The sequence below is a fragment of the Lissotriton vulgaris genome, chromosome 8, assembly GCF_964263255.1.
Source record: "Lissotriton vulgaris chromosome 8, aLisVul1.2, whole genome shotgun sequence".
Lineage (NCBI taxonomy): Eukaryota > Metazoa > Chordata > Amphibia > Caudata > Salamandridae > Lissotriton > Lissotriton vulgaris.
In genome coordinates, this window is record NC_141696.1 from 261,243,211 (window position 1) to 261,315,299 (window position 72,089).

Sequence of the window (72,089 nt, forward strand, 5' to 3'; positions counted from 1 at the left end):
GGCAATAGTGAAGCTGCAGCAGGTGCAAATAAGCTTCAGACAGTCTTACAAGCACTGCTCAGAACTCTCAACTGAGGCACTCAACATCCAGGACTTGCCATTCGGATCTTGGCGCCTTGTGCTGGTTCCGACCTATTCACACATCGGTCCACTACTGACATCACCTCATAAGCCAACGGGGCACCCTACACTGACTTTCGGCGCAGCATTGTAGGATGGCCACACCAGTGCGGCAACTTGCTGGACACGACCTCGGTGCCATCCGGATCTCGGTGCGTTCGAGTCACTGTACCGCAAGAGTGACCGGAACTCAGCTGAACACGCCGTCTTTCGGCGCAGCATTGTAGGATGGCCACACCAGTGCAGCAATTTGCTGGACACCACCTTGGGCAATAGTGAAGCTGCAAAAGGTGCAAATAAGCTTCAGACAGTCTTCAACTTACTCTGATTCTTATAATAAACTTCAGATAGTCTTACAAGCACTGCTCAGAACTCTCAACTATGGCACTGAACATCCACAACTTGCCATTCGGATCTTGGCGCCTTGTGCTGGTTCCAACCTATTCACACATCAGTCCACTACTGACATCACCTCATAAGCCAACGGGGCACCCCACGCCGACTTTCGGCGCAGCATTGTAGGATGGCCACACCAGTGGGGCAACTTGCTGGACACAACATCGGGGCCATCCAGATCTCGGCGCGTTCGACTCACTGTACCGCAAGAGTGACCGCAACTCAGCTGGACACGCCATCTTTCGGCACAGCATTGTAGGATGGCCACACCAGTGCGGCAATTTGCTGGACACCACCTCCGTGCCATCCGGATCTCGGCGCGTTCGAGTCACTGTACCGCAACAGTGACCGCAACTCAGCTGGACACGCCGTCTTTCGGCGCAGCATTGTAGGATGGCCACACCAGTGCGGCAATTTGCTGGACACCACCTCGGTGCCATCCGGATCTCGGCGCGTTCGAGTCACTGTACCGCAACAGTGACCGCAACTCAGCTGGACACGCCGTCTTTCGGCGCAGCATTGTAGGATGGCCACACCAGTGCGGCAATTTGCTGGACACCACCTCGGTGCCATCCGGATCTCGGCGCGTTGTGCTGCCTTCGGCCTATTCGCACATCGGTCCGCTACTGACGCCGCCTCACGTGCCAACGGATTTTCTACGCTTTTTGTAGCCCTATGCCGCATAACAGGTCATGTGACTTGTTTATAAAACTTTTCATTGGTTCATTTTACTTTTGGTTTCCTAAAGATGGAAGTCTTGGTCATATGACCTAAAAATAACACTTTTCATTGGTTTAGAACATTTTTTTTTCCCAAACGATGAAAGCCCCACCTTGTTTCTGGATCATTCAGACTGAAGCTGGCGTCAGCATGAGAGCACCACCATCTCGTGGCTCCGTCGTGGTCATTCCGCGAGCAATCATGGCAGCCGCTCCCCACCGGAAGCCTGCGGGAGTCGGGGTCCCCAAGACTGTTGTAGAATCTTCACGGCTGAGGGGACGCTTTTCGAGAATGGAGCCCAAGCCCCAACAGGCAAGCGTCCGAGTTCCAAGGTGTCCCAGGGCCATTTCAGTGGACCAGGCCCAAAACCGAGGAGCCGTCCGCCATTTTAAGAGCCATGTGGCAGCCGCCTATCGCTGCACTGCACGAGTGGGAGCAACTCAACAACATGGTGAGCGAGACGCTGTAGCCGCAAGAGCGGGCGCAACTCAGCTAGATGGCCGCCACCTGGGGAGGCCCGTTCACGCCGCCTCCCCCACGCCCCCCCCCCCGGGCCGCCGCACGCCAATTTTCGGAGCAGCATTGTAGGATACCAAAACCAGTGCGGCAGTTTACTGGACATCACCTGGGTGCCTGTCGTACATGTTGTGTCAGCCATGGGACACTGGACACAGTCCCATCAACATCTCAACGCGTTCTGCTGCCTTGGGACTATTCGCACAACAGACCGCTACTGACGAGGCCTCCCCCCGCACCACCCGGGACACCCCACGCTGTTTTTCTGTGCTGCATTGTAGGATCCCAAAACCAGTGCGGCACCCAGGCGACATCACCTGGGTGCCGTCCAGAACTCTGCACGTTGTGCTGCCTTGGGACTATTCGCACAAAAGACAGCTTCTAACCATTGTTGCTTTTTGAGTTGAAAAATGTTTAAATGTTTTTAGTTTTTGTTCCGTTCATTATAGTTAAAAGTTAATAAAGTTTTATAATCTTACTTTGTTGGAGTGTTATCTATTTTTTTTAAAACGGGTGAATAGGGCCTTGAATCGGGTTATTGTCATGTGTGGGCTTTGGAAGTGTGCTGCTGCAGGATCGGACATTTCAAACTCAAATGCACGTTCTTTTTCTTACCTTTCCGAAGCATGGAGCGCAATAGCAGGCAGAGAAAGGGTGATGCACGTGTTGAACACTACCTGACCTGGCAAGTTGCTGGCAGTGCCCCCCCGCCCGCTCCTGAAAGAGGGCACACACACACCGCCGCCCCGAGTACTTCACAAATCTTTAAAAGACCATGCGCTTGTTCATGAGGCTTAAATGGTTTATCACCTCTTCTAGAACCCCTGCATCGACCCTCTGACGTTTCCTGGAAAAATTACCATGTAACACAATACCAAGCCCTGTCAGCTGAAACCCCCAAGGAATCGTGGGGCATATTATCAAGGGGGTTTATCTCCGCTTTTTTGGCTTTAAAAGCCATGAAAGCGGAGATACAATTATCTCCCTATTACCAAGCTGTCGCTAACACCAGTTAGTGACAGCTAAAAGGAGATAGCGACCATCTTGGGCCCCGCTTTGCATGTCAGTGATACTTATCACTAATGACATGCAAAGTGGCGTGCCAAGATGTTAGCGACTGGAAACAGTCCCTAACATCGCTATCTCCTATTACCAACTTTTGGAGATATTCGCGCTAAGCGCGAATATCTCCAAAATCTAACACCTGCCCTGAGCAGTTCTTAGCCATGTTATCCAATGGGAGGTGGATAACATGGCTAAGAGCATTTGCTCGATAATACATGAATATCGCTGACTTTTCTGCGATAATAGCAAGGTTTATCTGCGATAAAAATCGCCGATGTGCGGCGATAATTTTTGTCTCTAAACAAGTTAGAGACAAAAAATTATCGCTAGTTGTTCGTAATATGCCCCCGGGTTTTTGCTTGCAGAAATCGGGAGGCGGGAGACTAGCACTGAAATCAGTAGTCACACGCCTGAATCGGGAGGGTTGGCATGTCTGAATTCTCTACAGCTGGGGCCATAAACTACATCCGCAGGTGTAGGTGATAGCCTGGGACCAGCCTGGCATCTAAAATGGCTGCCGTGCACGACAAAATTGTGGCATTGGAAAAAAGGCAAGATGGCACAGCCGCTGGAAGAGATGTATCAACATATATCAGCCTCCTCAGCCACCCTCAGGAAACATAGGGGATTAGGATACGTCTCCCGCACCCCCTTATACCTAGTAATTAATTAACAAAGCACAAAATGGCGAATTCCCGTTTCGCTACCAGTTTGCGGCCCAGTTCGCGGCCCGTGAAGCGCTTCTACCGTGAAAAATCATTTTTTTTTTCTTTTCCCCACGGGACCCTTTAATAACCCCAACAACATTCCTAGGGGGTCAAGAGGGGGATACCTTGCCCCCTTTCATTAAATTCCCCCTTCGTTTTTCACCTCTTCTTCTCTCTCGATCCTACCGAGAGACAAGATGGCGGCCGCTCCGGACTGTTTAGAATGTTGACAGACACCGGAGAGCCAATCAGCTTTCTGCGCGCAAAGTTCCGAAACGCGAAAAGTAAGCGGACCGGATCGCTGCCCGGAGCGCTGTTACAGATAAATATCTTGATTTAAACGTTAATTTCTCAAAATCCACTGAAGCACATATATTGAGACCTAGCAAAGGCACATCGGGCTAACAGTCCCTACAATTTTGCCAAGTTTCGTGCAAATCCATTCAGCCGTTCGAGCTGAAAGTGAGTCCAACCGCCCTATGGAAAAATGAATGGGAAAAACGCGTTTTGGGACCCCCCTTTTTTCTCGGCCCCCCCTTGACGAAACCCCACCAAATTTTTAGGGGCTGCTCAGAAACAAAATGTGCCATTTTCCTGAAAATTTCACAAACGCCAAAGTTATTAGACATAGAATTTTCAGAAATGCCATAGGGAATTAATCCTAACTATATATACCTACTGGCGATAGCCAGTAGGTTATATATATATATATATATATATATATATATATATATATATATATATATATATATATATATATATATATATCCAACAGGGGCCTTCAAACAGAAATCTTATAATGATAGGGAGGCACCCTTTAAAAATGCAGTTCACATTTTTTTATTCAGTAAGTGATAGAACGGTTTGACTCACACAATTTACCCTCAGCAAGGGAAAGAGGTTTTGGAGACATAATGGTGGGATGGATGTGAAAGTGTGGCAGCGACCCACCAATTTCTAGCTAGTGACATTTTTAGGTCGGGCCTAGAGCTGGCATGCACTGTTGCTCGACTTTTAGTAACTCGATTTTCAAAGTGCTACCAAAGGCTGGCTTTTCCCGACCACCAGCGCGTGGTTACAAGCAGCGTGAACGTGCACAGGCGCCATCTGGCATTTGTAATGGCTCATTAAGCTTTACAGCTCCTGAACCCTGCTCCTCCGCCCCCCTCTCTCTGCTCTCTCCCTCTCTCTCTGCTCTCACGTGTCTTTAAAAGTTTGTCTTACAGCTGTAATTGAGTCTGCTTAGCTGGTAGCTGGCAGCTGGCATAGCTACCCGTCTATCTTAACAGCTTCATGTCTTTTCTACCTCCTTCTCTAGCTGCTTGTTAGGGTTTCCCTTTAATCCTTGACGTTTAAATAATTTGGCAACTTCCTTTATGTTTGGAATGTTAACTATTCTGATGTAACAAGGGTAATTCTTTCCCTGTTTGTTTTTATTTTTCTCGTATCTAGCAAACAAGAGAGCTTGACCATAAGAAGTTTTACACACCCGAGACGGGAGATTAAGTACAAGATAAGAAAATAGTTATAGCCCTGAGATTATCGTATAAGGGTTCACCCTCACCTAAAATTGCAGGTAATGGGTGATCCTACTTATATGCAGAGTTTGTTTGGTTCTGATTAAGAGTAATTTAGCAGTGACACAGAGGGCAGGTTTTGATGTTTATCTGTCCTCTCTAGGCCATTTTGCCACACTTGAGGAAAGTTATGCATAAGTAGGGAACCGAGAACAAGAGCATCGGTTCTCTTGAGATCATTGTGAGTATGGTGAGTGTTTATGGATTGACTGGATTTTAGTGGAATGAATGAAGGGATAGTGGGTCCCTAGTTAAAGTAAGGAAAGGGTAGCGAGTTATTGTTTTTCCCCCCTCCCCCTCATGGTCTGGGTTGTTGAGCTGTAGTGCTTTATTTAGTTGTAATCATTGGTACACGTAATTCCTCCAGTTAGGGAGGTAATTTTAATGATGTTTTGATGCTTTTATGTTAAGGCAAAGAAATATCTTTTAAACTATATGGCACCCATGAAAAACTTGTTTTATAAAAAGATTATTTCCCTTTTTTATGCAATTGTTTGGTAAATTTTATGCACATATATGACCCGCATGATTCGCTAAATGCGATATATATATATGTCCATGGGTTATGTCTTTCTAGATGGAGGAATAATTTCCCGGAATTCCTTTTGTCCTGAAGAAGGTGGTTATTATTCTCTTTTGTTACCACCGAAACGCGTCAACGCCAGTTTGATACAGAAGGAATCCATCAGGGAACAACCTAAGGATAAGAGCAGGGCTCTCACCTGGTTTCTCCCCTTTATGCTAAACATGGACCTTTGATGAACAAAGGAACTTTCCTTGTGCTATTGGGGTGTCCTCCTTTTTTAGTCAATTCAATGATGTTGTCTCTGTTATTATAGTGTGCTATTATGAAATGTATATGTACAATTTGTTCCTTTTAACTAGATGTTCATGAAATTGTAGCTTCCATTTTTCCAACACTTGGAGGACTGATTCCATGTTTTTAAGATTATGGGGCCGATTCCGATTCAGTAAAATCCCGTACGAATAGCCGTACTGTGGTATTGGGTTCCCAAGGCCTACATGCTCCGAAGATAACCCACTTACACCGAAAGAACTGTTGGCATGGAAACTGAAAAATGCAAAGAACAAGTTTATTAAAACCACATGGGGTGGTGGTACATTCCTACAGCACCCTTCGGTAATGCAAGAAGTATCACACCGAACATCGGTGTGACCCCCTCTTTGATACGTTTTACAGGTAATAAAAAGGACAGGCGCCACAAAGTTACAGAACATTATGTACATATATGGTCATGTTTTGGAACACTGCCAGCTCATTGGAAGGTTTCAAACCCACTGGTCAGTTTGCAGCACATTCCTAAGGGGTGACTGGTCAATGGGGTCTGCGCATGTACAGGCTTGACCGTTACTAAAAATAGCCTGTTGCTGGGCAAACTCAAGTGGTCAGTGGTACGGACAACGGACTAAAGGCCATGCTGGCCACGAGGCCGCTCATGATCTAAGATGGCCTCCGTAACACACAAAATGGCGTTTCCGAGTATGGCCAATTTAAACAGAAAACGTGTAGCTACAGCTAAGCGCTAACTCGGCCATCGTCAAATTACGACAGACGACCCTTTTAGCGTTCAGCTGAAGCTACCTCATAGTGAACATAATCTGGGTGTTCATCTTCAATATCGATCAGCATTATCTGGGCTACTTCTTTATGAAGCATCATTTTGTCATGAGCAAGAGCTCGTCTTGATGGTATACAAGCCGATAGGCACATAGAACACAAAGCTGGACCACATTGAATACATAGACATATGGAAAACAGTATCCCCACAAGAATACATAGAATCATTAGCAGTTTCCAACCCCAAGTGGTAAGCATTGACCAGAACCACCCTGAAAGAGTCCAAGTTCCATTATCCGGATGTTTTTCCGCAGCTATCTTATGTAGTTTCGAAATTGCATCATAAACGGATGGTGAGTTGTCAGGTACGTAAACACAGCAGCTACTTCCGATAATTCTACATGCCCCCCCACGATCGGCTAGAACTACGTCTAAAACCATCCTATTCTGTAACGTAACAATTCTAGAAATCTGAAGTTCCTCGGTAATGTTCCCCAATGCAATAGCAGTGTCATTCGCTACAGCCTCAACTACACGAGTCAGTCTTCGCATCTTCCGACTATTCAGAGCAGCCCCACAAAGGAACACAGTCCGAAATTAAAATCCACATACTGTTGCAAAGCAGTGTCTGTCTGGTCGATGTCATCTAACCCAACGGCACGTTTAACACGGTTCAGTATAAAATCATGGTACAAAATATAATCATTATGGTACATTGGTGGGGCAATGAATACAGGAGGTAGTACAAAAGATACATAGCAAGTACCTAACCATCCCAAAGGGAGTTGATGATACCCTTTCGTTCCACAAATAAAATACGTATTTCGTGATGCTACAAACGATATACCATTCGGGCTGTCAAACGTTATTGTGGTATTACATTCGCTTTTCCCAACCGAAATCGTGCCTTTATTACGTATACACAAATCAGCTTTCGTGGCAATGACATTTATAACATGTGAGCTGGATACATTAATGTTACGTTGATTGCTGTAAACACGTGGGGCAGAGATATTGTCTGGCCGGTATTCTTCCCATTCAAATCGAGTACCCTCAGCTCTCGGATACCCGTCTCGGTCGTGGAAACATACTTTATTTAAACGGAAAAGCACCCCCCCCTTTTGTTGGCCATCTCAAAGTGAAGAGCAGGGTGTACCAGGCGTTGCAGGATCCATTATGTGAGAACGGGAGTGGAATGAGTGGAGTGCCCCCTTTCTTCTGGTGCCCAGGTAGCATCCCACACACCCAACAATTTGAGGTATTTGTCATATTATGTGTATGATGCAAGATCTGAATAAAGCTATTGTTCAGATAAGTTTGTCGGTGACGTTCTTCATGGTAAGGCAAGGTGAAGTGAAAATGTTCAGATGGAGCCGGGGTAGTCGGCAGCAAATGTTTACGTGCGGGTACCACAAGTTCAACTACCCAGGCTATTACCGCTATCACCACAATCGTTAAAACGAAAAGGATGGCACCAAGTATTCGTTTATCCCGTGATGCAGACGACGCCATAGTTCAATTGTAGTTCAAAAGTCTTAAATGTTCAAAAAGTTCAGAAAGTTCACAAGTTCTCGAATGTACATATGTGTGTATTATACCTAAAAAAGAAAAATACGGTGCTGAGCTCCGAGGTAGCCGTTGTTTTCTTCTCCGGGCCAAGACGGGTGTCGCTACACTTGACAGAACTGATCCCCCCCCCTTGGAATTCCCGGTTTCCGTTTCACAAACCTGGAGCCGTAACCAACCAGTTTCAAAAACAACCCAAAAATCTTCTTATCGTGGCCGTAGATTGTAGTGCTCTCGTCCAGAAACAGTGTGGTCCGGGAAGGCTCCCTCAGCTTCAGCCGATGTCACCGCTGGGCTCTTTTCTTTATCCAGAATCTCTTTGTAGTCGGTCAACACAGCAGGATTCACCAGGTCAGGAGAGACACGACGGCAGTGGGTTGAGAGTATCCACCGCTTCCTGTTGGTCACTCGTACAGCCGTTCGAGTAGCCAGGAGGACCTGCTCGGGGCCACGCCACCTCGGTTCCAAGCTATTCGTCCTCTCACACGACCTGATCATTACATGATCACCAGGGCGAAGATCATGGCCCTCTCCAGTAGAGTTGTCAGGGAGCGCTTCTCGAACCTGTTGATGAATAGAAAGCAAATCATTTGTTAATCGTGCCAAATAATCGTTCATCATTATACAAGGCACATCATGTATCAATCGCGGCTTGGGCACCCCCCAGATATTCATAGGCCTTCCAAACACCACTTCATATGGTGTGAGGCCTGTTCGAGAGTGGGGCACTGATCTAAGAGAGAGTAATGCTAGCGGTAAGGCATCCGGCCATTTCAATGACGTGGACGCCACGATCTTAGCCAATTTTAGTTTCAACGTGGCGTTATACCGCTCAACAAGACCTGCCGACTGAGGGTGGAACACAGCATGAAACTTCTGTTGGATCCCTAACCCCTTCAGCACGTATTCCACAATTTTCCCGACAAAATGAGGCCCATTGTCGCTCCACAAAAATTTGCAAATTCCGAATCGAGGGAAGTACTCCTTGAGCAACACCTTAGCTGTTGTCAGTGCTGTATTATCTTTCGTGGGGAAGGCCTCAACCCATTTGCTAAAAGCACATACCACCACTAAGACATACATCAGGTTATTGCAGCGCTCAAGCTGGATATAATCCATTTGGAGTACCTCGAATGGTGCGGAAGGTGGAACGAACCCTCCTTTCGGAGTATGGGTCCCCTTAGCAGGATTGTGCTGCAAACATGGTGCAGGCCCTTGTACTCTCCCGCTTGGATTATGGAAATGTGTTATATCTGGGAGCCCCTGCGGCAGTGGTCAACAGGCTCCAGGTCACCCAAAACTGTGCCGCACGATTGCTGTTTAACATCCCTCGCTGGCAGTCCGCCAGGAAGGCGCTAAAAGATCTCCACTGGCTCCCGGTGGCTGCCCGAGCACAGTTTAAAGCCATGTGTATTCTACATAAATCTCTTCATCGAACAGGCCCGGCCATTCTACATCCTCTAGCGTGACTCTACACCCCTTCCAGAGCTCTTCGCTCTGGAACACTGTATCTGGCAACTTCGTCCAGAGTCAAGAGGGCCAGATGGGGCGGCCGCTCTTTCAGCCATACAGCGACAAGGCTCTGGAACTCTCTGCCTGTGACCCTGAGAGAAGACAGTAACTTACAGTCCTTCAGGAAGGCCTTAAAGACCTACCTGTTTGCAAAAGCGTACTAACTACCCGTAGGTCCGACACAGTAATCAGTCTAAAGCGCTGCGAGGCCTCCGGGTAGTTATGCGCTATAGAAATGTAATTTTTCATTTCATTTTCATTTCATTTCACATATCAGACAGGTCTGCACTACTCTCTTGGCTGTATTAGCAATCTCGGGATGCTCCCAAACTCGCGTTAACAATTGAGTAATTGCAAGAGCCCCCACGTGCGCTAACCCATGTGTCATTTGGACCATCGCTTGCAAGTAAGCTGCAGGCAACTTCCATTTCTCCATGTCCTTGCTTCTCCAACAACCTTCATCGTCTAGCACCCCATCAGTTGCCCATGCCGCAAGTTCTGATTCAGTAGCTGATTTCTGAATGTCTAATATTTCCGCTCTAGCATCATTCCATCGCTCTGCTTGGGATTTTGTCACGTACATGGGGGAGTCAGCTCGGGACATAGCCGTTTGTCTCGCTATGCTGTCCGCAAAGGCATTTCCCTGACCTACTTCATCAGTGATCTTTTTATGGGCGCTACATTTGATTATCGCTACTTTCTTTGGACAAAGCAACGCGTTGAGGAGATCACGCACCAACTCTCCGTGCATAATATGTACTCCCTGAGAAGTTAAAAACCCACGCTCTCTCCAGAGTAGACCGAAGTCATGTGCTACTCCGAAGGCGTACCGGCTGTCTGTGTATATGTTCACACATAGGCCAGCACTCAATTCGCAGGCTCTTGTCAGGGCTATCAGCTCCGCTGCTTGAGCCGATTTCTGTGGTATTCTAGCTGTTTCCACCACTGTCTTAAGTGTCGTTATTGCATAGGCTGCGGAAGTTGTGCCATCTGGCAGCCTCAGACATGATCCATCAACCCACAGTTCCCCATCCACATCTGGAAGTGGCATATCCTGTAAGTCGACACGACCCTTTGTCTGTTCCTCGGTCAGGAAAACACAGTCATGGTGTTTTTCTTCCTGACCCTCCTCGACTGGATAGGGCAATAAAGTGGCAGGATTCAGAGTAGCACATCTTTTTAGTGTGATATGTGGCGCCAACAGTGTAAGCTCATATCCTGTTAACCGTGCACTTGTGAGATATTGGGTCTTTGTTTGGTTTAGCAGGGCATCTACTGCATGAGGAACTAACACCAACAATTTGTGCGATAGCACTATTCCCTCACTCTGCCGTATCGCTACTGCTGTTGCTGCAACTGCTCGGAAACACCCAGGTAACCCTCGCGCTACAGGATCAATAATAGCAGAAAAGTATGCACATGGCCTCTGCTTATCCCCGTGTGTCTGCACTAACACTGATAACGCGCACCCATCTTTCTCATGCACGTACAATGTAAAAATCTTTGTATAATCTGGTGTACCTAATACGGGTGCAGAGCAAAGGGCTTGTCTCAATTGATCAAAAGCATTTTGACATTCATCTGTCCATTCAAGGGGCATTGGTGTAGTTTTGGACAGTAACGCTAACAAAGGCTTGATAATGTGCGAAAACCCCATGATCCACTGCCTACAAAAGGAAGTTAACCCTATGAAGGCGCGTACATCTCTCTGTGTGCGGGGGACTGGTGTGTCTAAAATCGCCTGAATACGATCTGATGTCAATGCACGCCCCTCCTTAGACAAAAGATGACCGAGGTAGGTCACCTTGGGTCTACAGTATTGTAGCTTTTTCTTAGAAACCTTGTGATTATTCTGTGCCAAAAAGGAAAGCAACGCAATCGTACTTTCCTCACATTGCGTGTAAGAATCTGCAGCAAGCAGAAGGTCATCCACATATTGAATAAGGACAACCCCCGACTGTAACTCAAAGGAATCAAGCTGCCTTTTCAAAGCCTGGCTGTAGATACTCGGGCTCTCAGTGTAACCTTGAGGAACACGACAAAATCTATACGATTTATTATTTAACGTGAAGCCAAACAGATATCTGCTATCAGGATGGACAGGGATGGAAAAGAAAGCGTTTTTCAAATCAATTACACTAAAGGTCGTTGCCGTTGGTGGTACCAGCGTAAGCAAGGTCGTAATATCGGACACCACCGGGTATTGGGGAACGACAATTTTGTTGATCTCTCTCAAATCAATAATAAAGCGATAGACCCTGTCGTCAGTATCTCTTTTAAGAATCGGGAGAATAGGGCTGTTACAGACATTATAAGAAACCTCTTCCACCACCCCAGCAGCAATCAAGTCTTGGACAATGTGAGTCAGGGCAATTTCACCTTCCTTCGAAATCTTATACTGTGGCACCGGTGGCAAAGAGGCCCCCTCCTTAACAGTAATATGAATAGGTGGAATACGCATCTCCCCCACATCCGTGTCTGAGGTCGCCCATAACGTGTGCGGGAGAGAGGCCAAAGCGGGAATGTCTGATATGGTATAGAACCTATTTGGGTCAGGGTAATTGTCATTCAGGATAACCCGCACTCCTTCAGGAGCGCACCGTATCGTTGCTCGAAAATATTTAAGCAAATCAAGGCCCAAGATATTATCTGGGGTATAGGGAGATAACAAAAATTGGCCAAAACTAAAAAATGTATCAAGACAGAGTGCAAGGGGTTTAGACAAAGGGCTAGGGGAGGGTGTGCCATCGAACCCTACACATGTTATCATTTCGCCAGACAGGGGAGCCCTCAGAACCAATTTCTTTGACAAGGCGCTACGTGTAGCTCCGGTGTCGACTAAGAATTGATCAGTAGAACCCAAAATGCCCGCTGTTACATATGAACCTTCCTGATCTACCGGCACTTCAATTGGCTCCGCACCCCATCCTACGCAGTCCTACGCATGTACATAATCCTGGTGCTCCACATTCTCACCCTCTGAAATCTGATATTGGTTCCGTCTATCAAAAGTATTTCGTTCATCCTGGCCACGGCCCCCTTGCTCAGCCCTTCCACAATCACCTCCGCCACCTCTCGCCCCCGTATAACCACCCCGCGACCTACCACCTCCTCGACCACGCTGGCTACGTTGTTCCCGTAGTACCGGACAATCCTCAGCCCAATGACCAAACTCCTTACAATACGCACATTGATCCTCCGCAATATCCGTACGACCATACGACGAGTTTCCTCCACCTCGTCTACCCCTGTTGTTCCCTCTACCCTGTGTTCCACGAACCTGTGCCAACATCACCTTCGTTTTCAATTCTTTCGCTTTCTTATCAACACTTTCTTTAGCCTCCAACTCCTGCCGCTCATAATACTGAGCCATAGTTAACAAAGACGCAGGGGTCGCCGTGGCCCAGGAACTTTCACTCGACTTCAATCGTTTGGCAATCTCCGGCAGGAGATTAGCCACATACTTATCTACAAACAAATGCCGACCTGTATCATCTGTTAAAGATTGACCACTGTAATCGTGAAACGCCTCTTCAAAGCGTGTAAAAAAGTCTGAAACCGTTTCATCTGGCTTTTGTTTACACAAAGCTAACATGGTCCAATCTATCTTTTTAGAAGGTACAAGCATTTTTAATTTAACCAAAATGGCCGTTGGAAGGTCTAAAATCAGCTGGCAAGGCTTGCATGCCGGTTTCCTCTCTAAGTCAGCTTGATTAATCTCTTTCCATGTACCCCCTAGTATTGTCTCATCATTATTTTTACGAATTTGTCTCCACATGTCAGGCGGAAGTATTAACCCAAAAAACAAATCTATATCAACCAGAGTCATCACACAAGATGAAATAGCCCCTTCCACACCTTCATAGAATGCTGCCGGATTTTTATGAAGATCAGGTAGAGAATTTTTCAACGCCATAACATCCGCTCTATTCCAAGGCGTATACACCCAATTATATACAAAATACCCCTTCGCATCTTTTGACCTTCTATCATCATCTGTACCTTCCCCCTTCGGTGGAACATACAAAGGTGCAGCTTCACGCATAGGCATAACATGCATTGCAGAACTCTTATCTGAACCCCGGAGAGAACACTCCTTAGACTGCCCGTCGGATTCCAGCCCGGACTCCTTAAGCTTTTTCCGCTCGTCCCGCAATCTGATAGTCTCATCTCGCAGCTTGATCAGTTGCTTGTAAAAGGCATCGACATCTGCAAGAACAAATACACTGGTTTCTAGATTCTCACGATGAACTGACACATCCTTAGGTTCTAGCGTATCTGAAATTTTACGAAATGAGGTAACAACTTCGTCTGCCAAAGTGGACATAAAATACAATAACTCTTGGTCTGTCCAGGTACTCCTTTCAGAAATAATTTCAGACTGAGAAACATACATCGTATTCACTCTACGAGCCCAACTACGTAAATGCGCAGATCTCTCTGCCGAAAACCTGAGACCAGATACCCCCTTCTTTCCCGACTTATCCTGTCCTTCATCATCCGATTCTGCAAGTGGAGCCGTAGGCGAAATGTACGGAGGCGGTGATCGATCTAGTAAAGAAAAATCATCAATTTCATTATTAAGGACAGGATAAAGCGGTCGACGAATAGGGAATTGACCCGTCGTTTGCAATTTACGTTCCCGTTCCTCCCTTTCTTTCTTTTCCTGCTCCTCCTTTTCCTCAAGCTGTAAAGCCTTATCCCGAGCAGCCTTGCGCTGCTCTTTGTCCGCCAAGGCAACTTCACGTTTCATTCGCTCACGCACCGCTTTCTCCCACATTCGCACACAATCAAACATATTTTGTCTAGACCTTCGTTGAAACAAACATTGCTCCACAAACTGTACTTTACGCAAATCGAACGACCCATGTAGTGGCCATTGCAATTCAGGATCCGATTTTGTATACTTATTCCATAATTTACTGTACATTATAGGGGGAAGGCCAAATTTAATGTACATTTCTCGATTCGGTGTTCCTTCTGGGGGAGCCGGCTGTGATTCTGCTAACCTAATTGTGGTACCATTTCCAAAACAGCACATCCCTCGGAGTGTGCTTAAAACAGGCATGTTCAAAAAGTATCACGAAAGCGCGATACCATATAAAATGGCACTTACAGTACTTCACACAAATGTGTCGCTCGAAGGGAAAAAAAACAAAATTAGAGAAACATCTCTACATGCCTGCCTATGTGAAGTGCACTACACATATACTTTTTCAAAGATCACCAATTCACAAATTCACAAATTCACAAATGTTAGCTAACTCAAATCAAAATCATAGATCATAGAACTTCGGCAAGCGTCCGTGGACTACCTTACCGATCACAAATCATAGAACTTCAGTAAGCGTCCGCAGACTACCTTACCGATCACAAATCTTACCCAAAGCCTCAAAGGTCCAGTTTCCAACTGCCAAGGTCTTGTAATCGAATCAGCCAAACGGCACTTTATCCAGCAACACGGACAATCGAGGACTCAGTCGGAGACCGGCGCCACCTGGAAGGGCAGATCGGAAGGAAAGGAAAAAACACCGTGGGTGCCAAGACTCGGGTCACTCAGTGGCAGCGCGCGTCCATGGCGAGTATCCAGACCTTCGTCACGACCTCTCCTTCGGGCATCCGAGTCGCCGATGAGTCCCACCAGAGTCGCCAATTTGTGGTATTGGGTTCCCAAGGCCTACATGCTCCGAAGATAACCCACTTACACCGAAAGAACTGTTGGCACGGAAACTGAAAAATGCAAAGAACAAGTTTATTAAAACCCCATGGGGTGGTGGTACATTCCTACAGCACCCTTCGGTAATGCAAGAAGTATCACACCGAACATCGGTGTGACCCCCTCTTTTATACGTTTTACAGGTAATAAAAAGGACAGGCGGCACAAAGTTACAGAACATTATGTACATATATGGTCATGTTTTGGAACACTGCCAGCTCATTGGAAGGTTTCAAACCCACTGGTCAGTTTGCGGCACATTCCTAAGGGGTGACTGGTCAATGGGGTCTGCGCATGTACAGGCTTGACCGTTACTAAAAATAGCCTGTTGCTGGGCAAACTCAAGTGGTCAGTGGTACGGACAACGGACTAAAGGCCATGCTGGCCACGAGGCCGCTCATGATCTAAGATGGCCTCCGTAACACACAAAATGGCGTTTCCGAGTATGGCCAATTTAAACAGAAAACGTGTAGCTACAGCTATGCGCTAACTCGGCCATCGTCAAATTACGACAGTACGGAGCATTTTTCCCATACAAATCGTATCCTCGAACGTTCCTGTACGTACGATGTAGTACGATGCGTACCCGAAGCAGTTCTCAAATCAAATCGTACCAAAGCCCGTATGACTCAATAATCCGTATGGTTCGAACCATCATTTTCCGATCCAGCAAGAAAGATACGTCCAGTCAACACTCCGTACGACTCTTTTTTTACAAGAGCTCAAAACGCCTGTAAAATCAGAATTCGACTTGAAATGCGTGCAAAACGGACCCCCGGTACTGTACATACACCCCATGATCGTAGGGGTACGGTTCGTACAATTACGATCAAGGGGTACGGTTCGTACACCCCATGATCGTTGGGGTACGGTTCGTACACCCCATGATCGTAGGGGTACGGTTCGTACACCCCATGGGTTCGTACCCCTACGATCATGGGGTGTATGAACCATACCCTATGTGATTGTGTGGATCTCCATACGAATTGCTCATACGCGACATTTACCGTACGAATCGGGTACTCATTCCCCGGTCCAGATCGTACTTGTCGGGTCATACAGCATGTTTACGATTGGTATGGTTCACTTTCAGGGTCTGTATCGTATGGATTATCCCTTGCTTTTTGTACGGTTCGCAACGATTCAGACGTATTTTTTTACTACAGATCCTACTACGTGATTCAGACGGATTTGTACGATTGGTACGGAAACGGCTACGAATTCGAATCGTCATACGGATTTGTTTCCCAAATCGGAATCGACCCCTATATGTTGCTTCAGAAAATCTTTTTTTAATAAATTATCAGTTTTTACATGCGCTATAACCCAACTTTAGTGAGCCTATTTTGCTAGACCGTCTTGTGGGGTTTGCAGTGTGGGGGATCATCCCAGGGTTTGCATATATGAGGTCATGATTGATTGTGGGTGTGTGCATGTAGGTCACTCGTAAGTGTCAAATAAGATCCTATGGGTATACTTTATCTCTACTGGATCGATATAAAGCTGTATGTGCCTTCTTGTCCATGAGCCCACTGTAGTTCCAGGTGACATTTCACATCAAGTCTCTTCACAGCATCCTGCATCACTAATGGCATAAATGTTGCTGGATGCTGGTATTTTAATATTGGCACTTGCTGTTCTTGACTTTATTTTACAATGTATATATTTCACAAAAAATGTACCTGAATTGAAAAAAGATAGCTAAACTCTGGCAGATTGCCCTGAAATGGTGCTGTCAGTAATGCACACACGTGAGGTTAGTGACTTCATCAGAAGGCCAGATCCGATGCCCAAATTGCAGGGGCGCGCATAGTCTGGGGCCCTCCTCCAGTGGTTTCTGTTTCTTCAGAACAAGTTGGAGACCAGTGGCAGAGGGTTTGGGACCCCCATTCCTGTGTGTCCTGTGCACCGGGACAGCCCTCTGAAACGTGACTGGACCTGCAAAGACATTCACTGTTGCTTAAACAGAAAACGTTATGCATCATGGATGTTATTAGATATTTAGAAATATTAGAGGAATCATCCAGTATGAAGGATTCCAGAACACATTTAAATTGAGAAATTTCACATTTTTAAACGTCATTTTATGGAGAAAACATAAATTTTTCTTATGTAAAATGCAGTCAGTTAATATCACTTTGGATCTTCACTAAATGTGCGTGTATATTTTTTACCAGCTGATAAGCCTTTGAGGTTAGAAAGATAAAAGGGCTCATGTTTGCACAAAGAGTTAGTAATATTTAATACGAATACAGTTACTTAAGCCATGCATCACTCCTTTCTTGTGGAAGTAACATCTGATTTCCTGCTAATAATCTTGTGACCCCCTGCCATTTCTCATAAGTGAGGTCCTGTGTTAATCTAAAAGATACTGTTTTTGTTTTGATGTTGCATGGTGTTGAAAAACAAACATTCCCCTACCTAATGTCTGTAATAAACTCAAATACATCACCCACGCCAAAACAAAGAAGCATTGGCATAGCCAATAGGTGTCACCTTTGGGTCCTTATAAGTGTTTAGTCATTCAACACTTAATGTTGTTGCACCAAGGATAATCTGCTGCATAACTAAACACGTTCAAGGTCCCAAAGGCGAGACCTATTGGCTATGCCAATGCTTGTTCTTATTCCGACCTCCAGGATTCACGGAATCCCACAGGAAGTGCAAGGAAGTCTGAATTGTGGTCAGCATAGGACTCCTTCCAGCACAAACACTATGCTAAAAGACAGTTTCCTTTCTGTATGTGTGCTACAGAATGCAACAAACACACAAATAGGAAAAAACAAGGAGAAATAAAAATATTCCTCCTCGCTACATCAGACTCATGGAGGTGCAGAATGTTGGCACAAATATAGAACTACAAGACTTTGTAGACATGGATTTGCATCAAAACCCATGGGTGAATGCACAGGAATAGTCATACACTACCCATGGAGTGCTTCCCTGATGCAATGTAATGAAAGACGATGAATTGTGTTACTTTGAGCTACGATTAAACGCAAATTGTTCTTACAACGGCCTAGATCTATCAATATGTTGATATTTTCCATCGCACAAAGCACAGCCATGCCAGCACTAAAATCAAGAGGGCTGGAGGTCAGTGTCTGCCAGTGCATTGGTTGAGCCTAAATCTGGCTTGTGCCTCCACCCTATTTGATAAAGAAATGCAGTAGCTGTTATAAGTCAATGTAGGCATGTGTGACTTCTCTGAAGGTTATCTGTACACATCACAGGAGAAATCAAACGACTTGAAGCAGTTCATAGTTCATGAGCAAAGAGCCAGAATTAGATGTAGAACTTCAGATGGGAACCACTGAAGAGTATGAACTTTATTTTGGGGAAGTGGCAGGCTCGATTTTAATCCTTTCTGAGGCATCTTCATGGTGTTATGAAGGCTTTTTTCAAACCTCAAAAAAAATAAATTATGAAATTAAAAACAAACTAGAGTGAGACTACCTTGTACATATTGGAATCCAATAATTCATTTCTAAGTTGAGTTAAAGTTGTATGTTCTCCAGGTATTGGTGGATGGAGATCCAGGTTTGCATGCAGATCCATAATGTTTCTTTGTATAGACTGTAGTATGTGCGCTATAGTCACTGGAAATGCAGAGGTAAGAACAAGTAGTCAATATCTAGATGTCTCCATTTGAATAAATAGATATCAGTTTGCCTGAAAGTGAGTCCCTTCAGTATTTTGTGATCAATGTCCCATGAGAAGAAAATCTGTTGCTCAAAGGCACCAAAAGCTGGCAATATCTTCAGGGGAACTAGTAATCATGATTTGTCACTGCAAGTGATTTTCAGGGCTAGAGAGGCCAGTTTGATGGTGGCTGTTTCCATGATACAGCACTGTAAGCAGCCTGATTCATAAGTCCAATGAAAATGTTGTTAGTGCATGTGTGGTACAATTTATATTTGTCAGGAATCGAGTGAAGTTCGGTACAGGGCAAGGTAACAGAAAGGTGCATGCTGCCTGCAGGGACAAGGAAATTCCACATAAGGGGTACACATATAAAAAAGGCAAACCGTAAGTCTGGGAGGAAGGCAAGACAGAAGATGAGGACTGAAGTGGGTTGGAATAGGGAATTGGGAAGTTTGCAGGGGAAACTATGAAGATACCACAAGACAAACCATCATAAATAATATTTAGTCTGCCCCTCAAAATGATCTCTGTGAGGAGAACATGACCTCACAAGAATGCAAGAAGCAGATTATTCTCACAGGATTCAGGGAGACATCCAGCAGCTCCTGTTGAGAAGGCATGCTGGGTGGTTCTTTTTGCTAAAGGCACAAGCCTTGGAGTCTAACTGGCACCCCTGGAAGCAATGAAAATCAGTGTAGTAATGTTGGACTTGGTCCTTTTGGCAGGTTCACCCCGAAACTTTTTGCATTGAACTCTGAAATAAGTATAGTGATTTCTGGTCTTTGCGCACTTAAGCACTGTGGCGCAGTGTAAAGTGCGAGCGCTCTCTGAGTGCGTGTGTGAGAATGGCCTGCCCTCCCATAGGAATGCATGGGGAATATGTGTGTCCATGGTAATTCCTGATGCATGGGGAGTGCAAGGTTGAGTTTGGTATATGCGGACTCGTGTGATTAAATGCTGCGCAATGATGTGTGCGGCATAAATGTGTCTAGTGTGGAAGTGCCACTTCTAGAAGTTAACCATTAAAAAAATGGGGTAGCCCAAGAAGTCCTACACCTGGGTATAATGCAGTATTGAAAACAATGGTCTGTGACCTATTCCTTCATAAACTGAGTCAATCAGTACATAATCAATATTTCTATATCATTTCAGAGTGTGTCCCTTCAATCCACTCTAATCAATCACTGCACAAAGTTCACAAAGGAGAAAGAAAATGCAACAGCAATAATTCTGAAACCAGAGACAATTTTAATTCATTGTTTCTCCAATTAAATGCGAAATAATCACAATTGTACCTAAATAGGTTGCCCCAAGAGAGCGTGCAAAGAGCAAAGAGTAATTGGGATAGTGTGAAGTGATAGGAGAAGGTGAAATTCAGGTAGTGACATAAAATTATTCACAGTAATGCTATACACAGGACCGGTTACACATTTCACCGTCCTACAATAACCTGGCCTCAGATATCAATTATCTACACCGTGTCCTAGGATCCAGGTTGCGGATGATACCCAGCTGGTCTTTTCACTGGAGGGACAGGATGCAGTCCCATTGGAGACCTTCCACCGGTGCATGCAGGCTACAGCGGAATGGCTCAGTTTGAACTCGTTACAGTTCAATGGAACTAAAACAGAGGTCCTGCATTGCTCCAACGACCGAGTTCCCAGAGATCTCCCAAACGATTTTTGGCCCCCGTCATTTTCAGAGACGGTGTCAGCCACACAATCGGCGCGTAATCTGGGGGTCATTTTTGGGCCCAACTTGCAGCTGGATCTGCACGTAAATAAGACCACCTCAACGTGCATGATGCTTATCCGCATGTTGCGCAAGGTTTTACCCCTCCTCCCTGAGCAAGCCAGACCCGAAGTAGTGCGGAGCACCATCCTAAGTCGACTCGACTATTGTAACGCACTACTTCTGGAAGCCCCGGTAACACTTCTGGGCAAGCTCCAAAGGGTACAAAACTTGGCTGCCAAACTCGCCCTATCCCGCCCCTACCACAGTTCGTCCACGGCAGCGTTACAGGAACTCCATTGGCTGCCGGTCCATCTACGCGTTTGCTACAAAGCAGCATGCATTGTGTTCAGAGCTATCCATGGCCTGGGCCCGATCCCTTTGCGGAGAATGTTTGCCCAGTACCTTCCATCCCGAGTTTTACGTTCCTCTTCATCCAGGCTACTAGTAGTTCCGCGCTTCCAGAGAGTGAGGATTGGTGGCCGATCGTTCAGAGTAGCGGCGGCCAAACTCTGGAACTCCTTGCCAATATCCCTAAGGAGTCTTGAGGATCTCTTAGCCTTCAGAAAGGCGTTGAAAACCTACCTCTTCCCTAGGACAGGCTAGTTGCTGAATCTGCTGGATCAGTGTTCAAAGCGCCAGGATGCCCTTGGTGGTGACAGGTTGCGCTATATAAGTATACCACAATACAACAATACAATACAAAGAGAGAGCATCTCTTAGGGCCTATAGGTAAGTTGGACCCGGGTCATGCGAGTCTTCATCAGGACTAAAAATAGAGGGCAACCCAGGGATCTTGATGACCCTTCTAGAAGTTGGCATAGCTGTGTAAATTATGTGAATTGGCTGTCTGGCTTGTAATTGGCTGGAGCTGGCTGGAGCTGGCTGGTTAGCCTGGCTCCAGGAGTCAGGATGGGTCTGCCCCGGTGGTGAGTGGAGAGATCTGCATGATTGATATGAGGGAGGGGTGCACCTGGGACCTGAATAGGTCTGGGCTTTCCCCACAAAATGCTGGCTCCGCCCCCTTTGGTGCAACTGATGACCCCAGCTTGGCCAGTGAATAGTGAGAGGGGCTGAGCATATCAGAGTGCTCCAAAACCAGCTGCGACTGGTTTTTCCCCCACCCTGCACCCTAGAGACAAAGGGATTTAGTGAATAAAAAGAGGCTGTGACCTCTTGTTAAATGTTCTTGTTTTCCTGACTTGAATCTACCAGGGGCCTGCTGCTGCTGGGGCCCAGGAGAAGGCTTGTCTCCCTGGGCCCTGCCCAGCCCCTGGATTGCTGGAGGACTTCTTTCTGGGGCCCCTTCTGCCTGGCCTGAGGATGGCTGGGAGATTTTTCCCTGCCCCAGAAGCCTTGTCCTGTGTTGCCAGGACCCTTCTTGTTGTAGGGGTAATCTCTGGGGCCTTTTTGTGCTGTATGCCCTGGCTTGAAGGAATCTCCAAGGGCCTAAGAAGAGCTGGCTCCGTGTTTTGAAGTCCCAGGAACAAAAGGACTTCACCTCCAGCTTCCCTGAGCTCTACTGAGAGAGTTCTGTCCTTCTTGGAGTGTGTGGCCCATGTGTGGTGCCGCTGGAAGTTGTGCCTTTGTTGGGAAGCCAAGGGCCTGAGACGAGCTGGCTCCCTGTTTCAAAGTCCCAGGAACAAAAGGACTTCACCCCCAGCTTCCCTGAGCTCTACTGAGAGAGTTACTTCCTTCCTGGAATGCGTGGCCCATGTGTGGTGCCTCTGGAAGTTGTAACCATGTTGGGAAGCTGGAAATTAAGATTGTAGAAACTGTGCTACAGAAAAGTTATTGCCTCGCTAACTTGTGGGCCGCATCACGTCGCTGCGAACATCGTCGCAGAGCCATCGCATCGAGAGCTGCGAGAGAGAGATCTAAGCATGGGCGAATTTTGCGAATTCGCGGTTCGCAAATGTGCGTTTTCACGAATTCGCAATCCGCAAAATCCGCGAACTCTCGCGAATTTGCGGATTTTTTCTTTTTTTGTGTTCACTCCCCCAAAGCTAAGATTCAGCTACCCGGATCTGTCTCTGGCCATATCAGCATATCCAGGGGCACTAGACAGGGGTGTCCTTGCTCCCCTATAATATTTGCATTGTATATCAATCCTTTAATTTTAAAACTCTTAGAGACTCACTTAATTAAGCCTGTGGTCTGCAGTCAATACCAAACAAAAGTATTGGCTTACGCAGACGGCATAGCTATTGTTACTCCTGATCCTTCTGAGGCTATTATTAACATTGAAAACCTTACCACCGAATATGGTAAATTCTCAGGGTATTCCCTTAATACGGGGAAAACTTTAATTATATGCACTAACAACATAGTCTGCAATGATCCTAGGGTGACGAATAATGCCACATATTTGGGAATTGTGATCTGCCCAGATATTAAAACTATTATTAAAACAAATTTCTACCCTCTTCTAGATAGAATTAAAAAGGATCTTGATCGTGTGAACAGCTTATATCTTACAATTTTAGGGAGAGCCAACTTTTTAAAAATGAACGTCCTACCTAGGTTTCTTTATTTTTTCCGGGCTATCCCTTTAGCCATTGATGATAAGATTTTGAAAACATTAAATTCACTTATGTCCAAGTTCATCTGGCAAAACGGCAAGATCAGGAGGTCACACAAACTGTTGTCCCTACCCTTAGATAGAGGAGGTTTAGCTATTCCCTACACAACTTTGTATCATTGGTCTGCCTTTATGCAGATCTTTGCTCCTCTGATTAAAACTAAAAGCGTAATTGACCACAGCGTGATTAAATCTATTCCTTCTATTTATGAGCTTATTCTGGGGAGTAATGCTGACGGCTTGTTTCTTCGCTATACAGACACCTCTTATTATAGAAAATATCGACAATATACAACTATCACTAATGCTCTTAAAGTTTGGTAGAAGATCCACAAACATATGCAAATTAGCAAGATCACCAGATATACACCTCTGTGGCACTCGTCTATCACCTCCAATATTGGTTTCGATTCTACAGCTAGAAAATGGAAACTCCTGGGTATTTTAACGGTTCATGACTTCTTGATTAATGGGATTGAAACTTCCTTTTCTGACTTAAAAGCGAAATATAATCTGCTCAATGGAGATTTTCTTAAGTATGCTCAACTATTTACTAAACTCAAATCTAATATATCAACTGTAGATCTCTCAAATACTCAATTATTGGAGTTAGTGAATAAATCCAATACAAGAATCGGCACCCTTTATGATACCCTTATGTGTGAAATTCGAGATGATTTAGAGAAAACAGAAGCAAAATGGGTAGTGAAGCTTGAAAATCCTGATGTTGATCTGTATAAATGTATAGAACTATCTAATCGCCTGCTCATGTCTAAAGCCCAGCTATATAAAACTGTGTTTAGCTTGTATTATACCCCTGTTAAACTATATACCTGGGGGAAAAGAGAAAATGATCTTTGTCCTAGATGTGCAATGGGTCCGGCAGATAATATTCATATGTTTAGCGGTTGTGGTAAAAAGTATGATCGCAGAGTATTGGTTGGTAATATTCGGCCATAGACTACCCGAATCTGACTGCTTATATCTAATGGGTCTTGATGGGTCCTTAACGTTTACCAGAAGCGAAAGAAGACTTGTCTTTGTCGGTACGGCTATACTAAGAATAATCATATCAGCTTGTTGGAAAGACTCTGTCCCCCCTACTTTCCAAATGTGGCTAGCTCGCTTACTAGCGGTTTGTAATTATGAGACATCGATTTATGCTACTAGGGGATTGAAAGCTAGGAAATTGGGCGAGGCTATTTGGAATCCTATACTACGATGGCGGGAAGGTATAAATCCTACCATGAGAGGTAGTCAGTAATGTTTCTTTTCTTCTGTTTTAACGTCTTTTTATGTTCCGTCGTATTGTTATCACTTCTCCCTGCTTATGTAATTTTCTATGTTGGTGGAATTACACCTACAGATCTTTATCCTTTGTTCTGGCGATTTGTTGATGATGTTTACATTTCTGTTTTTTTCTCTTCTATGAAATGATGTGTATCCAATGTACTGTCCTGGTTCAAAATAAAAAATAAAAAAAAAGTTGTAACCATGTTGGGAAGCTGGAAATCAAGATTGTAGAAACTGTGCTACAGAAAAGTTATTGCCTCGCTAACTTGTGGGCCGCATCACGTCGCTGCGAACATCGTCGCAGAGCCATCGCATCGAGAGCTGTGAGAGAGAGATCTAAGCATGGGGGAATTTTGAGAATTCGCGGTTCGCGAATGTGCGTTTTCACGAATTTGCAATCCGCAAAATCAGCGAACTCTCGCGAATTTGCAGATTTTTTCTTTTTTTGTGTTCGCAAGGGTTTCTGCCAGTTCGCAAGGGTTTTGTACCAGTTCGCAAATGCGAACTTGTCGGGTCGCAACGGTCGCGACTATGTTGTTTTTACGTCTGGTTCATCACAGCACCCTCTGTTTCACCACTGCCACCCTCTGGTTCACCCATGCCACCCTCTTGTACATCACTGCCACCCTCTGGTACATCACTGCCACCCTCTGGTTCATCACTGTAGATTATGGGGGGAAAAGGCAGCAAACCTGCCCTGCTTCACCTGACATGAATTAATTTGGGGTTGATTAATGTGTCACTGAGTCTGGCACCTGCTTCCTTATCTGTAATTGCTTTCTGTTGCAGTGCAATTTTTTTTCACAGGACTTTTGTGGTCTACTTGTAGCTATTCTCTAAGCCTGCTGTGAGGGTCAGAGCAGGGTGACAGAATAGTTGCAAGTAGGCAACTGAACTCTTGAGGGGGTCCTCAGGAAGCACTACAGGGAATGGTTACTAATGATGAGGTTGAACTTTTGCACCTGCTGAGTGCTTTCAGTTTTGCAAAAATCGTTTTTCTGCAATTTCGTGGGATTCCCAGGGCGCAAATTTGCGCGAGATCAAATTTGGAAGCCGCGAATTCGTGGGAATAAGCGTTTTGTTTTTTTGCAGCGCGTGAGTTCGCAAGGTTTTGTGCGTTTTAGCGAGCCGCTTGTAGCGCAACGGCGCGAAGTTACCCTCACCGTCGTTCACGGGCGCGGCCATTTTGTTTGCGTGATGTATTTCCGTTTCCGGGAGCTATGTGTAATTTCGCAAAGTGTGCAGCTCGCTAGTACAAGTTTGCATGTGATAGCGAGGAAAATCTCGCGCGAACGTACCCACGCGGTCGTGAACGGGCGCGGCCATCTTGTTTTTCATTCATTGCTATGGTTCTGGGCATGCTTTCTGTATCCTCTGTCAATCTCTGCTATACTTTGCTTATTTGAAGTTTTTTTTGATCTATTTAACTTATTATCTATCCCTCTATTTTTCTAGCACTATATTTTTGTGTTTTCGGCTACATTTGGTTAATTTTAAACTACTTTTTAAAACTCTTTTCTTTTCTTCTTCCCTATTCTATTTCTTCTTTATTATATACCTTCCTTTCTGCCCAGACCATGGTAAAGGGAGCCGGGAAGCAGCCTGAGAAGGGGAAGGGTCCCGCACCCTGTGCCCGGCTCCCGTGCGGGCGTTTGAGGGGGGAGACAGTCACAGCCCGGGGGATTTTTAGCGTGGAGGAGGTGGCTGCACTAGTCTTTTATGTCCAGCGCCGCCTCCCCAGGACCATCATGGCAGGCGGCAAGATCGCTAGCGGCTACAGGATCCGGGAGTGCCGGAAGCGGTAGGAGAAGGTGTGCCGGGCCATGTACCAACACTCTCGGGTCCAGCGCACCTACAACCAGGCCACCCACCGTTGGACGGATCACCTGGACCGGGAACACAACTTGATCGACCTGCTCGGCCTCGAGATCCCCGGGCTTGGTGAGTAGTAGTGGCTATTTCTTCACTACTCTGTTTTCTCCTGCAATAATGCTGCTGATTACATTGTAGGTAAATTATATTTCGAAATCTTCTGTGCATTTCAGGTGCACTGCTCTCCTTCTTAGTAGCGTTGCTACTATGCTTATTTGTTTTCGATTTTGTGTTCATTTCATTGGCCTGAGAAATTATGTATGAGTGTAGTTTAAAGAACTGCGTAATGCTAGACACTAAGGGTCAGATTTTTAATTACCGGCACATCCCTGCAAAGTAGCAGGGATGCGCCAGTAATTGTGCGCCACGCCACCACCACCCATGGTGCGCCGTATTTACAATGCAGCGCACCATGGACCCAAAACGTCACCGAAGCGTTACGCATCTGTGCCGTAAAGGCGACGCATTGCTGGAGTTGCGTCGCAACGATGGCGCAGCTCCAGCAATGCTCTGGGGTGCCCTATCTCCCCAATGCTGCGTCAAGCCGTATGTCTGCTTCAAGCAGGTGCAGGGTTTGAGTCACGCATCATTGTCCTAAAAGTGACTGATTGAAATCTTGTAGATTTCCCTCAGCCACTTTTAGGATGCGTTCCTGCGCAGGAACGCCCTCCCTTGCCCAGGAATGCCCCCTGATGGCGCAGGGCTTTACAACGTGATGCTTCTCCCATATGCGTCACATTGTTAATATACGCTGCACCATGGCACCTCTTTTGTTCTGCCGCTGCGTCACAAAAGTCACGCAACAACGGAGCAAAAGAGCCGCAAGGGGCTTGCAAATCTGCCCCTACAGACTCAAGTCCAGTCCTTCCTTTGTACACCTGGCAATAAGAAGAAATAGTGGTGGTGGATTGATAGTTTGAGTATTTTAATGACTGGTTAATGTAGTAGGAAACTTTTTAGCGTTGTCGCTGATCTGCAATCACGATGGAGTTTGTCACTTCTCGTGCTGCGGACTACTGCCTGCCAGTCCAGTGTGGCAGGGTATGCTCAGACGTGAGTCCCTTGCTCACTTTGCCACTGGATTCAAGCAAGCCGGGCAGAAGACGGCTGGAATGCCAGAAACCGGTCCTCGGAAGCTTGTTTCTGGTCCAGGGAAGACATGGCTTGGCAGTTCGGGCTGGACTGTTCCCATGAGGCACAGGGTTAGACTGATTTGCATATAGCCATGTCTGAACCGGGGTGGCAGAGTGGGCTAAAGAACGGTGATGGATTAAAACCAGATATTTTGACTGGGTGTGAGTGTTTGATTGATTCAGATGCTCCGTCCATCACCACCCCCTTTTGTACCACCAGTCCTCAGCGAACCTTTTTAGTAGTTTGTTTAGTGAGTTACATCAATCAATCAATCAATCATACTACTTGTATAGCGCACTACTCACCCGGAAGGGTCTCAAGGCGCTTGGGGGAAAGGGTTCGCTACTGCTCGAACAGCCAGGTCTTGAGTTGTTTCCTGAAGGCGAGGTGGTCCTGGGTCAGCCGAAGGTGGATGGGGAGGGAGTTCCATGTCGTGGCCACCATAGGAGAAGGATCTTCCTCCGGCGGTGGCTCTCCGGATGCGTGGTACGGCGGCGAGGGCGAGGCTGGTAGACCGTAGCTGGCGGGTGGGCGTGTAGAAGGTTAGGCGGTCGTTGAGGTACTTGGGGCCCAGGTCGTGGAGAGTGAGGAGCCGGAACGTGATCCTCTTGTTGACGGGGAGTCAGTGCAGGTCTCTCAGGTGGCCGGAGATGTGGCTGCGTCGGGGGATGTCCAGGATGAGTCGGGCGGAGGCGTTCTGGATGCGTTGGAGTCTTTTCTGTAGCTTGGCTGTGGTTCCAGCATAGAGGATGTTTCCATAGTCCAGTCGGCTGGTGATGACTGCTTGGGTGACCGTCTTCCTGGTTTTGGTCGGGATCCATCTGAAGATCTTGCGAAGCATGCCCAGGGTGTGAAAGCACGATGAGGAGACTTCGTTGACTTGTCTGGTCATCGAGAGTGAGGAGACAGGGTGAAGCCCAGGTTGCGTGCGTGGTCTGTTGGCTTGGGTGTGGTGCCCAGTGCGAGGGGCCACCAGGAGTCGTCCCAGGCAGAGGGCGATGGTCCCAGGATGAGGACTTCTGTCTTGTCTGAGTTCAGTTTCAGGTGGCTGTTCTTCATCTAGTCTGCGATGTTTTTCATCCCTTCGTGCAGGTTGGCTCTGGCGGTGTCGGGGTCTCTGGTGAGGGAGAGGATCAGCTGGGTGTCGTCGGCATAGGAGATGATGTTGAGGTTGTGTTGGCGTGCGATGGCTGCAAGAGGTCTCATGTAGACGTTGAAGAGGGTGGGGCTGTGTGATGATCCTTGCGGGACGCCGCAGATGACTTCGGTGGCCTCGGAACGAAACGGGGGGAGGCCGACTCTCTGAGTTCTTCCAGCGAGGAACGAGATGATCCACTCCAGTGCCTTCTCTTGGATGCCGATGTTGCTGAGGCGCTGAACTAGTGTGCGGTGGCAGACAGTATCGAACGCTGCAGAGAGGTCCAGGAGGATGAGTGCCGGTGTTTCCCCGTTGTCGAGCAGGGCTCGGATGTCGTCAATGGCTGCGATGAGGGCGGTCTCGGTGCTGTGGTTGGCTCTGAAACCGGACTGTGAGGGGTCGAGGGATCCGTTCGTCTCGAGGAAGGCGGCAAGCTGTCTGTTGACGATCTTCTCAATGACTTTAGCAGGTTCTTGAGGTCAATGGGGTCCGCTGTTGGTTTCTTCAGTAGGGCGCTGAGCTCGGCATGCCTCCAGGTCTCCGGGAAGGTGGCGGTGTTGAAGGAGGTGTTGATAATGTTTCAGAGTGGGGGTGCGATGGTGGAGTCGGCCTTGTTGAAGACGTAGTGGGGGCAGGGGTCGGTTGGAGATCCGGAGTGGATGGTGTTCATCGTGCGGGCGGTGTCTTCGGTGGTCACCGTGGTCCAGGTGCGGAGGGTGGCGGTTGGGGGGCGTTGGTTCGATGGTCGGGTGCGTGGATGCTGCGCCGAAGGATGTCGGCGATCTTGCGGTGGAAGAACGAGGCGAGGGAGTCGCAGAGATCTTGTGATGGAGTGATGTCGTTGTGGCCGGTGCTGGGGTTGGAGAACTCCTTGACGATGGTGAAGAGTTCCTTGCTGTTGTGGGCATTGTTGTCCAGTCGTTCCTTCAGTGATTTCTTCTTGGTGGTGCGGATGAGCTGGTGGTGCTTGCGGGTGGCGTGTTTTAGGGCGGTCATGTTGTCTGTGGTCTGGTTGAGGCGCCAGGCTTTTTCAAGGGTGCGGCAGGTCTACTTGGAGTCCTTGAGTTCGTCGGTGAACCAGGATGCCTTCTTGCTTCTGGGTCTGCTGGGAGGGTTCTTCAGTGGTGTGAGGTCATCGGCGCAGGCGGTCAGCCACTGTGTGAAGTTGCGGGCTGCTTCGTTGGGGTCCGTTGTGCTGGCGGGAGGGTTCTGGCTGAGGGAGGTGGTGAGCTGCTCGGCGGTGATATTGCTCCAGCCTCTGTGGGGAACCTGTGGCGGGTAGTGGTGGGTCGTGGTTCTTCTGAAGCTGAAATGGACGCAGCTGTGGTTGGTCCAGTGGAGTCCGGTGGAGTGGCAGAAGGTAATGTGCTTGCTGGATGAGAAGACGGGATCAAGCGTGTGGCCGGCATAGTGGGAGGGGGTGTTGACCAGTTGCTTGAGTCCGAGGTTTGTGAGGTTGTCCAGCAGGGCGGTGGTGTTGCGGTCCTTGTTGTTCTCCAGGTGGAAGTTGAGGTCCCCTAGGAGGATGTAGTCTTCGGATGGGAGGGCGTGCGGGCTGATGAAGTCCGTGATGGCTTCGCTGAATTGTGTGCGTGGTCCCGGGCGTCTGTAGACGAGGGTGCCTCTGAGGGTCGTCTTTGGGTCGGTGTGTACCCGGAAGTGGAGGTGCTCAGCGGCGGTGAAGGTGTTGTCGGAGTCGGTCGTGATGCGGATGGTGTTCCTGTGGATGATGGCGATGCCTCCTCCGGTCTGGTTGACCCGGTCCCTCCTGATGACCTTGTACCCGTCCGGGATGGTGATGGTTATGTACATAACTTTCCAAGTCGACGGTCCGCAAATCAAGCAATACTAATATCGTAGTAGACCACATGAGATAGGTCAATATATCCTGTGGAATGGTTGTCTATTTGCTATTTTGCCAAAGTATTTTGCTATTGTTCTTTTGTAATGTTTGATTTGGTTGACAACAATCATCCATGTTTTCGGGTCTTTCTTTCTTTCATGTTGTACATCAGCTCCCCCCAGGGGCAAGAGGACATTGGAGGAGGCTGCTGCTGCTGAACAAGGCCAGGATCGGTCAGGCGAGGGCTCCTTTGCTGGCCCTGGTAAGTTTTAATTTTAATATAGGTATTAGACCTTACCAGCAATGGCCCCAGAGCCGTCAACCCAGGTGAAAACTAGTAGAAGACCCCCAAACAGCCAAAAAGCAAAACTACAAAAATGGGGACTTAGTAATTTTCAGGCAAATTTCCAAAATCACTCCACGTGCGCTCTGCAGCTAGGCCCTAACTCCCTTTTGCCACCATGGATTTGCTTCAAACCACTTGCAATCAAAAGTATCCATACCCAGCCTTGCTCCAAGACCCCAAAACCCACCCTCAAACCACTTATTATTATTATTATTATTGGACATTTATTAAGCGCCTGGTTACGCCACTGGCGTGTCCCCGCGCTATGACAAGTGGAGTGACTGTCCCCCCTCCTCCCAACCAAGCTATCTACTGAAACAGATGCGTTTTAAGTTTTTTTCTAAACTGGATTTCGGAAGGTTCAAGCCGAAGTTCCAGTGGAAGATTATTCCAGCACTTGGGAGCAAGGTATCTGAAGGATCTGCCTCCCATACGAGCTTTAGATATTCTTGGAACTTTTAACAGCCCGGTCTGCGAGGACCGGAGACTGCGTGTAGGCTCGTAATAGGCTACTAGGCTCTGGAGCGGAAGAGGTGCTTTGCCGTTCAGAATACGATGGCAGGTGGCAAGGGCCTTAAACTTCACTCTCCTCTCGATGGGGAGCCAATGGAGCGCCCGCAAGGCTGGCTTGGCGGATGACCTCCTAGGGAGTCTGAGGACCAGCCGCGCTGCCGCGTTTTGAAGAACCTGCAGGCGGCCGATGACCCTGTCTGTGGCCCCCAGATAGAGCAGGTTCCCATAATCGAGTCGGGAGGTGACCAAGGCATGCACCAGCGTCTGACGAGCAGAGATGGGAAGCAGATCTAATACTTTCCTAAGGGCTCTCAGAACACTGAAGCACACCCCCGCTACCCGACCGACATGTGGGCCAAAGGTGAGGTCCTTTTCAAGCCACACGCCCAGGTTCCTGGCCTCACGGCAGGGAGCGGGGACTTCCCCCAGACAGGGTGGCCACCATGCCGACGACCACGCCGACGGTGCACCCCCCACCACGAGCACCTCGGTCTTGCTCCCGTTCAACTTTAAACAGTTGGCAGACATCCAGGCAGCAAGGTCTTTCATGCAGTTCCTGAAGATGTCCGCCGCAAGACCGGGCGCGCGCGATAGGGAGATGACCAACTGCGTGTCATCGGCGTAGGACACCAGGCGGAGACCATATCCCTCCACGATGGCCGCCAGGGGGGAGACGTAGATATTGAATAGAGTTGGGCTCAGGGACGAACCCTGAGGTACGCCCTGGCCCAGCTCAATCTCCCTGGAATAGTATTCACCCAGTCTGACTTGAAAGCACCTCTCAGAGAGGAAGGACTTGATCCAACCAAGCGCAGCTCCTGTCACCCCTCTTCCATTCAGACACTGTAGCAAGGTGGAATGTGCTACAGTGTCGAATGCTGCGCTTAAGTCTAGAAGGATCAGTGCCATCGTCTGGCCCTTGTCTACTCCCTGTCTGAGTGCTTCTACCGCCACGAGGAGAGCAGACTCCGTCGAGTGACGGGGACGGAAGCCAAATTGCGAGTCGTGGAGTAGCGAAGCCGTCTCCACGAACTGCATGAGCTGTATGTTGGCTATTTTTTCCGCCACCTTCGCCATGTAGGGAAGGAGGGAAATAGGACGGAGGTTATCCAGCTTTTCAAAGCTAACGTTGGCCTTTTTTTGCAGGGGAAGTACCACGGCCTGTTTCCAGGCCTTCGGGACCGCCTGAGACTCAAAGGAGATGTCCAGCAGCTGACGCACATAGGGCTCTAGTACTGGCAAGCTATCCTTCAGCCGACTGGGGGTGGTCGGATCTCTAGGGGAACCGGATTTGATGGATCCACAAATGCGGAGAAGCTCCGTAGTGGAAGGGGTGACGAACATGGTTAGCCGATGTTCCCCTTCCATTCTTGGGAGTTCCAAGGGGGCAAGGCTGCTGTCTGTTCTCTGGGGGAAGGAATTGTATATGTTGGAGACCTTGGTTGCAAAGTACTCCGCAATACGATTGCAGCCCTCCGTGGTGCAAAGTTTCTTCGGGGCTGCGGCGGATTTTCCTATTGCAATGGATTTGTAAATAGAGAAAAGCTCCTTGGTGGACTGCTTAGCTTCCTCAATTTTATTGCAATAGTACGATGATTTGGCCTTCCTAATCAACATGTGATAGGCACGTCTGCAATCACTGTAAACTGATTTGGCCTGCATGGAGTATGCAATCCTCCATTGCCTTTCGGCGCGTTTACATGCAGCTTTGGCCGTTCGCAACTTGCAATCAAAAGTATCCATACCCAGCCTTGCTCCAAGACCCCAAAACCCACCCACAAACACCAGGAAGCCCCCCAAACAGGCCCCCAAAAACATGATAGTGAGCAAAAAGGCAAAAAAAATTCAACTCTGATTTTCGCCAAACCACTTTTATCCGGTATTAGACCTTCCCAGCAATGCCCCAAGACCCGCCAACCCACCCGCAAAAAAGCACAACACCTCCAAACAGGCAAAAAGCAAAAATGGAAAATCTCATACAATATTTTTCGGCCTTCTGTCCAAACGCGCTGTGCAGCTAGGTCATAACTCCACTGTTCCACCATGGATGTCCTGGAAAACAAATGCAATCAACATTAGACTGTGCCAGCAGTGCTCCCAGACCCCAAAACCCACCCCCAAACACCAGGAACCCACCCAAACAGGTCCCCGAAAACATGATAGTGAGCAAAAAGGCAAAAACTTTTTCAACTGTTTTTCTCCGAAATACTTTTATCCGGTATTAGACCTTCCCAGCAATGGCCCCAGAGCCGTCAACTCACCCGCAAAGAAGTAGAACACCCCCACAAGTGCAGAGTCTTTCTTCATTGGGCGTAGTCCAGCCATCTGCTGTGAGGGAAATAGGAGTCTGGAGGAGGAGGATAGAGGAGCATGTTCTTGTGAACTTGTGAACCTGAGGAATGCAGACTGCGGCACCTTCAAATCAATAAGCAAATAAGTGAAGACAGTTCTGCTGATGGGCTTGTTTTTTTGATTTAGGTGATTACATTTTTTTTATATAGACTTTGCAAAACAAAGAAAGACAGACACACAGGAATAAAAGTGAATAAGGACGAAAAAGAAAGTTATTGATTCATTGGCTCATTTTCAGGGTTCGGTGTCAGGGAAGTAGAGTTCGTCCTCATACTCTGCGAATTCAGGCGGGAGTAGGTCACCTAACATAGAAGAACTTCCCTCATCTAAGTTGGTGTCCTCCTCGTCTTCTTCCTGCGTGTATTCTCGTATTTTGTAATCTGGTGGTCTGAGGTGCTGATTCGTCTTGATCATTGTTAACATCTCCACATTTTTGGGCGAGAGGCGGGTCCTTTTGCAAGTTACAATGCCACCAGCAGCACTGAAAACACGTTCAGAAGACACGCTTGCGAGTGGGCAAGACAAGTAATGTATAGCCAGGTTGGAGATCTCTGGCCACAATTCTTTTTTCCCTTGCCAATACGCCAATGGGTCATCATGAACATAGACCTCTGTTGAGTCATTCAGATAGTCCTGCACCATAGACTCAAAGTTCTCCACGGTTCCTCCACTTTGCTTACTTTTTGCTGGGACCTTTTGAGAAGCAAACCCAAGCTGAGTTAGCCAATCCTCTTCTTCACACAATGTTACTGGTGTGTCTGGTGCAGATGATCCGGTTGCTGGTGTCTTTAACAGCTGAGAGGGAAAATCACTCACTTCTGCCACAGCCACAGGTGCAGAAGTGGATTCTTTTGACTCCGGATGGCCTGCTGATGCTGATGTACTGCCTTTTCCTTCAATTTCCTGCCGTTCTCTTTCAAACTTCATGGCTGACATAGCTAGCCAACGTTTGTACTTTGAAACTTCTGCGTCACCAAAAAGAAAGAATACTCTGCCTGCCAGTGCCTTTTTGGAGCGTGGATCCAGAATAGTAGAACAAATTTAATGCTGTTCTGTGTGCATCTTTAGAAGACGTTCATCGCAAAGTAGGCGCTCTAATAATTTCTCTGCCAAATCAAAAGCTTCTTGCTTTTCTTCATCTTTTTGAAACGTAGAAGACACCGCCTTCAGTAGGTGCTCTAGCATGCGTAACAATGGGATAGCTTTTCCCAAATTACAGTACTCCCTGCTGACTTCACGTGTGAAGACCTCAAAAGGACGAAGCATGTCTGTCAGGCTTTGAACTAGCTTCCATTGCTCCGCATGTATCCTCAGGTCCTTCATAGCTGCACCCTGTGTAAAGAAATACTGATCGACTACTGCACACTGCTCAGCTCATACAGACGCTCAAGCATGTAGAAGGTTGAGTTCCAACGTGTTGCCACCTCCTGGATGAGTGCTTTCACTGGCAGTTTACGTTGATGTAGCAGGCCCCTCAGATGCTTCCGGGCATTAAAAGAATGCCTGAAATGTGTGCACATTCTTCGGCAGGTGGTCAGTAACTCGCACACTGGACTTTCTTCACTCAAGAATTTTTTAACAACCTGGTTTATACAGTGCGCCAAACACGGCACTCTGAAATAGTTACCCGTATCCATGGCCTTAACTACATTGGTGCCATTATCAGTGGAAACATAACCAATCTTGCGTTTTCTTGGGGACAGCCATTGAAAGACCTTTGTGTTAAACTCCTGCAAAATGTTTTCTCCTGTATGACTTGTCTCCATGCCAAACATGGCTAGTGTTGCATGTTTCCGAGCAGCTTTAAAAACGTTGTCCGGGTCAACACCTGCCCTTAGCTTTGCTGTAACTCCTGAAAAAGAGACCCAGTGTGCAGTGATGTACATGTAATCAGTGGCTGCGCAACTGGTCCACATGTCTGTTGTCAGAAGTATAGTGTGAACAGCACTCTTCTGCAAAGCTGCCCCAATCACCTCCAGCAGATCTTCATGTAGTGCTGGAACCGCAACTCTGGCAAAATAGAACCGGATAGGAACCTTCCATTTAGGGCAGAGCGTTGCCACTAATTCGAGAAAACCAACCCCTTCCACAAAAGAAAAAGGGAGAAGGTCCAGCGCTAGCATTTTAGCCAGCTTAGTGTTATACAGACGCGCCGTTGGGTGGTTGCGTTCAAATGGCGCATCTGAAAACAACATGCTTCTAATGGTGGTCTGGACCATGATTTTACGGGATGATGATGATGATGACTTCTTCGATCCAGTTACGCTTGGTGATGATGAACTTTTTCGCATTGGTGTCTCACTCTCTCCCACACTCTTGGTGTGGCTCACAGGGGGTGTGCTGCTGACAGGGGTACTGGGTGTAAGTGAAGTGTTTGACGCTTCTTCCTCCTCGTCATCATCAGATGAAAAATCAACAGATACAGTTTGTTGACTTGCAATTCGGGCTTCCTTGATCTCCTTTAGGTGCGCATGCCATTTGACAGTGTGCTGTCTCTCAAGATGACCTCTCTGGCCTCCGGTACCATAGTTGGTACCAAGCTTGCCACGACTAACTGCAAGCTTACAAATGGTACAAATGGCTATGTTTTCCCTTGTTGTGCAAACACTAAAGAAGTCCCAAACTGCAGACTTCAAATGTCTGTGAGGGGCAGAGGAGGCGATACTGGTCATGCTGCTAATGCCAGATGAAGTGGAGGATGTGTATTGCCGAACTTTACTACGTTGTGCACTTGCAGCACCACTAATTGAGGAAATGGAGGTCGAGGTGGATGGAGGTCCCTTCTGGTGAGAAAATATGGAAGCGGTAGATGGTGGTGTACTAGTTAACTGCAAGGGTGGTGGCCCCATTGCCTCCTCGTCGACATTACGCTCAGCAGCTTTTCGGGCTAGGGTAAAAATGTCTGTTTGCTGCATGCCCGCTGAGCCTGTAGCGACTTTTATGATGACTGCGTTGTCGTCGTGAGAGTCTTCATCAGCAGGAGTAGTATACTCCACTTCTTCTTCAGCGTCATCATCACACCCCAAAAGTATGAGAGTTTCAGGGACCTTCCTTTTACGCTTAGCTACCTTTGTCAGATCATGGTGTGCCTCACTCTCAGGTGGCTGTGGTGGTTCACAATTTAGATCCATATCATCAGAAGGAAGGGGTCTTGAAGAAGATGTAGACACCATCCTTGATCTTTTACTTGCTAGAGATCAGGAAGACAATGAATGATCAGGAGGAGTGGCTTCCTCAAATGATACCTCGGCTTGAATGTCGATTTCCTGATGTGCCCCTATTTCGGGAGGAACAACTATTGTGGGCACTTGTGCCGCTCCATGCACCTCTGCTTGCGCATCTCCTTGCGCATCTCCTTGCGCTGCCTCTCCTTCCACATGTACTTGGGCTTGTACTTGCGCATGTGGTTGTTGTTGCGGCTGTGGTTGTTGAACACTCGTCAGATGAGTTACAACAACCTGTGTTGATTGAGGGATGCTGCTACTTTCTTGCGATGAGCCAACATCACTGGTCGATGGTGATTGAACAACTAGACTGGCTGCCTTTAAAGCACTCAAGGGCTTGGACTTAAGTTGGCGTGATGGTGGTGGCACTGATCCCAATGGAGCGGGGGTGCTGCTCTCAGCTTGGTCCCCAGCAGATCCCGCTGTTGCTGCAGGCGTACTTTTTTTTTTTATCCCAAAAAATGTGGCGGGCGGCACACCAGTCAGTCTCCTTGGTAAGTAGCGCCACTTGCTTCTTCTGCTCCTTACTGGCAACTTTCTTGCTAGAGGAGCTAAGGGGAACTTTTATTGGGGCCCTCTTCTTCAGATGTCAGAACAGCAGGCCCCAGTTGCACGAGTTGCAGAGTTGTCTTGTCTGTGGCCACACGTGACGTCGCGTGACGTTATGCTGCACACACCGCTGCAGGAATTCTTCCTGGCACTGGTGGTTCTCTTGTGCCCCTAAAAGCATTGAAAGACAGAGGAACATCAGTTACACATCCCATAAAATCGAAAAACACACAAAAATCAGCACAATCCCATGCCATCCATGCCCTCAATGATGTTTAAATTCAAGACACCCAACAGAAAGAATAGGCCCATGCACCACTCACTACCCCTGGGCATAAAGGATGAAAGCAAGGCAAAATGGGTGCAGGCCTGAGAACACTGCCTGCCTTCAAAATGGCCCCTTGTCCCCCAGCACATGGCCAAGGCCTGCCTGTACCAGCACTCAAAATGGCCACCACTCACATGGCCAGTCCCCATCAACATCCCAAAAATCGAAAAACACACAAAAAACAGCACAATTCCATGCCATCCATGCCCTCCATGATGTTTACATGAAAGACAGAGACCCCACAGAAAGACTCAGTCCATGCACCACTCAGTACCCCTGGGCAAAAGGCCCCAACACCAACCCAAAAGTCGAAAAACACACAAAAATCACCTCAATCCAATGCCATCCATGCCCTCAATCATGTTCAAATTCAAGACACCCCACAGAAAGACTAGGCCCATGCACCACTAAGTACCTTGGGCATAATGGATGAAAGCATGGCAGACTGGGTGCAGGCCTATGGCACAACAAAGCACACTGCCTGGCTTCAAAATGGCCCCTAGACCCCCACAACATGGCCAGGCCCTGCCTGTAGCAGTCCTCAAAATGGCCCCCACCCACATGGACAGGCCCCATCACCCCCCCAAAAAGTCGAAAAACACACAAAAATCACCACAATCCAATGCCATCCATGCCCTCCATCATGTTCAAATTCAAGACACCCCACAGAAAGACTAGACCCATGCACCACTGAGTACCCCTGGGCATAATGGATGAAATCATGGCAGACTGGGTGCAGGCCTATGGCACAACAAAGCACACTGCCTGGCTTCAAAATGGCCCCTAGACCCCCACCACATGGCCAGGCCCTGCCTGTACCAGTCCTCAAAATGGCCCCCACCCACATGGACAGGCCCCAACACCACCCCAAAAAGTCCAAAAACACACTAAAATCACTACAATCCAATGCCATCCAATGCCATCCATGCCCTCCATGATGTTTACATTAAAGAGACCCCACAGAAAGACTCTGTCCATGCACCACTGATTACCCCTGGGCAAAGGCCCCAACAACAGCCCAAAAATCGAAAAACACACAAAAATCACCACAATCCAATGCCATCCATACCCTAAATCATGTTCAAATTCCAGACACCCCACAGAAAGACTAGGCCCATTCACCACTGAGTACCCCTATGCATAATGGATGAAAGCATGGCAGACTAGGTGCAGGCCTACGGCACAACAAAGCTCACTGCCTGGCTTCAAAATGGTGCCTAGACCCCCACCACATGGCCAGGCCCTGCCTGTACCAGTCCTCAAAATGGCTCCCACCCACATGGACAGGCCCCATCACCACCCCAAAAAGTCGAAAAACACACAAAAATCACCACAATCCAATGCCATCCATGCCACGCATTCTGCTTTGATATTGTATGTTTGAACAATGGTGGTTGTGGGACGACTCCCTTAAAAGTATATCATATGTTGTTGCATGCAGTTACATATGCTTACACTGGGTCAGCGCTTTAGGGGCTGATGACATTACTGGTTGGCAGTGCATAGGTGCACCACATAGTTGAGAAGTCTGGCAAGAGTCACCACAGAGTGAGAGTTCGCTGCCGTACCCTCTCCCCCACTTGTTGTGTTGTATGGAAATTGGGGTTAATGTGTGGGAGGGGAATGGAGTTTGTCTCAACCTAATTGGGAGATTGGAGTGGGTGGGGGGAGGCGGGTGGAGAGGAAGGGGTATGTGTTCTATTTTGTTTTTTGAATATTGCATTACTGTTGTGTGAAGTGAGAGGTGATCATTGTGGAGAATGGACTAGGTGTGCCGGCAGTGCTGCCCGTTGGCTCCTAACTGCGTTACCAATTGTACTGTCAAGGATCACTCAGTTCCGATATGGGTGAAAGATACCGGTTGTTGACTTGGAATGTGAGAGGCCTCAATTCTCCTTAGAAAGTGCTCCAGGTATTGGCTTATCTGACGCGCCACAACATACATATAGCTTTGTTGCAAGAAACGCACTTGACTAAAACCACAGAGCGCAGTGTCGCAGGGAGATGGGCGGGATTTAGGTTGGCGTCCTCGTTCTCATTCTATGCCAGAGGTAGGATGATTCTGATTAAACGGGGTGTCACATTTATGCCTGCCAGCACATATGTAGGTGAGGAGGGATGCTGCATAATGGTACAAGGGAAATTGGGAGGCTCGTTGGTAGCCATAATAAACATGTATGGGTCTATTGCAGATGACCCTGGGTGTTTTCTGAGGATGCATTCCACATTACGGAACTGGCCAGAAGTAGAAATGTTGTGGGGAGGGGATTTAAATACATACTTGAATCCTGCACTAGATAAGTCTAACCCTCTGTCCAATCGTACCCCCAGGGTAGCCCAGTGTGTGAAGAGTGCTATGGTAGAATTCGGATTGAGTCACGTCTAGACTATTGGTTACTGAACTGGTATGCACTTGAGTGGGTGATGGAGGTTGTACCCTTGCCACGTACACTATCAGATCACAATCCTGTACAGCTAGATATGATTATCCCCACAGCCATACGTCATCCCTTCAGGTTGCGGCTGCGTTCGGAAGCACTATTGGACCCTGTTCACGAAGCTACGGTGCGGGAAGCCATAGAACAATATTTTCTTTTGAAAAAGGTTTCGATGAATGACGCCTCCACTCTGTGGGAGGCTTTCAAGGCCACTATCAGAGGAGTGTGCATTGGGACAGCAGCAGGCATCTTGAAAGATATCAGAACGCAGCTACACAAAATTGAGACTGAGATACAGGCACTAGAGCGTACCTATACAATAGCTCCATCCACCGACACTTTGGCCCGCATACATGAACTGGTTCTGGAATACGACACTTTAGCTGACACTGAAATACAATACCTTTCTCGAAGACACATGCACGCAGATACAGAGAGGGAGGGAGACCGGGTCGTGCACTGGCAGGTAAGATAAGAGACCGAATGGAGCAACATCACACTGATAAGATCACAAATCACAGGGGCTGGAGCACTATTGCCCACTTGCCATCCCTTAACAATTCTGCGACGTTTACGCGGCCCTTTATCTATCCAAAGGGGGGCAACACTGGTATAGTATGAGGAGTATCTGGAAGATGTCACGTGCGCTTGGTTGTCGGACACCCATAGAGAATACCTAAGCTTAACCATAGATGTTGAGGACATCAAAGCTGTTATACTAGCCCTCCCCAACGGAAAGGCGCCGGGTCCCGATAGCCTTACAGTCGAATTTTATAAAACATATGTAGATCTGTTAGCTCTGAATTTGTTAGAGGTGTATGCTGAAGCACACGAGTCGGGAAAACTGCCACCATGGCTGAGGCAAGCACTAATCATAATGTTGCTCAAGAAAGATAAGCCCCCAGACAAATGCGACTCTTATCACCCTCTGTCGCTGATTAATATAGATGGCAAGGTTTTGGCCAAGATTTTAGCAATAAAACTGCAACCCCTGATGCCACTCCTGGTGCTGCCCGACCTGTCGGGTTTCATACCCGATAGGTCCATGTCCCACAATCTTCGGACCATATTCTCCATGCTACATATTTTGGAACCAAGCATGTCGGCTGCAGCTGCGTTGCTTGACGCTGCCAAGGCGTTCGATTCGGTTAAATGGGAGTATATGTTTTTGTGCTACAGGAAATGGGAATCCTGCCTATATTCGTTCAGTGGATTATGGTGCTCTATGCAGAGCCGTCAGCCATGGTCCGTGTGGGTGGGTTGACGTCTGATCCGTTCGCCATAATGAGGGTTACACGTCAATGCTCCCCGTTATCTCCGCTGCTTTTTGCCATAATATTGGAACCCCTGGCGTGCGTTATTAGACAGAGACAATGGGAAACGGCACTACATATGGTGCTATTTGTACGCGAACCGTCCTGATACTTGGCGGGCTGCTGCTGGAGTATGTAAGATTTGGGCACCTGTTGGGCCTCCTTGTTAAATGGGATAAGTCCATTGTCTTTCCCCTGACAGAGTCCACGGTGCAGCCGGATGTGGAATTTCCGCTGGTATGGTCTGTGGACCGAATAAAGTATCTCGGAGTCTGGGTTCATCGGGACCTGGATATGGTAATTCGTGAGAACTATGGGAGAGCACACACCAGATTGGAGCAGCAGGTGGACACGTGGGTGACCCTGCCGCTCTCTTAGCGGATCATATTGCACTAATCAAAATGGTGGTTCTGCAGCATTTTTTGTACTTGTTTGCCAACATTCTGATAAAACTGACAAAGGTGTTTTTTCGCACTCTCCGTGGGACGCTGCTTCGATTGGTCTGGGGAGGCAAACAGGCTCGCGTAAAGTGATTGGTTCTCACTAGTGGTTATGATAAAGGTGGGTTCTTTTATGCTTACTATTTGAGTGGGCAAGCCCAATATGTTTTATATGGGACGAGGCTGCATGAGTTTACTCCGCATGTTGCAGTGGAGAGGGTGATGAATACCCAATGCCATTACACAGCATGCTCACGCATCGGTCGCGCGGCGTCCCTCGAACAGAGATAAATACAGTAGACACAACGATAGGGGCCTGGCAGGAGATAGGGCGCGCGGCGTGCAAATTGCTGCTGTACGCACGGGCAACGGTCATAGAACATCATGCTGCACTGTCAGTGACTCACGAGGCACCATCGATGCTGCTGCTTAAGGAGGCGGGTTTCTCATTGATGCAAGATATCTACCCAGAAAGGGAGTTCATTACACAGGACACCCTGAGGTTTATTAGTAACCCAAAGTTGCTTTTCAGTTTTGCTATGCATAGGCTGCAGCATGCGGTTAGGGCTCATTATGTCACATATCCTATGGAACCACCCATACTACTGTCTTTGCAGTATGTGCTCACCACTCCCACTAATAAAAAATTGATATCCCGACTGTATAGATTGATTAAGGAAGAAAGCATAAGTCAGCCGAACAGGAGTTGGGAGATATGGAATGATGTTTGCCTGACCCAATATCAGAGGAAGATTGGAAGTATGTTTCCGAGTTAACAGGTACACTCATTATGAACGGAAACTTACGAATCATACATTTTAAACATATACATCAGGTTTATTACACTCCTACACAACTTCATAAATTTGTTCTGCGCAAGTCTGATTTCTGCACGCGATATGGACAGGAAGGCACTGATTTTCTTCATCTCGTTTGGGGATGCAGTGGAGTGGCAGAGGTTTGGGAGTCTGTTGTGTGGGATGTGAAGCCCATGGTGGATGTAGAATTACAGTGTACCCCACTTATCTGTCTGCTGTGTTTTGTGCCTCATGTTAAAGGGGTGAAGGGTAGGTTTGTGCGCTTGGCTCTGCTTATGGCTACACAGAGAGTGGTGATGACTTGGGGCAGGAGACGCATACCGAAAGTCAAACACTGAGTAAAAGACTTGGTGTATTGCAAAGATAACATGGAAACATATGCAGAGGAATTACCTGCAATCTCGAGGCCAAAAGATACCTGAGAACCCCTGAGACTCTTTCTTCAGAAAAAGGCAACAGAGGCTGAGTAGAGTGATGGGTACTGGGCACGGCGGGATGGTGTGGCGTACGGCTTGTATGAGTGAGATGGTTTCCAACGGATGGGAGATGCTTGACCGCTTCACACGACAATGTCATAATGCTCAGGAATGATGCAGGTTTTTTTATTTTATTATAATTGTCTGTTTGATTTTCTTTCAATGGAGGTTTATGTTTTAATGGGGTGTCTTATTATTGTGTTATTATATTACTCTTGAGGGGATATTTGTAAGTATGATCATTCGTGTAAAATGTATACATGATAACAGTTTAGTCTCATGATTATTGAGCATGTATTGTGTTGTCATTTTTTTTCTCTTTCTCAATACATTTTGTTTTTTTTAAATGTATTGTGCTGCGCACTGCAACGAAGGCACAGTCCACACTGCAGACAGCAACGCAGGCGCAAGTCCTAAAACAACTGAGAAAGGAAAGGTTGGCAAAATAAGATGGCAAAATTAAGGGTACATAGTATAAAAAAATAAATACTCATCTACTTTGCTACAGATGTGAGAGCGACTGACATTTGGCTGACTATAAAAACTGTCCTGCTATTGGAAAGAAAAATCAAAGTGCAATAAGACAGAGTATATAGGACTGTGGCGCCTAAATCATTGTGTTGGCTTTTTGTATCCAGTCTGCTGCACCCCAATTACTCAGTCCGCTGTGCACCCAGGCCTCACTGCTCACCCTTTCGCAGACAGGGCGCTTTCTAAATCATGCAGTCCCGCTCTGCCACCAAGAAGTCGGACATTTGGTGCTGAGTCTTGATATTGCTATGGCAAAGGACATACTTGTTCACCCATCATCATCGCAGGTTGCTCACCCTCTCAGTCCTTGCGGTCCCACTAACTCAGTGACCAAAGAGGGCACGCACTTGGTGGTGGGCCACCCTGTTCGATGGTTCGGGCCTACATGAGCTGTCAGGACTACAAGGACAGGCCATCACAGCGCATACGATGGGAGCAACTCTAAAATGGCGTAGAGCATGTCTGCGCAGTCTTTTTTATTGGTAGGGGCACGTGTCTTGTGACGGCTGTGCAGAATGAGTGTGGCGTGGGTGTATACTAGCCATGAGAGAGTGTCTGTGCCATTCTGACAACTAGACCTGTGACCAGCAGATCACTACAATGAAAATATGGGCAATGTAGCATTGTTGTATTTTCCTGTAAGCGTAAGTGGAGTGGGCTGGCTTGACGTATGCCAGTGCTGCTTAAGGCTGTAAAGAATGACTCCGGAGCTATGGGCGTGGCTCCATCGTGAGCTATATGAGAAATCAACTGATTTGGGTGTCTGTATCTTAGTGCTGCCGTCACCCGGGTCTTAAACGCAAATGTGTCATTATGTGAGTGAAGTCCCACAGCATGGCCAACATGGAAGGTACGGGGTATCACTGCCATCCATAGTTCCACACATAAAAGATGGTGGATATGACGCAATTCTGTGGATATGAATGTTTATTGCACATTCAGAGGAGTGTTGTAGCTGTAGAAATACAGGGCCATGAAAAGTTCAGGTTGCGGTTTTTGGCACATGAAGGGAAGCTAATTAGAGTGAGGCTTGTGGTCGGAGTTAGGCTGCGCCAACATTTATACTTATGTGGTCAGTCGGGTACACTGTCAAACTGCTGGAAAGCAGTGTTCGAGCCTAGGAGTCGCGTCCACATCCTGGTATTGTAGGCAAATCAAGTAATCTCCGCATGCCGGAAAGTGTAATGTAAATATGGTGCTCATGTAAAACACTGAAATACTTTTGGGTCGAGTTTGCGCTAAATAAATATGCTCCAAAAAAAAACATCTACAGCAATTGCAGGCACTTATAAATTTACTGTACACTTTGCTTGCAGTACTCTAATGATTCAGTCTCTACGTGCGTACTTTTAGAATGAGCGAGAGAAAGTTACATAGCCAAAGTTTTTCCTCCTGCCAGGTAAGATGGTTGCATACGCTGTTTACAGCACAATGTAATGTGGTAGGGCCCAGGGGCAGCATTTTGCAAACATAATGGATACACAGACACATAGAGATAGTTGAACTGTATACGAGCACATGCGCTCAACTCCATTTTATTACCAGGGTCACATGTCCAGTGATGTCTTTGCTGGGTGAATGTGGGGTGAGTATAAACCAGCCCTCTGGGAATCATTGCTGTTGGTAATAAGCACAATAGTAATTATCAAAACATACAGAGATATTCCATCATAAAAGGTTTATGACTTGTGCTGCACAAAGGTAGGAGCACTACATGTGAAATAATACACAAAAGATTCTATCGTAAAAGGTTTGTGACTTGTGTTGAACTGAGGTAGGGGCAGCAGATCTGAAATAATACACAAAACATCTCATCATAAAGGGTCCATGAGTAGTGGTGCACTAAGGTAGGGGCAGCAGAAGCATTCAGCATCTGTGGACCAGCTATGATACGTGATCTGGGTGGGTCGCACTGGGAGCATTGTCTGTTGCCTACTGGACTACATCATCTGTAATCGCGATTCAAACAAAAGATGAAACAAGTATGCAATAAATTGTCGAAACATGTAGGTTTCAGGGACATTATAGGTCAAATTGTGAGCTGTGCTGTCCGCAGTGTAGACTGCCATTCAGTGTTCGTTTGGACTTGCAAGATGAATTTGGTTACTATAATAAACCTATAACTGATATAAAACAAGTTCTTGAGGGAAGGATACTAAAAGGATATTGTGTATGTTTGAGGGACGTTATACTTAGTTTTGTACTGCACTCTGCAAATAATGAATGAAGAGTCAATTTAATTGTGAGCCATAATGACCGCAGAGTAGGCAGGAGGCAGCAGTTAGCAAGGGCTCACGGCCACATGACGTTGAGTAGAGCTGCACATTATTGGCAATTCAGCGTGTGTGCAGCCAGCGATGATAATGGTACACTGAGTTAGTGGCACCTGAAGAAACTAGCTTGTGTGGAGCCTGCAATGATGCGTGTTCCGGGCAGGCTGCACTGGTAGCAAATAATGTCTTTTGCCTACTGAATTGTGCCTTAATAAGGCCACGTGGCGATTATTTATGGTGCACTGAGTTAGTGGTACGTCTGGCGCTCCCCCTTGTGTGCAACCTGCAATGATGCGTGGTCTGGGGGCCACACTGGGAACAATGTCTTCTGTCTAATGAATTGTGCATTAATAAGGCCACGTGGCGATGACTTGTGGTGCAGTGAGATAGTGGCACCTGAAGAACTCAGTGTGTGCGCACCCTGTGATGATGCGTGCTCCGGGCGGGCCGCACTGGTAAAATGTGCCTTGCCTACTGGACTGTGTCATCTGCTATCGCCATTCCACCTTAATCGTGAGCCCTGCTGTCCGCAGTGTAGATCCAAGGCAGTAGTCAGCACAGACATCGAGGAATGCTTTTTGTCACATCATTTAACAAAATTTGAGGACATAGAGTACAATTATCTCTGTAATAAATAAATCAAGGCTGAATTCCATGCTGTCCGTAATGTAGATCCAAATCTGAATTCAAGTTGTGAACCCTGCTGTCTGCAGTGTAGATCGAAGTCAGCACAGACATTGGGGAATGCTTTTTTGTCACATCCTTGAACAAAATCTGAGGACATAGAGTACAATTGTCTCTGCATTAAATAAATCAAGGCTAAATTCAATTTTGTCCATAGTGTAGATCCAAATCTGAATTCAAGTTGTGAACCTAGCTGTCCGCAGTGTAGATCGAAGGCAGTAGTCCATACAGACATACGTCTGTGGTACTGTGCGCTGTGTTCGCAGGGGGCCTGTGTCAAGGAGGCCCATGGTGATGGCAGAAGCCACGTAGCAGGTTGAGGGCCACCAATATGGAAGACTCTTTTGTCTTCGCACAAGTGAACCACGCCCAGGGCATAGCCTATGTATTTATACACGTATGCTGCAGTTGCGTACGTTGGACCAGCTCACTCTGCTTCTGCTTCAAGGGGGGTGGACAACACAGCTACACGACCAAGATATTCCCCTGTGTCTGAGATAATGTGGTTGCGTCCACTGTGCAGTACACTACACAAATCAATAGTATATCTCCACATGGAAAGGTTTGGTGTTTGTATAGTGAGTTGTGTACAGCATATCACCGGTACACTTGGGGTTGTGTGATTTATTGTTGATGTGCGAGTTCCCTCCCTTATACATAGTTGGTTGCCACATCTCCTAACATTCAGCTATTGTGCGGTTGAGAAGATATGGTATTTAGGGAAAGTCCATTGTCCTGTTTTGCACTGTCTCTGAGGTAGTAGTGGGTGGGTGGTCCGGGGGGGTGGTTGTGATGGTGGTGGCGCTGGGTGTTGTGATTTTGTTTGGTGTCTGAGCTGCATGATTAGTACCTCTATAACATATTTGTCTTTAGATATGGGTGTGAGTTGGGTGTAATTCACGCAGTAGATAGTCGACCTTCTTACACCAGTTAAATGTTGATGTTAATTTGTTACTAATTAGTGGGTCTATCTCATGTTTTTAGGTAGCATTGCAGATTTGGCTGGTTGTTGAAAATATGAGGAAGTGGTGTTTTCGTGTTCTTTTTTCAACGGGAACGCCTAGTTTGTAAATCATTAGCGTTAGTTGAGGTTCTGGTTTATGGCGATTTTGTTAGCGGAAGGTATCAATGGAAGAGTGGTGATATTTGCAGTTTTTACTAGGTTGACAATGGGATGATAATTAAAAAAGACAGAAAAAACAGATATGCTTAATGAGCATTATAATTAGAAATAAGCATTTAAAAAACCTTTGAAATTCACAGAAAAAAACATAGGTTTCAGGTATGTTATAGTTAGGAATTAGCATTTAAAAGAACTTAGAAATTCACTGAAAAAAACATAGGTTTCAAGGGTATTATAATTAGCTGGACATTTCACTCATGCAAAACCATTGAAATTCCTCCATTATAGTTAGTTGTACTAACTATAACTCGTCCGCCAGCAATCCACTGCTGATGATGTCACATTTTACATCATTCATGCCAATCGTCAGTGACATCACTGATGACATCACTGATGACATCTCAAATGAAATCACTGATGACATATCTGATAACATCATCCACGTGACAATCTGATACACCTCATCATTCACTAGAATAACCTTTTATCACTCACTACAAAATGTAGAGTACTATGTTTAAACCATTGACATACCAATACAAGTTTCTAAAAACCCACTCAGTGATTTGTAGATCTACACACACATCTAAACACTTACCTATAGATTTACTCATACATGCTGAGAAAGATAAATAGAACACTATCAAATATACTTATACACCTATATTGACATTACACACCAGCACACATCCTATTCACTTATGCAGTCATCCTACTCACTTATGCAAACAATTGATCATACTTACATTTACTCAGCTACACACTTATACAAACACCACTTTATTTATCCATATAGATAATAACTCATACTTAGTGTGTTATAAAATCACTATTACAAGCATACGGTTTTCCATACAGCCACTCAGACAATCACTGAATCCTATGTATACGTATTTATTTACAACAACTGTCCCATACACTGCCTTTTATATTTCTACTTTGTTGTACATGTATCATTGAGAAATATATTTACTCATCAACACACCCATAAAGAGATTCACTCACCCAAACAACTGTTTTCACATGCAGTCTTATCCATATATTTAGTGAGACACTTTAAATTAGTCACTTAGAGAGTCAATCACAGTGCTACTAAATCCTCCATCCAGACATGCATTGAGTAGCAAACAACGATCAACATTTATTTGTTTTCATCGGGTCCAACAGTTTGAATCCATATGCTCTCAAACAACATACTACTGCGGAAAGTGACCATTTTAATTCATATGCCTTCAAATGATACCATATCACTTAGGGTTTTCACAAAGAAACATTAGACTACCCTTCTGATTTTTATTTTGTCTGAATACTCAAGCAGCTCTGCAAATGTTTCTCAACATCTATGCTTATCTATGGCCAATGGAAATAAGCAAAATACAATGTATTGCAGTTGATGGTCCATGATTTTGTTACTGAAGGGGGCTTATACAGCAGCTGATTTAGGAATTTATAGAATTATAAAAGGAACATCGGTTATTCAGCGCCAAGAGGCCTAGGGGTGAACATTACGCATGGGCAAATTTTGAATTTGCAAATTTCTGAATTTGCGATCCGCAAAATCCACGAATTTGCGGATTCGTGGATTTTGCGGATTGTGTGGGTAAAGGCCGGGCGGGAAAACGGTGCACATCGCTAGTGTGAGGGGCAGGGCCAAACGGGTGAGGCTTATATGCGAGTTCACATGCCTCTTGTGTGCATAAAAGGACAGGCACGGATTAGAGAAGCTTGTGGTCACAGGAACTGCACAGGGATTGAGCTTGTGAAAGTCAATAATGCAAAGGCCTCCATCAAGCATCATAGCTAATTTTCGACGATAGATATGGGGAGAACGCACACCTGCCCAACCTCGACAAAACTCAAATTTTGGGGGGGCTGATTAACTTTGCCATCACACCAAAGAGCACCCTTGTCCCTCGAGTGAGCTGTCCTTCATAGTGGGTAAAGGGCTGGAAAACGGTGCACATCGCTATTGTGAGGGGCAGGGCCAAACGGGCGAGGCTTCAATGCGAGTTCACATGCCCCTTGTGTGTATAAAAGGACAGGCACGGATCAGAGAAGCTTGTGGTCACAGGAACTGCACAGGGATTGAGCTCGTGAAAGTTGGCTACCTCTGCATAAAAGGATACTATTCAAAATCCTGATCATCGCCTTTCGGGCATTTAATAGTACAGGCCCAAAGTATCTTACTAGGCGTTACCCCCACAACAACCCTTCCAGGACGCTACGATCCTCTAAGGATAATCTGATAAAACTGGCTAAATTTACCTACAAAACCAAGGGTGGTAAGACCCTAACCTTTCTGTCCTCTAGAGCCTGGAATTCCATGCCCAAGAATCTCAGGTTTCTGACTCAAGAATACCAGTTTAGGAAGCAACTAAAAACCTGGATTTTCAATCTTCCAGATGACTACGTCATGGCCGCTATCTAATTCTGCCTTGGTAATCGTTTGCACACTACCTAGCCAGCGCCAGGATGCTCCTTTCGGAGCGATAGTTGCACTTTATAAATACACAATACAAAATACAAATACAAATACAAATAATGCAAAGGCCTCCATCAAGCATCATAGCTATTTTTTGACAATAGATATGGGGAGAACGCACACCTGCCCAGCCTCGACAAAACTCACATTTTTGGGGGGGCTGATTAACTTTGCCATCACACCGAAGAGCACTGGGGTCTCTCGAGTGAGCTGTCCTTCATAGTGGGTAGAGGGCTGGAAAACGGTGCACATCGCTAGTGTGAGGGGCAGGGCCAAACGGGCGAGGCTTATATGTGAGTTCACATGCCTCTTGTGTGCATAAAACGACAGGCACGGATCAGAGAAGCTCGTGGTCACAGGAACTGCACAGGGATTGAGCTTGTGAAAGTCAATAATGCAAAGGCCTCCATCAAGCATCATAGCTATTTTTCGACGATAGATATGGGGAGAACGCACACCTGCCCAGCCTTGACAAAACTCACATTTTTGGGGGGGCTGATTATCTTTGCCATCACACCAAAGAGCGCCGGGGTCCCTCGAGTGAGCTGTCCATCAAGTGGGTAAAGGGCGCGAAGACGGTGCACACCACTAGTGTGTGGGGAGGGGCCAAACGGGCGAGCCTTATATGCGAGTTCACATGCCTCTTGTGTGCAGAAAAGGACAGGCATGGATCAGAGAAGCTCGTGGTCACAGGAACTGCACAGGGATTGAGCTTGTGAAAGTCAATAATGCAAAGGCCTCCATCAAGCATCATAGCTAATTTTTGACGATAGATATGGGGAGAAGGCACACCTGCCCAACGTCGACAAAACTCACACTTCTGTCCTGTAACTATTTTAGGATGGCGCCGGCAAGCTACCAGCGCCATCCTAAAATAGTTACTAAATTAGCTTCATCAGGAAGCACTAATAGATAAAATAAAGCAGGTGCTCGAGCACCTGAACTTAGTAACTATTTTAGGATGGCGCTGGCAGCTTCCCATCCTAAAATTGTTACAAGTTCAACAGGCTTGAACTTTTGCCCCCCAAATCCGCTGCTCGCGGATTTCGCGGATTTTCAGTAAATTCGCGGGAGTTCGTGGATCACGGATTTACCAAAAATCCGTGAAATCCGCGAGCGGAATGGATTTTGCACACATGCTTAGTGAACATGCGCTTTACAAATACACATGTTATGTTATAGTTGGCATTGGGAGCAATCAGATTAAACTCAGCATTTCAGGACATAGGGGCTCATTAGTATGGCTGGTGCACTTTGTCCGCCCGCCATACCAGTGGGAAATGGGACCTGCCGCTAAAGGTGCGGCGGTCCTGCACATCCCATTAGGATTCACCTGCATATCTGACATTGTGGCAGGCGGTGCTAAAAGCACCGCCCGCCGTAATACCAAAAATGCATGTTGTGTTTTTCAATGCACAACATGGCAGGCACCTAGCAGTGCCTGCCACGTTGTACATTGAAATGCAGGGGGGTACCATAGGTACCCCCCATGTGCACCCCCCCTACTCCACCATGGAAAGGCATGTTACCGCCCATCATAATATGGATGGCGGTGTCTAGCAGACACCGCCACCGTATTAAACTCTTTTCCCCCCGGGCAGAAAAGTGGTGGGCGGTCATTGCGCCCACCATGGTCCCCCTGCCATAGTAATATGGCGGAGGAAATAGGTAGCGGGTGGGGACAGATTTCAGGGGGGATCACCATCGCTATGCGGGTGATGGTAATCCACCCGAGATCCTAATGACTCCTTTAATGTGGTTTTCCCATCTTTTAAGACAGCTTTAAGCATTGTCATATCCTTTAGGTTAGTCCCATCATGTACATACCGATTATTTACATTTTGTCCCATCCACAGGACATAATGGTCTTACACAGGTGACCTTTTATCTAGTAGCTTACTTCTGTCTCTCCGACATCAGGCTCTTGGTATCATATATTAATCCCTGTGCCTGACGTACATAAACATGTCCCCAGGCACGGTAGATTGCCTGTATGAGATCCACCACTTTTTTCATCCATGGCCAACAGCCAGCTATGCATGATCATGTTTGTTTAGAAAAGTATTAGCAGGGGGATAGTGAATGTTTTCAAGCATATTGATTCTAGAAACCCCTGAAGTGACCACTTTAATATAAAAAACCTTCCCTCTCCTTTACAGACACAGAGAAGAATTCCTTGCCGGCTGGACCGAAACTCTGCAGGCTGATCCTTCGACAGGCAGAAACCTGACATCCCTTGCGGGTGCCATCCCCAATGGAGAGACGGGATCCTTCATTCAGAGCCATCAGGTGAGGGGTTAGTACTTCCCCGGGGGATTCTTGGCTCCATTAGGCTCTATCCTGACATTAAATACACAGGCTTCACCCACATACCTAGGTTAGGTGCATTTAGGTAGACTACGCATCGTAGGAGTACGCCAATGCAATTGTTTTATACAATATGTTTTATTCATCTTATTAGCACCATGGTAGAAATTTATCTACTTTTTACGATATGGTACTTGTGATTACATTTGTCTGCTCCTGTCTTTTAATTGTCGCAGCTAGCATGTTTCATACTAGACTGCCGCTTGTCCAATAAATAATTATTGAAACCGTTCTAATCGCCATTCTATGTATTCTGAGGAAAGCAAGCATGAGTGACTGTGTAAAAGATTCCGTATTGTTTCCAAGATACCTGGCTCCATTAGGCTCTATCCTGACATTACATACACCGGCTTCACCCACATACCTAGGTTAGGTGCATTTAGGTAGACTACGCATCGTAGGAGTACGCCAATGCAATTGTTTTATATAATATGTTTTATTCATCTTATTAGCACCACGGTAGAAATGTATCTACTTTTTACGATATGGTACTTGTGATTACATTTGTCTGCTCCTGTCTTTTAATTGTCGCAGCTAGCATGTTTCATACTAGACTGCCGCTTGTCCAATAAATAATTATTGAAACCGTTCTAATCGCCATTCTATGTATTCTGAGGAAAGCAAGCATGAGTGACTGTGTAAAAGATTCCGTATTGTTTCCAAGATACCTGAGGAATCAGGGTTGTCATGTTCAGTGGTTGCGAGAAACTATACACACCAATGTAGGATACAAGGGGGTGGTAGTGGCACCATAGAGCTAGCTGATCCAATGGCTGACTCATCCTGTGGGGATGTCCAGAGTCTGTCTGCACAGCAGGCCCTCTGTTTAGGTCATCCAAAGTGTGCAGGTCCTTTGGGGTCCTAGAAACTACACAACATGGCGTCGCAAACATTGGTTAGGTTCTTATGTGAACTGTAAAATCTGAGTAGTTCAGTTGTGCTTTCTCAGACAATCCTCGTCACATTTTCCAGAGACGTCTGATGTGGGAAGGTTTATCAAGCTTGTAAGGATTTAAAGTTCCCATACTGTGCAAAACCCTACCTCTTAAAACCTTTACTTTCCTCTCCTTCCAAAATGATAGAACCCGCAAGTAGTGGTGTAAGTGAGGAAGGAGATGAAATAGCAAATGCTCTTTACATTACATAAAACTACAGACAGGCAGTAACTCTGAAATGTTAGAACATGTATTACCTGCAACAGGTGGCCACGTTAACTTTGTGATTTGTGATTGTTCACCTACTGAAAACACATCTAAAACTATGCCCGTAGGTCGATGGATGTAGGTGGCTCCAGTTGTAACTTTATTACTCTATAAAATCAATAAAAATGCTTCAAACATAAAGACCACCTCTCCAAAAACACTGTACTTTTACTCACTACCCAAAATACACAAGAACAGTACACTATCCCTTAGGACGACCAATAGTCTCCGGTATATGCTCAATATTCAAGCCTCTATCCCAATTCGCTGACCATTACTTAAGACCCTTGGTCCAGGAGACCCAAAATATCTTAAATGAAATGAATGAATGAATGAATGAAATGAAATTAAATGAAAAGAGTCAAGTCAAGTCAAGTCAGGATTTATATAGCGCGCTACATACCCAGAGGGTCTCAAGGCGCTTGAGGAGGGGGGGGGGGGGGAGTTACTTGTCGAATATCCAAGTTTTAAGTTGTTTTCTGAATGCTAGGTGGTTCTGAGTAAGACGTAGGTGAGTGGGAAGAGAGTTCCAGGTTTTAGCTGCCAGGTAGGAGAAGGATCTACCTCCCATGGTGGCTTTGTTGATGCGAGGTACAGGGGCAAGGGCTTGGTTGGAGAATTGTAGCTGACGGGAGGGGGTGTAGAAGGACAGTCGTGTGTTGAGGCATTCGGGTCCAAGTTCGTAAAGTGCTTTGTGTGCGTGAGTTAAGAGGCGGAAAGTAATCCTCTTATTTACGGGGAGCCAGTGGAGGTTTTTCAGGTGACCAGAGATGTGTTCTTTACGCGGGATGTCTAGAATGAGCCTGGCTGAAGCGTTCTGGATGCGTTGGAGTTTTTTCTGGAGTTTTGCGGAGGTACCGGCATATAAGGTGTTTCCATAGTCCAGGCGGCTCGTGAGTATTTGTAATGTGCGGTAGCTAGCCATGAGGCGTCCTAGCTCTAAGAAACAAACGTGTGTGAGAGGGCAAGGGGATCCTGTTCTAATTGTTAAACAACTGGGTTTTGAGTCTTTTTTTAAAGGACATAAAGTTGGGTACCCCACGTAGGTGGAGGGGTAGATAGTTCCAGAGTTTGGTTGTGTTGTAGGAGAAGGAACGTCCACCACATCTAACCTTCTTGACTCGGGGTACTGTGAGAAGGTATGAGTGGGTAGATCTAAGCTGTCTTTTTGGCTGGTATGGGGTGACCAATGTGTGATTGATAGTGGCGCCTGATTTCCAGAAGGCACGATGTGTGATGCATAAGACCTTGAATTTGATTCTGTCCCTGACGGGGAGCCAATGTAGCTTCCTGAGTTCTCTTTTGACCGAGGTGCGATGCAGGATCTGGTTAAGGGCGTGTGCCGCACAGTTCAGGATAACTTGCAGCTTGTTTAAAGTGGACTGTGGGGCCCCTAGGTAGAGGGCATTTCCAAAATCCAAACCCGGCAGAATTAAACCTTGGATCATGATCCGTCTGGCATTGAGGGGTAGGAGGGGGGGTAATTTTTAGGATGAGTCTGAGTAGACCAAAGCAGGAAGCTGATAATTTTGCTGCTTGGTGATTGAAATTTAGGGACTTGTCCAGCCAGACGCCAAGGCTTTTGATTGTGTCCTTGGGCGCTGGAGGGGGTCCAAGGCAGGTGGGCCAGAGTGAATCGATTTTGGGGTTGGGGCGGTGACCTAGTAGCATTAGCTCGGTTTTGTCTCCGTTTAGTTTGAGACAGGAAGATGTCATCCAGGAGGTTACAGCCTCGAGGCAGTCCCTAAGATTACTGGGAGCGGTGTGAGACTGACCCAGGGCCCCCACAAGCTGAGTATCATCTGCGTAGGTGATTATTTTTACCCTGAAGGGGAGGACGATCTCAGCAAGGGGGCTCATGTACACATTGAAAAGCATAGGGCTTATGGAAGAGCCCTGCGGCACACCACTGTCGAGGGGTTTGCTGACGGAGGCAGTGTCACCTTCGAAGACCTGGAAGGATCGCTCCTTTAGGAAGGATTCGAACCATGAGATTGCTATTGATGAGACTCCTAGGTTGACGAGTCATTGCAATAGTATGCTGTGGTTTACAGTGTCGAAGGCGGCACTTAGGTCTAACAGGATGATGGCTGCCGTGCCTCCCTGACCCGTGATCTTCCTTGCCTCTTCTATTACATTGATAACGGCAGTCTCAGTTCCGTGCATGGGTCGAAAACTCGAGACCTACTCAACCAACTGAAAGGTCTGATATTTCAAGAAGGATCAATGTGCCTTGTAGGACTTGACGTGGAAAGTCTATATACCATCCTGCCAAGACAAAGGACCCTGCAGACTATTGAAGGCATACTATTCACATAGCAGTGGAAGCACAACACCCCCAGACATTTTGTACTAAAATGCTGCAGGCGAGCTCTCACCGAAAATTCCTTTGAATATAATGGAACATTGTTCCTACAGACCCACGGAACTTCGATGGGCAGCTCATTTATCCCCAGCATGGCAGGACTATATGTTAGCAACTTCGAGAACAAACACATTCTCAATGACACCAATCCATACAAATCCAAAATACTTTTCTGGAAATGGTACATCGATGATGTCATTATAATCTGGAACGACACCTCAGATAACTTACCGGAATGCCACAGTTGGATTAACACCAGGGGCGTGTTCCTCCAGTTCATATAAACATCTGATGACCACAAACTGGATTTCCTGGATATAGCAATATACATAGAAAACAACACCATCAATACAAAAGCTTTCCACAAACCGACTGCCAAGAACAGTCTTCTTTCATTCAATAGCTTTCATCCACGTCCCCTCAGAGAAAATCTTCCATATAGTCAGTCTATAAAACACAAGCCAATGACCTGAACCTGATAATTTAAAACAAAGGATTACCCAGACAGAGTAATACCAAAAAAGGCCAAAAAAGAGTGAGGAATCAACATAGAGACAATCACTCAGAGACCATCATATAGGAACAAACTGAAGATATAGTCACTTGCGTGACAACATACAACACAACTTGCAACACAGTGAAAAAAATTGTCAATAAGGACAGGTTCATCCTCACGTCAGTCTCCCTAAAATGGCCAAAACCAAGATTCGCTAACAGAAGGACAAGGAACATACGCAACCTATTGGTACATACAAGACCACTGCCTGAAAAACCCAGAACTGAATCAATCAAAAACATTTGGAACATGGCACCCATTACTGGTCACTAGCCCTATGGGTCTTGCTCTCTTTGTAAATTAACGAGAGCCACAAAGACTCTACAACTCACACCAGATTTCAAATGGACCCTATGATACCATCTGAACAGCAACACCACCCATGTAATCGACATGATTACATGCCCTTGTGACATCAAATACATTGGCATGACCTGTGGAAAGATGAAACAGAGAATTGGAGAACACCGAAGCAACATTAAATACAAGAAAACTACCACAAAAAAGAGTACCCATTTAATCAACGCCCAACATACGGTTGAAGAACAGGCCTGAACTGGCTACCGGGCAGTTTGGAATGCTGCTGAGCCGGGGGCTGATTTCGTTCATGGAGACCTGCGTGTGCTAAACGAACTTTGTTTTCGATGCACATGCAGGTCTCCATGAACGAAATCAGCCCCCAGCTCGGCAGCATTTCAAACTGCCCGGTAGTCAGTCCGGCCCTGTTAAAGAAATAAACTGGGTGATTCTGGAGACACTAACTGCAAAAAACAACAATGCAGAACGAATTCTTTTTGAAAAAGAACAACAGTGGGTGTGCCGTCTCAAAACCTATGAAACGGGCTGAACGATAACATTCCTTGGCACACCATCTTATGCTGACATTGGACACAAAACTTGGTGATGTACTTTGCAGAAAAATAGTTACATCTCCTAAGAAGTGACCAATGTGATGTTTGCATAGCAGCTTGATTTCTAATGGCATGACATGTAGCATGTTTTTTCGGAGGCAAAATGTGGCGGTGACCGGCCAAAGCAGGATCTAGTTTAAGTCCTTAGTCATTTGGAATCTCAGTAATTACAAAAAAATAGATTTTACCCTCTACAAATTCAGGCAATCCTCCAGCCCCTGATATCTATCATGTCGGAATTAGTAGAATCTTGAATTCAATATGTTAGAACTCTTTCTGCTTGTTCCTGTGCATAGTCCTTGTTAAAATAGATCCTTTGTGTAAAACTATTTAGGCAATGCTGGTGTTTTATGAAATTTGCAGTTTTTGCTCTCATGTACATTTCACCATGTGATTTCTTCAGTAATGGTGCTTCTGTTATAGTAGCTTTACTGTAGGGGAGTACTATTTTTTTTTGATTTTGGCACTTTTTTGTATGGAAAGTTATTTTACTCCTTGTAACGTTTGGTTTCGAAATAAGGGGATACTCTTTCTATGGCTCTACTTTTCCAACAAAATTCCTCAGTCAGATTATATTTGAAAATTGTGTTAATATATGTGTGATTAGACAAACAATATTTTTCTTATGTGGGTGTTTAGCAGTTGCAGGCTGCATTGTATGCTTTACTAAAGAGAGTGGGGTTTGTGTCTGCCCTTTATCATGATTAGATGGCTTTGTTGTCACTCTCAGTTCCCTGCTTTACTTGGTGATGTTTTTCCTTTTTCCCTGTTTATCCTGCCCTTAAGCATAGCTAGTTTACCCTCTCCTTTAATTAACCCTGGACGTAGTTCGCGTAATAGCGATGCGCGTAGCTACGTGATGTGCACTGTGCCAAATGCTGTTCGCACTGAATGCACAGTGCCAGATGCTTGTCCGCACTGTGCAATCAGTGCAAAATGCATCTTGCACAGTGCAAGCCGTCATTTTCTGCTGCTCAAGTAGATTTCTACTCGAGTGGCAGCTTTCTCAATGTGGACTGGCGGTTTTTCATCGCGAGTGGTCGCGAACATACGCGGCTACTTGCAATGAGAAACCTGACCTCCCCGCGTTGAGAATCTTGCCGGGAGGTTTATTATCCACGCTTGCGATCGGCAACTTGATGTTGTTGATCTCGAACGAGGAAAAAGTCTCGCCGGCAGGTCATTTTGCTCGCTCGTGGTCGCCAACTTGACATTGAGGACAGCGAGGAAGCAAAAGATGACAGCTACGTGTGTTTGCACTGTGCTACATGCAATTCGTGTAGAGTGAATTAGCGCAAACTTCGCAAACTACGCGAGCATAGCTTAGTACTTCGCCCAGGGTTACTTTTAATAGGATATTATTGGAGCTGGCTCTTCTAGCAGGATCGCCCCCAATTTTTGCCTCCCTCCCTGTTTTCTGAACCCATTTTGGTGACCTTTAGGGCTCTATGCACTTTATTACTTACAACTAGAGCTAATGTGCCTGTGTTCTCTCTTCCACACGTTGTAAAATTGGCTTACTCCCAACTGGCACATATATTCTACTTATATGTCCCTTTTTAAGTAATACTAAATGTACCTAGGCCTGTAAATTGAATGCTATGAGTAGGTCTGCAAAAGACACAGTTGATGGACAGAATGTAGAACAATGTCATACATTCACCCCAGTACAAGGATCTGGGCCTAAATCCATCGTTTTTTTGCACTCCACACCACCCTGGGTTAGACACTGGCTATATGCAAATCAGCTCTGACCCTGTGCCCCATGGGAACAGTCCAGTCCGAACTACCAAGCCATATCTTTCCCAGACCGGAATCAAGCATCCAAGGACCGGTTTCTGGCTATCAGCCTTCATTCAGCCTGGATAGCTTGACTCCAGTGGTGTGGAGAGCCTGGGACTCACGTCTGAGTATACCCAGCACACTCGGGGTGAAAATTGCAAAAAACACAGTTGATGGACAGAATGTAGAACAATGTCATACATTCACCCCAGTGCAAGGATCTGTGCCTAAACCCATCGTTTTTTACACTCCACACCACCCTGGGTTAGACATTGGCTATATGCAAATCAGCTCTGACCCTGTGCCCCATGGGAACAGTCCAGTCCGAACTACCAAGCCATATCTTTCCCAGACCGGAATCAAGCATCCAAGGACCAGTTTCTGGCTATCAGCCTTTATTCAGCCTGGATAGCTTGACTCCAGTGGTGTGGAGAGCCTGGGACTCACGTCTGAGTATACCCAGCACACTCGGGGTGAAAATTGCAAAAAACACAGTTGATGGACAGAATGTAGAACAATGTCATACATTCACCCCAGTACGAGGATCTGGGCCTAAATCCATCGTTTTTTTGCACTCCACACCACCCTGGGTTAGACACTGGCTATATGCAAATTGGCTCTGACCCTGTGCCCCATGGGAACAGTCCAGTCCAAACTACCAAGCCATATCTTTCCCAGACCGGAATCAAGCATCCAAGGACCGGTTTCTGGGGATCAGCCTTCATTCAGCCTGGATAGCTTGACTCTAGTGGTGTGGAGAGCCTGGGACTCACGTATGAGTATACCCAGCACACTCGGGGTGAAAATTGCAAAAAACACAGTTGATGGGCAGAATGTAGAACAATGTCATACATTCACCCCAGTACAAGGATCTGGGCCTAAATCCATCGTTTTTTTGCACTCCACACCACCCTGGGTTAGACACTGGCTATATGCAAATCAGCTCTGACCCTGTGCCCCATGGAAACAGTCCAGTCGGAACTACCAAGCCATATATTTCCCAGACCGGAATCAAGCATCCAAGGACTGGTTTCTGGCTATCAGCCTTCATTCAGCCTGGATAGCTTGACTCCAGTGGTGTGGAGAGCCTGGGACTCACGTCTGAGTATACCCAGCACACTCGGGGTGAAAATTGCAAAAAACACAGTTGATGGACAGAATGTAGAACAATGTCATACATATATATATATATATATATATATATATATATATATATATATATATATATATATATATATATATATATATATTCACTGAAAAAAACATAGGTTATAGACCATATATAGTTAGGAATTAGCATTTACAAAACCTTAAAAATTAACTGAAAAAAACATAGGTTATAGACCATATATAGTTAGGGATTAGCATTTACAAAACCTTATTTTACTCACACAAAACCATTGAAATTCGCATATATAGTTAGTTGCACTAACTATATATCGCGTACCCGCAATCCACTGCTGATGATGTCACATATTACATCATTCATGACATGGTCAGTGACATCACTGATGACAACTCAAATGACATCACTAGTAACATCACTGATGACATCATTCATGTAATAATATGATGAACATCTTCAGACTCTAATATAACCTTAGATACACTTAGTGTAAACAGACACTCACAGATTGTCACTCATCCATGGAGTTACTCATACACCTAGTCAGTCATGCAAAGAATCAATCACACCTCCATTTCCTCAACTATACAGTTATACACACCTTACTTATTCAAACATATTCTAACACATATTTATTCTCTTATACAATCACTGATACAAGTTTTCAATGATCGATGCAGCCACTCACACATTCACTGGCTCTTATACACAGTAATGTATATATGTGAACTCTCACATGTACTGTGTTTTACATATGTACTAACTTTGACATATAGCACTGAGATATCCATTCACTCACTAATACACTCATGCACACAGTCAACCACCCATACAGCTGTTTCCACATGCAGTTTTGAACCCATACATCTAGTGAATCAACTGTTCACACATCTATGCACAGAGTCACACACCTCCCAGCCACCCACACACACACACTCACTATCCCATACAAATACTTGGGCAACCAATCAATAACCCATATAGTTACTCATATAGCTACTGATCAACACATGCAGCAGTTTACAGAACAACAGATATAATGATGCACAAATTAAGACAGTTTAGTCACTAACCCATGCACTCAGTGAGACACATTTAATCACTCTCTCATACAGTCAGTCATGCACCTACTAAATCCTTCATCCAGACACTTATACATCCACTCATTCTTAAATATATAAGACATATTTTAACTTTAGAGAAACATACAGTCACTGGGTGATGTCATCAGTGATGTCATCAGTGATGTCACTGACCATGTCATGAATGATGTAATATGTGACATCATCAGCAGTGGATTGCGGGTGCGCGATAAATAGTTAGTGCAACTAACTATATATGCGAATTTCAATGGTTTTGTGTGAGTAAAATAAGGTTTTGTAAATGCTAATCCCTAACTATATATGGTCTATAACCTATGGTTTTTTCAGTGAATTTTTAAGGTTTTGTAAATCCTAATTCCTAACTATATATGGTCTATAACCTATGGTTTTTTCAGTGAATTTCAATGTTTTGTTTAATAGCAAATATCAAAAGCTGTAAAATGTATTCTCATTTTAATGGAAAAATATATTGTATATGTTTGTAATATCATTTTTTTATGTATATTTTTTTTATTATTTTTTTTGTTTCGCTACTGGTGCGTGCACCGGGTAGCTTCCCGTTAGCTCAATTTGGTGCCAGCGACCGGGTCCGCGAACCGGGAAACGTACCGTTAGCGCAACTGCCGTGCAAGAAAACAACATCGTGACGAGTCGCGTAAACGCGACGTATCGCATTGTCGCGTAATGCGTCTTATGATGCGCAGCTTTAGCGCACCCGGAAGTGCTCCGGAGTGCGAACCGAGGCGTGAAGCGCAGCGCCCCGGAAGCGCTCCGGGTGCGTAGCGGGACGCGTAACGTAAGCATAACAGGTCATGTGACTTGTTCATAAAACTTTTCATAGGTTCATTTTACTTTTGGTTTCCTAATAATGTAAGGCTAGGTCATATGACCTAAAAATAACACTTTTCATTGGTTTAGAACATTTTTTTTCCCAAATAATGAAAGCCCCACCTTTTTTCCTCACTCTGACTTTCATTTTTATGAGAGAAAGACCTACTTTGGAAATTTGCAAAAATGGCAAGTGTTGCAGCTGCAGCTGCTGGAGCTTCTCCACCACCACCACCACCACCAAAAAAGGATGGACCACCTCCTCAGGTCCTCATTAATCAAGAGGAAGAAGAAGAGGAAGATCAGCAAGTGAGAAGGCCGTTTTTGCAAGAAGAACCAAGGAGGTCCCATGTCAAAGTAAAACTACATCTGACAATTCTTTACATATCCCCAGGGCCAAAAAAAGTGAATGCCCGTTATGTCACTTGTTTGATCTGTGACAAAGAACTATCCAGAGGAACAGATAAAAAATACAGCTATGGAAATTACACCATGCATCGCCACATGGAGAGGTGGCATCCTATTAATTACAGTGCTGCACAGGTATGTGACCTACAAGAAAACCCCCCTCCTGTGGCCAGTACATCAGCTGAACAGACAGTAACGGGACCAGAGGCGAGGGAGACGGTCCCAAACATACAGATGAACTTTAGTAACATGAAACATACCTGTATTTTTTGCGGCAAGTTAATTTCCTATGGGGAAAAAAGTATAACTCTCATAAACACAGCTTATGAAAATCATAAATGTTCAAAACGGCCCCGAAAGTAAATTATCTTTTTTTTTTGTTGCTCCTGTTGAGCCCTTCATAATGACTGTTTTTCGTTTCCCCCCCAAAAAATCTAAAAAAATATAAAACCGTTCTTAAAATACAAAAAAAGATAAAAAAATGTTCATAAAAATAATAAAAAAATGTAAAACATCAAAAACAATTTAAAAAAAAGATCTTTTCAGAACTACCTCCCATTTATAAAAAAAAGCTAGAATGTTTAGCACTCTGGCAACCTCTTTTTTTAAAAAGTTCGCTTCCTGGTTCGCGCCCCGGTACGCGAACCGGAAGCGAAACAAAAAATGTTTTTTTAAAAAGGAAGAGTGAGTATAAGGGAAGAAGACAGAGAGAATAATGTTAAAAGATAGCTAGAGGGAGTAACACAGAGATACTGTATAATAGATAATAGAAAAGGAATGAGGGAAGTAGCAAAGGCAGGAAACTGAGGGTTAAAGAAATGAAGCAGTGGAACTAATAAAAGTTAAATGTGATAGAGATGTAACGGAATGAGTACTAAACACTTACCTTATAATTGTCGTTAACTTAGTCACTTGTTATTTTTATACTTTCAATCTGTGAATGAAAGAACAAAAATTTTAAAATTGATAGAAGGTAGTAAAAGATGAGTGAGCATGAGACAAGATGAGTACATATTAAAAATCACAATTCAAAGTACAGAAGTAATTATACATATTAAATGGTTTATTTTTGCTGTTCTCAGAATATATCAAATTTCACTAAAAACAGTGAGTTGAAGGTATTCATCATATAACAGCGGGGAAAAAAAACCACAATCAAAATGATTGTGTTTAAAAAACCCATATAATATAACCAATCAGAAATCAGAACTCCTCAAAAGTAACTTACTTTCCATGACGTCAAAGGATGTCCTATGAACAGCTTATACTCTGTTGTGCTGTTATTATTTTCTGCCCGCCACTTTCTGAAAGATAAGCTCCATCGATTTAACAAAAATGTGACATACAAAGCAATTTAAAACAGCACACTAAATTACAGCAACACCTAGAATCATTATAGTCCAGTTACCTACCCTAAATTCTCACTTCTGAAAACAAGTCAAAAGGCAACATTGCTTCATAGTCAAATAGTAATCATTGCCGAAAGACCAGCCTTTTTTACATTTCAAATAAGCTGTGTAGTATCCTGATGTTGTCAAAGGACCATCTTATCATATAATAGCTGCAGTTACAAATGTTCTTCCTGAAATCAACGACTGTGTAGCCAAAACATTTTTAATTAGACTTGACAACTTATTTACATCTGGTTTATATAGTTGGAATTGTAAAATGACATTTCACCCATAAGTTTCTATAAATAATGTGGACAGCATTGCAGACTTACATTACCTCTACCCCTTCTTTTGATCTGCTGCTTGAATTAGCTTATTAAAACAAACAATTTTCGCTCTGTGCTACACTTATCCACAAGGCTATATAGTGTAGGAGCCATTAGAACCTCTTGAAATTCCTCAGAACAAATCCCGAGATTCCTTCTCTAAAATTTTGGTTGTAAGAACACCAGGTAAGAATTTTTAAGGTGAAAAGGCAATCTTTTTTCGAAAGTTAAAACAGAATCATTGCAGAATGACCAGCCGATTCCAGACTTCAAAAAAGTTGTGTAATGTCCTGATGTTGTTGACGGACCCTCATGATATATAATTGCTGCAGTTAGAAAAGTCCTTCTTGATATTGACGACTGAGAAGCCACAAAATTGTTAATTAAAGTTGTCAATTTTGTTCCATCAGGCCTACAGAGTTGGAACATTAAAATGACATACTGGCCATATCTTTGTATAAATAATGTGGACAGCATTGCAGACTTACATTGGCTACACTCCATGTTTTGATCGGCTGCTTTTACTAGCTTATTAAAGGATACTGATTTACTGTCTGGCAAAGTTAAATATATAAATCTTTCTGAGTCTACACTAGTAGTACTTGATAACGTACAATTCTCGCAGTCATGCTGCCATTGATAAGAAAGGCCAAACATATGATCTACATCTGCACCTTCATCTTGCAATACATTAAGCATATACATTAAAAACTCCTGACAATCTTGCCGAATATTTTGAGAGAATTGTGTTTGACCTGAACATTTGTCTAACAGATTACGAATTTCAGACACACTTTATACTCTTGTTCTATCAGTGCTACATTTCTCCAACACAGAATTCAACAAACAGCAAAAACTTTGATCCGAATTGATCACAATTTGTTTTTTTAAAGTTTCTAGAGAAAATACAACATTAACCACTACATTAACATAGCAGTTGACACCAGAACTATTTTCAAATTGAAAACCAACAACATCTTCAACAGAATTCATTTTCTTTCTGCTTACAATTTTGGGTTCATTGACTTTTGGTCTTTTTGCTACAACCTCCCTACTATTAGTGATATTTCTTCGTTTCCGGCCTACCACACGTTTCTCAAACAAAGGATATTGAGGCAAATGTGGCACATACTCTCTTCTTAACCTATTGTATTCCTTGACACAATCTAGATCCGCACAAATGTTTGTGACATTACACTCAATCAAGTACAAACCCAATAAAGTTCTGACTTGTGACAATGCTACATAAGCCATACCCTCTTTGAACACAGAACTGCCAATATTCACCAAAGCACTGTCTACACTTAAACCTTGTGATTTATGGATTGTCACCGCACATGCCAAGCAAACAGGAAATTGCTTACGGCGAACATATAAGTCTTTTACAAGCAAAAACCTAGCTGTACTTCCTCAATGCCATCAAATTTAATTTTTAAAAATTCAATTCCATCTCTTTTTCTGTATTTCTCAAAATCAACAACATTACCCATTGATCCATTTACCAGACCTCTTTCAACATGTAAATTCCTTCTCAAAATAATACGGCAATTTAAGTACACATTCAGAGTCTTTTCAAAACCAGCAGTTTTAGATATAGTCTTCTCTAATGAATCCAATTTAGATTTCAAATTCTCAGACAAAACAATTATTGCACCCATATGCTCTATTCTGTCAATAGCTTCCAGTTTCACAATCTCTTGGTTTTCTAAATTCAACATTTTGTTGTTGAAGATGGAACATTCTGCAAGAGTTGGCATCAAACATATTCCCGATTTCTTCTCAGTAATTTTATGAAAAATATTCTCTGGCAGAACGTCTTCTTCTGGATACAAATTTGACAGTAATCGTGCATGTAAAGCTTCTTTCCCATGCTCAGTCACTTTCCCGATTCTAACATCTTGTAGAATATTCTTGTAATCTTCATCCTTCGCCTGATGCATATTTTCACGCAGCTCAGCATAATTGAAGTTTAACCTTATGTTAACGTTGCCAATGCTCCCTAGGCATTTCCTGGTATCTTCATGCGTAAGCAGTTTAAACACTGGTTGTCCTTTCACTTGTGTCAGCTGCAGAAGATCACCGAAAACAATGATGCGTTTGCCACCAAATAACACATCATACTCTGTTTTAAGAACCTCCTGCATTCTCAAATGCACAAAGGCAAGCATGACATTGGAAACCATGCTTACTTCGTCAATGATAAGAAGTTTCATCTTCTTCAGGACTCTAGATACTTCACAACAAGCATCTCCCGATAACTTGTGGTATTGTAATTTGTTATCATGCTCCACTGGCAGCATCAGTAGCCGATGCAAATTAATACCTTTAATATTATGTGCTGCCAGTCCAGTTGGAGCGGTGACAACACAAGACAGTGATGACTCAGTCCTTTTCTGCAGATAACATGAAATTGCTTTAATGAGGAAACTTTTTCCAGTTCCTGCTTCTCCACTCACCTACAGTCGGACAGGCTTTAACGACGTGCATGAGCACTCTTTCTTCTCATGACTTAATCCATGATCAATTTGGCTGGTAACTTCGTCATATATTTTCCTCTGCTCAACGTTGAGTTGTCTTTCCAAATCTTCTAAGTTAACCGCATCCTCCTGAGCATGTGCCATGGCTCTTTCCACTTCAATCATGGCAGTGGCAGCTTCATTTTCGATAACTGGTCCTCCTAGTGGATCCTGACTCAATGAAACAGAACTCTGACTGTCCTGAGAACTGTCTCTAGCAATCTCGGCTGCAATTGTTGCTTCCTGCTCGATTTCTGCATTCAACATTTCTAGATATTTTGGAAAAACAGGACATTCTATGGACTCCTTGGCTGCATTGAAAGAGTCTTCGTAACAGAGGAAATCTCCAAGCAGTTCCTCTTCTGCACTCCAAGGCTTGAAAAGTTGCAAAAGAGCTAAATAGAAAAACTCTTTTCTTTCTGGAGATTCGCAATCCAATTTTCGATGATTTACCAATAGACATTTTTTTTGCTTGACCAGACATCCCTCACTTCCAATTACAGCATACACTCCTTTATCAATATCTTCTGTGATGTTCCTCTTGAAAATGTAATTTTGTAGAACATCATACAGACAAACATTCTCCAGGTGACTGCTTCTATTTGGATAATATGTATCCAACATGTTGGTCTTCAAAATATCTGTACTGCTTGGCTCCTTCTCTGCCAAATACTCAATTTCCGGGACAGGTTTGAGAACTCGATTACGCGTCGCAGCAAGACCAAGACTTGCCCAAATGATACTCCTAGATTTGGCATAGAGACTTGCTGAAGATAACCGGTCAGAACATTCGTAAGCTCCGATTTCTCGATGCGACAACATCTTCAGACTGAAACTGTACAACTTCTTACTGAGGCTCTTTTCATGGGAAATGTCCTCCCACATATCCTTGAGTTCTGTCTTTTCTTTTTTTGTGATGTAAGACGTCACATACCGAGCCAAAGCGGATTTTTCTTGTTCGTGATGAAAGACATCATAGCTTCAAATCTATGATTGAAGTACCGGCATACATTCACTGGATCCAAAGAGCACAGTTCTCCGGGTGTCTTGAATTCAATATTTTCAATGTTTCCATTTGCCTCTCGTAGAAATTCAAGTAAGTCTTCCCAGCCATACTCAGCACAGCTGAGAGTGAGGAACCATTTGGGAGTTCCTAAGTTCCTCAGCATACATTTTAAGTCACCATGACGACGGTACGAATACTCATTAGTACCACGCTGACATGCCATCAGATTAATCAGGTGAGAATCCAAAACACTGTCTTGCACATTGACTTTATCCATAAAGTCCCTTGCTGAGATATTTCGCAGTTGTACACCACTTTTCAGGATGTGGTTCACTGCATAAGACAGTCCACTTTCAAACAATAGATGAAACAAATAGGGAATGCATTGAAGAAACCTAGGATCTTCTGCATACAATCGTAAAGTCCGGTATTCAGAAGCAGGAATTTGATCAGGTCGCTCATCATATCGTCCTCCTCGACCTGTGGGAAATAACTGTGGAAAACACCGAGCTTCCAAACTTTCCTCCCAAACACTAATGGGACTCCCTTTGGCTTGCTTCATTTGAAACAACTCAATAGCATTCCCCATGACTTCCTTGGAATGCAAAGGATGAACACTATAATGTACATATATTTCTTCATTTTTAGAGGCTTCTACTTTCTCAATTTGTCCAGCACACAATTTGCTGTCTTCTTCTTCACTTACTTCCTCTTCTGCAACACATACATTCTTGTAGTACTCATTGTTTTTTATCAAATACAATGTTGCCTTTTTGACTTTCCAAACATCCACTAAATCTTGCCAGATTTTCTTACTCTTTGTCGGAACCCCATTAACTAGGATAACCAGAGGTTACTCTTCCACTTTCTCTACTCCAATTGTATTAATGTTTTTCTTCAAATCTAAAGGCAAATAAACAACTCTTCCTTTAATCCTCTCTGTAAATCTGAGGGAGGCAATTTCCCTGTCTTTGGCTCCATTCGTACAATAGCCTGAAAGGGATGCACACTTTGAATCAAAATAGATTCATAAGTATTTAAATCCTTCAATTCAGAAGAAATGTCAACCAATTCCAGATTATTATGAACCGCTCTAGCAGGCATCCGGTTTTGGATTAATTTGTTAAAACAATAAGTACACATACGTTGGTCCGATCCCAAATCAAAACAATTTTCTACCATCAAGTATGTGGCAAAATCCTTCCATTCACTATTGTTTTCCATTTCACTTTTTGCATATAAATCCACTAACTTAGTCTGATTCTTATAATAAGTCCGTCGACAACACACACAAGTGAAATTAGGCCTCTCACTTGATTTCACCTGAAAAAATGGAAATTTCCTTGTGAAACTTATCTATATTAGAAATCTGTACACTCTCTTCCACATTACATTCTTCTACTGGGTCAATTTCAACATTGTTCTCTTTACTAGCAAAGTAACAGAACTCAATTTCTTCACAAATATTCTTCACATGTAGTTCTGAACCATGCAAAAGAGCACTGTTCAATTGTTTAAGCATAATTGCTGGACTCTTAGCATAATACAACATTCTCACTAATTTCCTCACTTTAATATGATGCACTGCAAGCATCCTGAAATGATGAAAAACACTCTGGCATACTCTTCTGGAACGACAAGCCAGTGAATGCCCATGCAAACCTGTTACTTCTCTCACTTTGCAAGAATCTAATTCTTGCAACAACTTCATTTTCTGTTTTAAACTTTTCTTATTAAATGTACGAACAAAATCACAAAGCAAATTGATGGAATCCTGTCGCACACTACAAATACTACTACATTTCCAGGTGTACACTGGTCCCTTAGGACGTCTTCCTAAAACCTCATCACCTAACACCTCTTCTGCATCTGCAGACACAAGTTTTTCTTTTTCAACCGGACAACCATCTTTTACACCATATGCTCGACCACTGGTGTCAACTGCAGGCACCAAATCATTGTCCTGGAAGTAACTCTCCTCATTGAAAAATGCCTCACAACTTGAACTATGCATCCATTCTCCTGAGAAAACTTCACAAAAATTACTACGATTAACTACTCTCTTCCATCTACTATTTGATTTGAAATCAGAAATTACCTTGTTTAGTTTCCTAATTCTATTGTTACCAAAATAAATTACTTTCGCTTAATTTCGAAAGCCTGATCAATAATTTTCTCTACTTTTTTCTTTTTCTTATAAAATGCCACTTTCTGTTGGCCTTTCTTCAAATTTTTTAACAAATTGACAATTATCCTGTTGCGGAACATTCGCCTACGAATGTCCCTGAATTGATTTTCCCTTCTACTGCCATGCACAGACTTATCTCCTGCTCTAGCAGAAACTTTTTTGACGGGCCTTTCCTTTTCCTTTAAATTGTCTCTCTTCTTATGCACTAAAACATGTTCAATACTGGTATTTTTTTGTCTGCAAATTCTTTTTAAAAATGATTTCATTTTCTTACCCGGAGCTTTTTTGGCAACTTGATACGATTTAATAGTAGAGGACTGCTGCAAATCTTTACCAAGGTGGAGTGTAAGTCGCTTTGCTTCTTTTTGTTTTCTCTGCATTTTTAAAGTTTTCTAAAGATCTTCAGTTAAATCTGTGGAATTTTTTAAAAAAAATTGATATTAACCACTATTACCAAACAGTAAACCAATAACAGTAGGCAAACAATTAACACACCAGTTGTCAATTCTACCTACAGTAATTTAACAACATAGACAAATGGGGCATATTTACAAGGCCCTTGCACCATGAGGGAAGTGAGTTAAAATTCCAAGCACACATGGGGTCGTATTTACAAGGCCCTTGCACCAGGGGAAAGTGACTTAAAATTGCCAAGCAGACATGAGGGCATAGTTACCACACCCATGCACCAGGGGGAAGTGAGTTAAAATTGCCAAGCACACATGAGGGCGTATTTACAAGGCCCTTGCACCAGGAGGAAGTGACTTTAAATGGACAAGCACACATGAGGGTATATTTACAGGACCCTTGCACCAGGGGGAAGTGACTTAAAATTACCAAGCAGACATGAGGGCGTATTTACCACACTCATGCACCAGGGGGAAGTGAGTTAAAATTGCCAAGCACACATGAGGGCGTATTTACAAGGCCCTTGCACCAGGGGAAAGTGACTTAAAATTGCCAAGCAGACATGAGGGCGTATTTACCACACCCATGCACCAGGGGGAAGTGAGTTAAAATTGCCAAGCACACATGAGGGCATATTTACAAGGCCCTTGCACCAGGAGGAAGTGACTTAAAATTGCCAAGCAGACATGAGGGCGTATTTACCACACCCATGCACCAGGGGGAAGTGACTTAAAATTGCCAAGCAGACATGAGGGCATATTTACCACACCCATGCACCAGGGGGAAGTGAGTTAAAATTGCCAAGCACACATGAGGGCGTATTTACAAGTCCCTTGCACCAGGGGGAAGTGACTTAAAATTACCAAGCACACATGAGGGTGTATTTACAAGACCCTTGCACCAGGGGGAAGTGACTTAAAATGACAAAGCACACATGAGGGTGTATTTACAAGACCCTTGCACCAGGGGGAAGTGACTTAAAATTACCATGCACACATGAGGGCG